The 72089-nt window shown below is 38.8% G+C and overlaps 3 protein-coding genes across 3 annotated transcripts; all 3 read right to left on the bottom strand.

Annotated features, from left to right (window-relative positions):
* Positions 1-12327: 12327 nt before the first annotated feature.
* LOC120770782 lies at positions 12328-14123 on the bottom strand. The gene is made up of 5 exons (XM_040098361.1): positions 13929-14123; positions 13797-13865; positions 13400-13735; positions 13210-13336; positions 12328-13051 (listed from the first exon to the last, which is right to left on the bottom strand). The coding sequence occupies exons 1-5, from the start codon at positions 14005-14007 to the stop codon at positions 12328-12330; spliced, it is 1335 nt and encodes a 444-aa protein (XP_039954295.1). The 5' UTR covers positions 14008-14123.
* A 3177-nt stretch (positions 14124-17300) lies between these two features.
* On the bottom strand, positions 17301-20462 carry LOC120772040. The gene is made up of 5 exons (XM_040100411.1): positions 20349-20462; positions 20104-20184; positions 19680-20042; positions 18321-18444; positions 17301-18265 (listed from the first exon to the last, which is right to left on the bottom strand). The coding sequence occupies exons 1-5, from the start codon at positions 20425-20427 to the stop codon at positions 17314-17316; spliced, it is 1599 nt and encodes a 532-aa protein (XP_039956345.1). The 5' UTR covers positions 20428-20462; the 3' UTR covers positions 17301-17313.
* A 12247-nt stretch (positions 20463-32709) lies between these two features.
* On the bottom strand, positions 32710-36008 carry LOC120771274 (catenin alpha). The gene has a single exon (XM_040099199.1). The coding sequence runs from the start codon at positions 35839-35841 to the stop codon at positions 33103-33105; it is 2739 nt and encodes a 912-aa protein (XP_039955133.1). The 5' UTR covers positions 35842-36008; the 3' UTR covers positions 32710-33102.
* Between the last annotated feature and the right edge of the window lie 36081 nt (positions 36009-72089).

The raw sequence follows: 72089 nt of genomic DNA on the forward strand, positions 1-72089 counted from the left end.
CAACATTTACACGAAAAGTGGATTGACTTGCCACACAGAGCGAAAAGAGAACCAGAAAACAGAAGCGCAAAACTGTTATACAATTCTTAGTAGAGTGGCGTTGTGTGATTCGCAATTTTTGCATAGAAAATTTCGCCATTTTGCATTCGGAATCTCAAATTTCATCTTTTGCAACTTGCATTTCGTGTGCGTCTGAGTGTAGCATATGGTGAATGGCAAATATTTTGCATATCAATAGAGAGTCGTAGATTGAGCGCAATATGCCCAGCGGGAGGAAGGAGTTCAGTTGTTTTTTCATACAAATTTTGGCCTCAAACTAGAATTTTTCGCACATACACACATATAAACAGAAGCATATTAACCTCTGCATGCATTCATATTGCCAAACGTTTCAATTTAAATGGACGACCCTTAAAATCGTAGTGATGCTGGCATAATGCATAAAAAATGCATAAAAAATGCATAAATGTTTGTCTCCAATCGAAAATATCGAGCTGGCTCCTCACCACTTTGCGACGTTGGTCTCGGCGGGTGCAATGTGAATGAGACCGTTATGCATGTAACTCTAACTATGACCATCTTTGTAGCTGCTTTTGTGAGCAAAGCAGCGCTGTAAATGCATAAAGACAGCGTTGGTATACCTCGTGTCTTACCAAGTCAGCCCAAACCCAATGTCGTCGTGCTGCCTTTAATAGTGTTCACTCGTAAAGGTTGTGCCATAAAGCAGCTGCAACAACGGTACTGCCCATCAATTTCGGTTTGGAGTTCATCAATAACGCATAATGCTGTTCGCTCGACAATCTCCGACAGTACTCATTCCTAAGCTGCATAGACTATACGAGTATGCCTCTAAAAACACACATACGCATTGAGAGAAATATGAGTCGATATTGTACGGAACTGAAAAAGAAATGCATGAAAAGTAGTATTTGTTGCATAAATGCACTTAAGTGTATGTCTAGATGCGTACATATGTATGTACAGGGCTGTAACAGTATGTATACGAACATTATATATATAGGTTAGGTTTGATAAGTTCCTGGCAGTTTGTGGACGCATTAATATGTAGAGTGCATTATTTTAGAATTAGTGTTACCGCTGATAGAATATTCTTCGAGATAAGAAAGTGAACTCGAGCTTTAGCTTTGAAATGTTGGTCTTTCCATCCAAAGCTAAGTAAAACTACAGGCTGGGGAGTTCTTTTTCTTTATTGGCATAGACCTCACTTACGTGTTTATAGCGGAGTTTACAACAGCGCTTCTTCCTTTTCACTATTTGACGCCAATGAGAAATTCCAAGTGTGGCCAGGTCCTTCTCCGCCTGGTCTTTTTAACGGAGAGGGATTCTTCCTCTTCCGCTGTTTCCTCCGGCGGGTACTGCGTCTCTCAGAGCTGGGGTGTTTTTATCCGTTCAGCCGGCATGACCTAGCCAGCGAAACCATTGTTTCTTTATTCGCTGAACTACGTCACTGTTGTCATATATCTCGTGCAGCTCATCGTTCTATCGACTGCGATATTCATCGTTTCCAATGAGCAAACTTAAAATCTTCCACAGAATCTTTGTTTCGAAAACTCGTAACGTCGACTTATCAGCTGTTGTCATCGTCCATGCCTCTGCACCATATAGCAGGACGGAAATAATGAGTGACTTATAAAGTTTGGTCTTTGTTCGCCGAGAGAGGACGTTACTTCCCAATTCCCTACTCAATCCGAAGTAGTACATGTTGGTAAGAGTTATTCTGCTTTGGATTTCGGTGCTGATATTATTGTTGGTGATGATGCTGGTTCGATGAAGATGAAATTGTCTACGACTTCGAAGTTATGACTGTCAACAGTGACGTGGGACGCGACGACTGTTTGTTTGATGACTGGAAATATTTTGTCTTGACCCCGTTCACTACCAGACCCATTTTCTTCGCTTCTTTGTCCAACCTGGAGAACAGAACTATGACCCTATGACCAATGATATCGATGTCATCGGCGTACGCCAGCTCTCTCTTATATATGATTGTACAGTCTTTATTCAGATCTGCAGCTCGAAATCTCGTTTGGTATCGAACGGCTCGATGAAGTCCTTCCCGATCTTGGCGGAGCTTTGGTTATCAACGTCAGTTTACACAGCTGTATTAGTTATGTAGTATTACCAAATTCAGACATCGCCGAATAAAGGCGGCTGTCGAAATCAGCTATGAAATCGACGAAGAGGTGCTGTGTGTCGATTCTCTTTTCACGGTTTTTTTTCAAGATTATACGCATGGTGAATATGTGGTTAGTTGTTGATTTTCCAGGCCTAAAGCCGCACTGATAAGGTCCCCACAGTTTGTTGACGGTAGGCTTTAATCTTTGATACAATACGCTCGATATAACCTTATATGCGATGTTGAGCAGGCTTATCCCACGGTAGTTGGCGCAGATTGTGCGGTCTACCTTTTTGTGGATGTACTAATTTACCAAGGCTGAGACATTTATGGTCGGTTGAAGAAGTACCACATTACTTATATGTACATTATCTATTAAAATAAATTAACCTTAGGATGAATATAGAAGAAACTCTGGCATCTTAATCTCAATTATTCTAAATATCCGAAAGAATATGGTTGTTATTTGAAAAAGTATCATATCATCCGATATATTCGCTCAGGAATACGCACTGAGTTTTAATATCCAGATTATTTCAGAAGAAAACAGACCAAGACATTCCTAAAGCTAAGACGGAAAAAAATTAAGAGATAGTAGAATTGGCTGAAATTAAATTGTTTGTTCCATAAAGCTGAAGGTTTTGACTTCAAACCTTTATTAGTCTTACGTATTACTCAATCCCTATCAATCACATTGTCGTAAAAGTTCTACCACGAAGTCGGGAATCGTTGTCTTAGCTTAGTTAGTGAGTAATGGCTTTGACGATTAAACAGAATGGACTATATAGCAAAATAAAGCCAAGAAGAATGAATGAGCGAACAAATCCCTAACTGTAGAAAATAGACGGAAAGCACCAATCCAAAGAGCCAGTATTGATAAAGGGGCTTCAAGCTGTTTACCAATAGACCAAACGATTAAATAAGAAGCGAACTTTCGAAATGATCTCGAACCATTTTACACGCACCAACTTGAACTCAAAAACATGCTAGTGTCAAACTCTCGAAAAAATTTGAAATAGATTTCATGGTTTATTCATTTACTCGAAGAAACCTTATTTATCTGTGATCGAAGAGACAGCACAAGTTTCTTTCTTTAAAGTTACTTTTTGCTGCGCCCTCGTAAGTTCCATTAATATAAATACATATATGTAGGTATGTATAGGGTTTTAAGTAGTTACAAATGAACTTTCCACAAAGTAAATATGCAAACCAATAGGCGTCTACTTAAAAAGTGACCTTTCAGTGGGCGCAGAAGGCAGTGTGTGCACTCACACACACAGGCGAATATTCAACTTCAGTGTGTATCCGATTTTGAGCAGTTATTAGCCGCACATAAAGCGCACTCGGCCCATAAGTGAGAATGTCAAGTGAACTTGTGTAATAATTTGCTTAAAAGTGATTTGCCAGCAATGGCGCTTTACGAACCAAAAATACAGTTATAAGTGCTGTTGAAAAGCTTTATTTAATTTTTGAAATGGAAAAATTTGATTTGCAGCAAACTATGTATAGCTATTGCGAATGTAACGCTGCCTGGGGGACTCGGAAGCCGGTAGAAGGTTGAGAAGAAAAATATAACGATGGTTGGAAGAAATCTGTGTCTATTGTGGGTTTCAAATATGAAAACTAAGTTCCGAATGTTTTGGAACTTGCTTGGCTAACAAATATTGAAAGCTGAAAGTCAAACGAACCAGTTGAATTCGGTTAAAGGAATAGGTTATGTGAAGTAAATAGATTGACTTCACGTGAGACCACGAAAAATCCCACTTGGAAAGCTAGAGATGCGTGTCCGTGCCTAGTATTCCAGCTCATCTCCTTTCCTTGCAACTTTGACAAGCTGCGTTCTCTCAGTTTTCTAGTCTCACCACGTGAGTGCCTATAGAATTGTGTCCTGTTAGGACACCTTTGATGGCGACGATGTGAGCATTACTACGAGCTAGCTATAATGGATATCTTTAGCGAACGAGTACTGGCCACTGACCAACGCCTGCTGAGTTCGCGGGAAGCCCATAGATCCAGATGGTGGAACCACTGCTCATTCCCAATCTGATAGAAAATGGGTTCTTTTTCTTTCAAACTCATCGGCTTTAGAACTTCCGACGATGACCTGGAATATGGAAAGAGCTTGATGCTACTGCTAGTGAGGTCATGCACTCCTTGACTAGCTTTGAACTCACAGTAAGCAAGTCATAATAGAGATAATGGAGAGATATTAAAGCGTCTTTGAACATCAATTTTTTTGTGCACGGCCTTTAAACACGTTCTCACAACCTCCCTTACGAAAAGTATAATGAAATGCAGTCGAAGACGCGCCACAGCGGAACCCCATTGCGAAAATGTAAATGCCGTCGCTGTCAGAAGGCATAAGCGAAGAGATAAAAGAAGATAAATAATACAACAACAACAAAAGGTAAAACAAATGCGAGCGCAACAAATCAAATGTGGACAAAAGGAGACCATCTACAAGAACACGAAAGAATACCACGTGGCGTTGACGCAGGCTTTAAAGGCAACGCAACGTAAGTGCATGTGAAGATTGCAACAATGCTGACGTTTCTGTTATTGTTGTATGCGCGACTTTAACACAAAAACAATTTGCTTGTAGTTTTATTGTGCCAGCGTCCCTCTGCGCGTGTGTAAGAATTGCGGCTGCGTCTTTAAGCGGAAGCCCAGGACGAACACCTTTGAGGCTAACTCTATGTCTTCCCTCCAAACTCTCATTCCACGACTGCTAGTTGGCCTTTTGTGCCATTTTCTAATGGCAACTGAAAGAAAGCTTGCTTTCTTTACGTTCCACAAAAGTTTAATAACATGCTGCAGCAGTTGTTGCATGCCACAAGCCTGAGCTGACTATTTACAAAAGTAACGTCGCGACGTGTGTCGTTTCGCGTGCATTGTGTTCTGCCACACGGTGCGGCGTTGCATTTCCGCTTCCTGTTGAGATTTAATTATGCGACCTTCGGGCGGGTGGGGGTAGGCTGGCGTGCGAGGTCACCTAAAGCCAGCGTTGGGGTACAGTAATAGTGCACCACCAACTGTGTGCGTTGACGGGTATTGTGTGTGCCGCTGTGTGACTGAGTATGCTCGGGTAGTTCATATTTGCTTTTGTTTATGTCGACAGACATATATTTAATCAGTAGCGAGCGCACGGCGAGCAGCAGCAAGCCAATGTCCTGGTTTCTATAACAAATTGACATGTTGTTGTTTCCTTTCGGCATTCTTTATTTCTTTAACACTATTGGAGTAAGTGTTGGCTAAGATTTCTTTGGTCTTTAGTGGATATATTGAATGGTCATTACGCTATGAAAACAGAAATCGTCTATAATATACATGGACAGTTCTGGAACGCACGGAGAGGATGCTGAAACTGAAGACATTCCATTTAAGTGGATAAAATACGGCTTACATACGTGAATAATTGGTCCTCGCGTCCTAAAAACCATTAACCTAAACCCAAAGGCAGCCGATTAGCTCAGCCTCACATTGATAGCTTACAAACGGCTTTGGTATAAAGCCAATTTTTCAAAAAAAAATATATTTCAAAATTACGAAATATTGGGATCAGTGAAATGAATAAACAGCTATAAAACTTAAATATAACGAAAAGTGTTCAGACTGAAACTAACCTCAAACGGAAGAAATATACGATCTTGTGGCCGGAAGTACTAGTATAGTCATATATTACTGCTATAAAGAATACTGGTTGATTCCCAAATCGGCATTGGAGTTAAGGTATTTTTCTTTCGGCAGTCGACATTGTCATATTTTCGAGTTCGAGATCTTGTCCGAAATTCATTACAATCTGAGAACTTGTGAGGATCCTATTCATGTTATGGTTTTATTTCGGCAGTCGGCATTGTAATATAATATTTTCGAGTCCGAAACTCAATCCTAGAGCTTATGAGAATACCATTCCTCTAGAGTAATAACAAGAAAGAAATCACAAAGAATCCCAGCCGAAAGCCTCCGATGCTAGCGCTGCGTTATCTTTAGTTTATATAATAATTTTATTGTTATGTAAACTTTTATAAAATAAAATAAAAAAAAAAAATCACAAAGAGAAGAAGGAGCCAGCTTGATTATCTAATAAATCTTTTTTTTTATTAACTCTACAACCGTGGGTCGGTCTGAGCCGAGAACATAAGGCTTGAAGGTTAAAAGGTTATGACAGAGAACATAAGGTGTCTTGCTGTGCAAGCCGTTGGATCTCTATAACTTTCAACATGTTTGATTGGGACAGTTAAGGAAGGTTAGAGAGAATCTTAGTGCATAGGTATTAGGTTGAAGTAGTAAGCATCTGCTGTCTAGAACACTTTTGTATTGCAAGAAACTTAAAAGCATGACGTCTCATGTGATTCCTTTCCAACCATCAAAAGTGACATTTAAATCGCCAATTGGCCATTGGCTTAAGTAACAAAGTATTAAAGTGCCGTCAGAAATGACAAAGTTGCAACACGACAAGTCAGCAAGCTGAGTGCGCCAGCATTTAATTGAAGTCATCTTCGTGCTTCTTCCGCCAAACAACTGTCAATATTTCCGCCATTTTGCCGCTGTTCTTGTATAAATTATCGCTTTGTTTTTGTCACAGTTGTTGTACTTGCAACATGCTGAAATGAGCATTACTTACAAGGCACGGAAAAATTATTTACACTGAAACACTGAAGAAAATGTTTTAATTTGACCCCGCTCCTCGCATAGTGCTCACTGCATGGCAAGCGCCACAAACTGCGTTGCTGCTTTAACCCATTTCGCAGCGAAAAACAACAGCAGGAAACTGAAAACACGACAACTACTCGGGAAAGTAAAACGCAGATGAAGATGCTGACAATGCAAGCGTCCGTCAACGCACTTCTACTGCCTCGACGTTCCTCCGTCCGCGCGCGGTGGCGTCCTCGTCCTCGTCCTCATCCTCGTCGTCGTCATCTCCGTCGCTGTGGCCGCTGCATATGGCGAAGATGAGCGACAACACTGTTGTATTGTAAGCAAACGGCAGCTAGCAATGAGGCCAACAATGACAACAGAATGAACAGCAACAAGCGTGCAACGGCGAATAGCGAACGGCGTATTTGCACAAATGAAGCGACAACGGAAAAATATGTGATTACAATTCGGATTTCTGTTTTGCTCACTTTTTTCTGCGCAGTCGAAAAGAAAGCGCTATAACTGCGGTACTAGTGGAACGCAGATCTCGAAGTTTGGGGAACCTGCTGTTTTATGCCGGAAGGGTCGGTTTCGGGGCGGAATATGAATGTCTATAAACAATGCGCCCAGCGGTTGGTGCAACATGAGGCACATATTAACTGCAGCTTACCGCATAGCAGCAGCAAAAAAAAAAAAGTAATAATAAAGTTCCGTTACGCAGCACAAAGGAGAGTTGTTAATGGTTTAACTGCAAAAAAGTATAAAGCATTTGGGTAGACACAGTCGGACTCAATGTGTGTCCAAATATCGCGACAGCTGGTGAAAGTCCACAAAACAGGTATTCAAAACTATAAAGTTTGGTTTTCTGAAGCTCCGAGCTCTGTCCGCACTAACATATAGCCTGAGTTCATTTCTTTACTTCCAGTTGAAGCTTAACAATATCTAACAACAGCGCCGTCAGCGCGGCCTGTTCCAGCTTAGCCCAGCAGCGGAAGCGGTTGATCGAGGCCAAGACAAAGTACCTAGAGGACACATACAAAGACTCTTCGCGTTTTATCGAAACTACTTCACTGTTAACAGCTATACATTTGAAAAAGGTAGGCACTTAGTCTAACTCGGAACCAGCATAAACTCCACCAATAATATACGAGCATTTCGACTGGTATCTGGCGGTTATTCGTTCGAATATGAACCAATAATGATTGCTGGATCTCTTGTTGGATGATGATGTCGACAAATTATAGACGAATTTTGCTGAATATCAATTAAAAAATATAGGAATATGTTTTAATTCATTTGTACGCACTTCATTTAATGAAGCCCGAAAGTTTTATGGGTACGAGGAACCGTTAGGTCGAGCACTTTATTTTCCGACTCAGATTCAATAGAAGAGGCATCATACAACTAATATAAAAAAACAGAATCTTCTGCCATCGTACACTATAATTAGTATTTTAACCTGTCTGATATTCTATATTCTGACATTTTTTAGTAAAGTCCGAAAGTTTTTTGGGTTCGAAGTGCCATTAGAGCGGTCACATTGTTCTCCGTTTCAGATTTGAGACTTGTAAAAATTGTAAAAAGCATAATCTTCTGTTTTCGTAGACTATGATTTGTTCTTTAATCTATTTAGTATTTTAAAATCTCAGAGGGATGTCAAGCTCATAGAAGGCCAAGCTCATAGCGGGTCATTATAGCAAAGACGACTCACTTCAAATGAAACACGAATATTTAAGCTTTATTCACTTTGGTATTTTCCAACGCTAAATGCTTTCTACCAACTACATGAATATTCCAGTTCTAATAATAGAATGTGCCAGCGTTAAGTACAGAAGAAATGAACGCTTAAAAACTCGCCGACATTTTTATTTAAATGTGTGCTTTTTACCAAAGTAGCACTCGGCATAAAATATTACAAAAAAAGGGGGGTTTAGTTTAAGCCACAAAACTAACTGTACTTTAAGGTTTACATGTAGTTATATGCACATATAAACACACATACAAATCACAAGTGCTAAGACAGTCGGCAAAAAGTGTCAGCACTTTAATGTTGCAGCAACAATTCCACTTTTGTTGCTGATATTTTACACAGCCTGGCAAAGCTGCCAAGTCACTTTTTATGTAAATACATACATTTATATAAATTCCTGTTTGCTGTTACATACCTTTCGCTGAAAAAACGTGGAAAATATTATGATAATTGCGAAAATATAAAAGGCACATCACGAATTCCGTTTCAGCTTTATTAAGAACGCACCAGCAGTAGCGTGTTGCTGGCGGCCCCACTGACGGTGGTTGTTGGTGTTCATGGCCTTTTTTGTGAAAATGAGTGTATATGTGAATATGTATGCGTGTGTATGTGAACATGTATGCGTGGCTGTGTGTATGAGTGCGTAGCAAAATGCTGCAGTGAGCGGAGATTATGCGAATTATGTAAACATTAACATTTTTTTCGACGAATTTGCCAGTAATGATGGTGGCGATGGGTGGCAGTAAATAAAGGGTGTTTTTTGGAGGATCTTTGACATGACATGACATTTATCTTAAAAATTCCGAAAAAGCATTAAGTGTGGTACACTAATCTGTTGGAACACGCTATATTATGATAGATTTTTTTATTAAAAGCATACATCTAGGCGCTTAACATGTGAAATAATATATTCCTGCAAGTACTGCACGAAAATTAACATATAAGCATCCCTATTAATATTATGATTCGGCTATTCAATATCGCTCCAATTGCGAAATGCCCAACATTTTTTTCGGCTACATAAAATATCTAGATGTGCGTTACAAAAAACATGCCCATCATGAAAACATCAAAGTTTCTTCAGATCTTTTCCAAGTAACTAAGCTGTTGCGCTCTCATTCGTACTACTCACTGAGTGGTTTACAAAGCCCAACAAAGCTTAGTGAAGGCTACTGTACGCTACTTACCTAGTGACTACCTACTAAATACCTATTGACTACCTACTGAATACCTACTAAATACCTATTACTTATTACTGAATACCTAATATCTACCTACTAGTTGCTGCTATTCTTGTTCTTCTTGGTCACTAAAAAATTTCCCAAAGTATTTCTAGATGTTAGCAAGGTGTTAGTTCTTCACTGGCTATAAATACGGCATTTGGGACCTCTCGTCGAGAGCAGGTCATCCATCTTTCGGTAGCAATGTCGAAGCTGCAATGGTCCCAAAGGGTTTTTTGATAAGGTTACTAAGGGGTTAGCTCTTCATTGGATACGAATCTGACATGTAGAATCTCATGTCGAGCGAAGATCATCTTTCAGTAGCATTATCGAAGCTCCGATGCTCTTACCATTAAGAAAAAGCCTCGCATATAAAATCATCAGCCATTTGGCGGCTCGTAGGATTCCAATTTTTTTCTCTCCCTTCAGCAGTAGGTTACGAACAAGACAGGCCAACTTTGCCAGCCGCCTTCATTGCTTGCTGTGTATACGAGTATTTTATGTGCACCTGCGGCATTTGTAGCGTCAGTTGGTGTGGCGCTCTGTGTGTCACACACGCTACCTCACTGTGTATTTTAAAAATTACTCCTTTCAAATGCGCTTATCTTCTGCACTTATTCAGTTTTTTTTGCCTTCCTTTCAGCGAAATGTTAATTTGCTTACATGCCACGCATGGCGTACGCGTTCTGCAGTCTGATTCTGGATACATATGAGTAATCTGTTGACATATATAAATATTTACATGGGCATAAAAAAGTGCACCCACTTATTAATATTTATATTACAACTGTATGTATGTAATACAGATACGAAATGCACGTATTAATTTATAAAATACTCCCGTTAAATTTTGAATTATGTTTAGTTGGAGGAATTTCGAGAGCTTTTGGAGTTAATTTCCATTTGTGATTATTTATTATATAAGTACTTGTAGACTAACTGGGTAGACGGTTTTTTAATCACTAAAAAGAGCTATTAGACTCAGAACTCAGAATATGATAATGAAAACATATAAGGAAGACCGAATAAGCCCTGTCGGCAGAAAACATATGAGAAGGACCGAATATGCTTCAGGTTTCCAAAGATAAGATTTAGCTAAAATAGTTCTAGTTACACTAAAAACACCCTGAACAATCGAAGTGGGGCAAGTTGTCGCGACTAAAGCATATGACGAGGATGGAATAGGCCCTGTTATCAAAAAACAAATGAGGGAACCAAACATGCTTGAGGTTTTCAGGAATAAGGCTAATCTAGAAAAGCTTTAGTTGCACTAATAACACACTGACAAATCGAAGCTAGACAGTAAACACATATGGCAAGATTGCAGAAACTGGATGAGTATACCAAGATCATAGCCTATATTTATCAAGTTTTTTAGACTGAAGATAGCTTTTTGTAGTCTAGCGATATCAAAATTTATATATTAGTGCATAAAGATCTGTTATAGGTAAGTAGGTAGGTAGAGTGGCTGTCTAATGACGCATTTAGGTCTTTAGGAGACTCATTGTGATGCCACTGGGACCAAGGCTCGTCTCTGAACCATAGAGTGCTTCTTCGGAAAGTTTTATTTTCCCAACTTCTAAACTGTTGTCAAGAACCTCTCGACCGATAGTTGGTATTATCTTCCTATATAGAGCCTTACAATCGCATAGAAGATGACGTTCGAAATCGAACTGACGTATGGAATGACTTGGCGCATTTTACGTCGAGATTTTAAATTGAATTGAAATTGAACAGCTTGTGCAAGAACTGAAGCCGCTCGACTAACACAAGCGACAAGGCTTTGCTTTGTGTTCTCTAGAAAAGTTCCAAGAAGATCCAGCGTTTTCGAGCCATACTTTGTTCAGCGAAGAGGCCCATTTTTGGCTCAATAGGTATGCAAAAATGCAAAATTGCCGCATTAAGGACGAGGAGAAGCTTGAAGAGATTCATGAGCTGCTACTTCATGCAGAAAAACAACGGTTTGATATAGTTTTTGGGCCGATTTCATCTGCCATATTTCTCTAAAGTGACGCCGGTGAGAACATAATCGTCAATGGGGATCTTTCTCGAACTAATGATAACCGACTATTTGACACCTAAAATTGAAGCTTGTGATCTCGACGACATTTGGTTTCAACAAGGCGGCGCCACTTCCCACATAGCGCATCAGTCATAGGAGCCATTGAGAACATATTTCGGTGAGTAGATAATTTCACGTTTAAGGCCGGTCAACTGGTCACCAAGATAGTGTGATGTCACACCGTTAGATTTTTTCCTGTGGGGATATGGAAGGTCTAAAGTCTATGCTATACCCTCTTTTTCCGGAGTCTAATTGTAAGGTGGTGCCTGTTTTGGCTAGTTCCCAGGGAAATCAGACTGCCCTGGAACCCATTGCAGATCTGAAGTAAGTGAATCGTATCTCAGATTTCTGGAAATCAGGTTAAGCAAAAGTAAAACTCTGAAGAAACCCCCTTTAATTTATATCTACTACGACTATGAGCAGGATTACTACTAGTTATCTTGAAATGTGATAATCTCTTAATAATTTCAGTTGCGCCTTACCTTTTCCTTTCACTTTCGAACACGAGTTTTGGGTTAGATTAACATTTAGTTTGAGTTTTATTTGCAGTTGACTTTTTCAGAAACTTATCGATATCAAGCTTTCTAAAATAAAAGCACGGCGTATCGCAAGAATATATATTTGCGAAGATCTCTGTCTTTGTAGCCAAGACTTTCGGCGAGGGAAGTGGCCGAAATTTGAAGTTACGCTTGTACTCCCTTTTAGCGACAAACTGTTTTTGCACAGCCGCTTCCTTGCGGCTTAACTGAAATTGTTTGCTGGCTGCAGATGCACGCGGAGCTGGTTGTTTAGAACTTCCAACATTGATTTTCATCCTCGGCTCCGCAATAATTGAGTTAAATCGAATATTTGCTACTTTCATCGGCATTACTTTTTGTGCATGTCTTGAGATCGATGCTCTTCTAAGCTGCGGCTCTTCCAGGTCATCAAGATCAAACAGTTTTGCTTGCGTGAGCGTTGCTGCATCCAGCATCCAGTGAAGAAGACGTCGTCGTACACTGCCAGTTACAATTTTTGGAATGCTTTGTGAATGGCTGAGTTTCTTTTTGATCGACGCGTAGGGAACGCGTTTGATAGCGGGTTGGATGACGGGTTGAATGGCGGCTTCCATTGCAATTTCGTAACGACCAACAGCAGGTTGAAAGCTTTGATGACGCGGTATATAGCTCATTCGTTTTTCTGGTACACAGGAATTTTGTAAAAATACATGTGGATTTGGTTTAGCTGCATTTGTTCGGAGATTGCTGATAGAGTAGGGGAAAGAAGTATAAGTAGGAGACCAATAATAGTTTGTTTGGGGGCTTAAAGATCAAAAAAGTGCAGTTCAGATAAAAAAGATCTAGTTAATCTCTCTAGCAGACCTCTCTCTGTCTCTATGATCTTAGTAGACAAGAATACGTACTAATGTTGAGATGTTAAATCCCAATTTAGATTAAGACGGTTTAGTTGGGAGTCCTTTGCCAGATCGCTTTGCTTTTCGGCGAGATCGCTCTGTGAATTCCATTTTGTGTCGCGACCTTTCGGTGTCACTAAAATTTTGCAAATATATATTTTATTTTGAAATACTATCGTATATTCTTTGTCACTCTCACTTGTCCGAAATTTGCCTTTGTAATGATTATGTCGATTCGTGAAGCGATCGCTATCACGCGGTATATTATAGAACTGCCAGTTTGTGACTTGTGCATTACCTGAGGACAACTTGTTCGTAGACGATCTATGCCAGTAAGCGCCGCCTAACCCGCGTCGTTTCTCAAATGGTATTTTGTCGGTTTCGTAGATATTCGGTGGTAAATGAAAATATTTGGTATCACTGTGGTCGCGCACCAGCTTGATGTGTCGCAAGTTTATGCAGGGTCTTGGGTTTTCTGCATATATTCCAATGCGTTTTTCATAAACGCTTCGCATTTTCGTATTCAGTCGCTTTTCTGGAAGTGAATTGATAAGAAAGTGGTTTGTGGTTATATGTATGTAAAGTGTCGTTCATACCTTCTTCACACATTTTCCGGATGATTTCCTCAGTTCTTATTCTGTATTCACTTTTCTTCGAGCTGACGCCTTTTGGCAATAAAATGGTTAATTTTGTATAAATTTGTAGGGTATAAGTTAGTGTTTACTTACGGGTGGCTAGGAACAGGGGTAGGGTCAGACGGTCCGTTAGAAAATTAATTTCATTACGCCTGCAGTATTGATGGTGCATTTTTCCAATGGTCTCGGAACGTCTATTGGTATATATGTATGTATATTATCTCGAAAAGTTGGTTTATATTCTATGAAAAGTAACTTGTGCCTCTGTCTCTCTATTTTATTTATATATCAAATATTATATTGCCTATTCCTATTCTATATAAATATTGTAACTCTTCGATTATAAAGCCTAGAAAAAAATATACATTTCTTTTATTGGTTATCTGTATAAAATTTATATTAAAACTAATTATTCAGTTAAAATGACGTTTTTAAGTGTATGCTACTTTCTTAACCAAATTTTAATACAAGGGAAGTAGTAGTGCCAGTCGTTTCTTCTCTTCGCTATTTGGCGCCAATGAAAGATACCAAGTGCAGTCGGGTCCTTTCCACCTGATCTCTCCAATGGAGTGGATGTCTTCCTCTTTCTCTGCTTCCATCGGCGTGTACTGATTCGATTACTTTCAAAGCTGGAGTGTTCACATTCTTCCAGACAACATGACCTAGCCAACGTAGCCCCTGTCTGTGTCAATTTCGCCGTATATCTCATCGTTTCAATCCGCAAAGAATCATAAATGCTCTGCAAAATTATTCTCTCAAACTCTCCTAAGGCCGCCTTTTCAGATATTGTCATTGTCCATGCCTCCGCAACATACAGCACTCCGGAAATGATAACGGACCTGTAATTTTGGTCTTTGTTCATCGAGAAAGAACTTTTCTTCTTAATTACCTACTCAGTCCGATGTAGCATCTGTTTGTAAGAGCGACTCTGCGTTGGATTTCAAGGCTGGCATTGTTGTTGGTGTTAATGCTGGTTCCAAGATAGACGAAATTATCTACGACTTCAAAGTTGTGACAGTCAACAGTGACGTGTGAGCCAAGCCGCGTATGTGATGACTGTTTTTTTCTTGTTGACAGGAGTTATTTCGACCTGTTATCATTCACAACCAGGTTCTCAAGTTTCGCTTGCTTATAGTGTCTGGAAAAAGCAGAACTAACGGCCCTGTTGTTGAGGCCAATGATACTGATGTCAGCGGCGTACGCCAGCAGTTGTAAACTCTTATAGAATATTCTACCTTCCGTATTTAGCACTGCAGCTCGTCTTATTTTTTTTCTCCACAATGGATTGAAGTAGTCATACTATAGACAGTCGCCTTACCTGAAAGCACATTTGGTATCGAGGTTCTTCCCGATCCGTCTTCGAGTAAATTATTGAACTATCCATTGACGTAAGCATTTTAATATTGGGAACCTCCTGAGCTCGTTCGAACTCTGGAACAGAGCATCATTGCCGATGTTTAATCACATGTTGGCAGTTTTTTCATTCAACGTGTCTTTTTATGACTTCGTTGAATATCCGAATCAAAGAATTTTTCTTGTTGAGACTTGGAAACGCACCTAGTAACAGTAATATCAAAATGAGGACTCGGTACACACCGCTATTTCACCAATCTTAGACTGACAAGCTCTTTTAAGCTTCAGAGTCGTCGTCTCTGAATACTTCCTATCCAGTCTGGAGTTTAACTCAATTTATAAATCGGAGCAGGAGCTCTTACCGAGTTAATGCCACTAGAAAATGTAAGGAAAAGCATCGGACATCCTTATTCATAGTTCATGACTACGTTTCATCGTCCATTACTAAGCTTGTTTTTGCCCAAGTGAAGAATATATGATCCCAGGCATTAGGATAATGGAAACGTAACTCAGACTTCTCTAGTTTTTCTAATGAAACTCTTGATAATATACAATTTTTGACCGTATTCTATGCCCTCAATCTACCTTTTTTAGACTTGAACTCTTTAATTCAGCAACAATAAATATTCGCCTATCCATAAAGCAGTTTACACTGTCTATAATTTTCGACTGTAAATACGCAAGCTCGCTGGCTCCATCCAAGAGAGCGCATCATGACTGCCTCGAAGCTTTTTTACTTTCCAACCAACCATAAGTTGGAGTTTCTCTGTATGAGTGTGCTTACAAATATTTATTTGCAGTTAATCGAAGATTTAGTGCAGGCAATGCAATTTTCAGTGGACGGGCGGCACGTTCAACATCTTCATCACGTTCATATGAGCTCGCTCGCATAGTCTTACTCTCTAATATAGTAAATTCTAAAAGTGGCTGAAATGTGCAAAATTGTTTCTTGCAGTTTATGGTTACGCTGGCTGGTTTATATATCATGGTTGGGTTAATAAATAAAATTACATATGTACATACAGAGTGGCGCACATAAAGTGTAATAATGGTGTATGAAATATGAACTCAGGCTGCTTTAGAAGACGTAACTGAGTGCAGGAATCATATTGGCAAATTTGTGTGTGTAATTGAATGAGATTATGTGTGGCTCAGCTTCATATAAGAGAGAAAGTTTTATGAGGTTTACATTTGGGATTTATGATAGCAACGGGGCAGCGAATAAAAGGTCTGACTGGGATCCAAATTATTTAGAGATTTGAAGAACTTTCCAGCAATGGCCGGTGTAGGCACCAAAGCCGGCAACTTCGAGACCTAAGTAATCATCTTCGTGAGTTAATTGTTCAATGGAAAGTGTATATCAATTTTTTTACCGATTCCATAAATGCCTCTGGAGTTTTGAGAACATTGAAGAATGTTTCAAACCAAAATCATTCAAGTATTTAGTAAACTTGGTATAATTCTTAAAATACCAGGAGCCTTTTCCAAAAGCTGTTGAACTCAATATCTTTCAACAACGTTTCTCGAAAACTCAGCAGGCCCTAGAAGAAGGTCTAACACTAGATCCAATTTAAGACGAAAAAGGCGTCAAGTGTGCCCAATTTCACAAGTTCAACGAAAATAATTTACGTTCTCAGTATCCAGAACTCGTTCCAGGTATTCATTGAGAAAGTGAGGACTGTGAAACTACCTCAACAAAGGCTCTAGAGGTTATTCTCGACATCCGACCAATACATATACAAATGAAGTATGAGGCAGTGCCCACGGCTAGCCGACTCATGATGAGAGGCTATTGGAACTAACATGGAAACATATTCGATCTTGTTAAATTGGGTTAAGCTGGCAACGCGACAGAGAAAAGGAGACCAAGGAGTAACTAAAAACATGATTTTCATTCCTCAGTAGAGGTGACTTGACCAAAGGTTTTGTTACGGCACAATTGGTTACCACGCGAGAGTATAGTGGGCTATATGTATGCGGCCGGCTGTAGACCAGCGCTTATTCGCCGCCCTTCTGAATCAACCAACCAACCAAGAGCGGACTATTTAAAGTTTTGACAAATATATTTATTTGCATTTTCACCAAAAATTTATTGACGCTACATAATATACACTTAAAAAGCCCTTCAGTTCTCATCTACCGTCTCTTGATCTGTGGTCGTCGCTGTTTTGAGAAATTCATGGATATCAATTGGTTTGTTATATAAAACCGGCGGCCTATATGCGACACCAGGCTTTAAGTCTGGTAGCAAATCCTTTTTCGTCACCAGCAATTTTGGCTCCGGTAGCGGTGGTAACTTGGCCGGTCCCTTACGTTCAAAAATCGGACGGATTTCTTCCTTTTGCTCTGTGTACCACTCTAAAAAGCGCGATTTAATCTCCGTCAAAGGTCTGCGTGTTATAGGATGATCTTGCAGCTGACGTTCCGCGGGTAAAGATTCTTTAATCTGACGTGCCTGTGCGGCCGTGAGTATTGATGAGTGATAATCGACGTATGAGAAACGTTTGGCCGTACCACCGAAACCCAGTTTTTTACCTTTACTCAAGGGTCGACGTATTATAGTCACCTTTACGATGCAATTGAAGCGTACCTTTTGCTCTTGATAGAGATTTATATATGGTGGGAAGTAGGATAAGCGTCTTCGGCGCGGGGCTAATATCATATTTATATATCTATAGTCGTGAAATTGTTGTGCAGCGCGTGGAGAAAACAAACGCTTTAACGACTTATCCAATTTCTTGGGCTGATGCAGTTTAGAACCCGGCAAGCGGAAGACATAAGTATGTCCGTGACCGATGACATGCGTGAAATCCGGTGCGCAGTACAAATGCGATTTGATCTTCTTGTATGGTATACGACGGAATTTCTTGCGTTTCTCGCGATCAATGATTAACGGCAGACCGGGTGTGAAGATTTTCTTTCCACAAGCGCAGTGTTTCGGGAAGCGCACCTCGTACCGTCCCACCGCCGGTTCGAAGCTCAAGTGTCGACGTATTATGCCCGGCAGTTTTTCGGGTATGCAGGAGTTGCGTAGAAACAAGTGTGGATTATGCTTTGGCGGATGTATGGGCTTAGACCTGCAGTTGGCGATACCACTATTAGTCAATACATTTGACAATAACGGTTACATACATGTTATGTTGAATCGTATGCCTTTCTACGTTATATTGCGCCGGTGAAGGTTCTGTGGGCAAGCGTTTCACCAATACTGGATCGGTCACCATGCAACGTGTGCTGGCGGGTCGCTGGCGAGGATCTGTGTGGGGAAGGTGAATATTATATAAGATACTGAGGCCTTTTATCAAACTTTTATCGAACTCAAACTTGGTAAATAGGTGTATTTCAATAATTGATTTATTTTCCGTTAAAATCGATCAGGTCGTACGACTAGAACGTATAGATGTCATATAAAAGTTAATTCGAAAACCAGCTTTTTTGTTATAACTCTTAAAATCATACAGATAATATCATGAAATTGCGTGTAATATATATCTGCCCTAAATAGAATATGTATGGAAAAAATCATGAAAATCAGAAGTCGCTAAGATATGGCTGCCATACAACAGACTTTTCAAAAACGCGATTTTAATCTTTTATAGCTACACTTGAACCCCTAGAAACATGAAATTTTGTGAAAACTTTATCCTTCATAAGTAAATATTGAACAATAAAAATCAACAAGACAGGGTGACTATAGCGTATATCTGCCATACAAGCGGTTGTTCAAAAACGCTATTATATGTGATATTTGCTAAATAGAGGTAGCTAATTATACGAAATTTTGTCCCATATTTGTTTATAATCATTAGAAACTAGGTCGTGAATATTATTAAGATTACTTGATTATAACTCATAGCTCTCATACAACCGATTTTTCGAAAACGAGTTTTTTTGTAATAACTCCTAAAAATAGGTGCCTAACAATACGAAATTTTGTAAAGTATTTAGTTATAACTACTAGAATTCGAGTAGCAAATTTTACTCAGATTAGATGATTATATATCATAGTGCCCATATAACCGATTTTTCGAAAACGAGATTTTCTAAAACAACTGCTTTGATTAAGTTAATACGAGTACACAATTTTGTGAAAAATTTACTCATTATAACTAGAAATAGTACAACGAAAATTGTTAAGATCGGCTGATTATAGCATATAGCTCTCATATGACCGATTGTTCAGTTATAAGCGTTTGGGTTGTATCTCTCCCAATTAAGCTGATAAGTACTCAGAATTTCGAGCAGTATCTATGTATCTTTAGGCTATAAGGGAAGAAGAGGTATCAAAAGGAATTAGATACAGAAAACAGTTATTTGGAGAATCATGGCTCTTGGTAACCTATAATAAAGTTACCAAAAAAGCTGATTAATCAGTTATGACTTTACAATAATAACCTAAATCTAATATGATTTCTGATCTAAATGTAATCTACTTAATCTATTAAGAATGTGTTCTTACTCTCCGTTATTTCCATTAAGCCTCACACTTACTGCTCAAAAAAACTCCTTTATGCCTGTTGTGTGGCAAGTTGAACCGATCCGTTAATTTCGTTACATTATACAATTTCCACTTGTCTCTGGTCTTCTTTGGCGGTGTGTATTTATTATACTCCTGCAAATCAATTTTAAACTCTTTCCTCAACTTTCGCCAATATGCGCCACCCAAACCACGACGACTTGCAAACGGTTCCTTGGAGATATCATAAATATTGGGTGGCAGATGAAAGGTTTTGAGATTGTATGCATCACGTACGTCATCAACCAAGCGTCGACTCGAGCATGGTCCAGTGTTTTCGGGATAATCACCTAAGAGATGACGCGCATGCTCCTTCGAACGCGTTTCGATGCCCTTCTCTGTAAAGGCAAAATTTCAAATGAAGATCTAACATTTTTAGAATTTAGTATTAAGACTTGCCTGCAATGCAGTCCATTGTATAGAATTTATGTTTGGTCTTAATGTATTTGGATATAATGCGTTCATTCTTAAAGCTGTTGCCTGCAAAGTTGATTAAGGTTCAGTTAGACTCGTGTAATTTAGGCATAGCACGCAGTGGAGTGAAGAGCAATGCCTCGGCTAGAACGGGTTTTGTTCTTTCATCGCAGCTTTGCACCTTTCTCCACTATGTGCTCAGCCTTATTTGTAGTTTCGCGTGCTCTCACGTGTGGCCAATAAAAGCGGTATGTTGAGGCGTTCCGAGAGAAAATTTATTTCACCACCTTCGCACTTTTTGACGGGCATTTTGCGGTTGCGAAATAAAAATTTTTGATTTTAAAGCAACCGAAGATATAAGTTTATTTTATATATTATCTGCTTGAAAATTGCTTTCAATAAAATTTTAAAGACATCAGTGAGAAATAGTTTGAATTTTTTTCTATATATATGTATGGCAGAAACTTCAATTTCTTAGAAAACTCAAATTGAAAGAAAAAACTGACAATTATATCCAGTCAGCGAAACGTTTTTTTTTGGGATTTTGAGTCGAAAAGCTAATACTTTATAAGTACATCATAGTTCAAAACTATGTTGAGATGTTGAGTTGTTGGGTTGCTACCGACGAAGATCAAAAAGTTTTTAAAATAATTTTAGATGACCGGAATGTGAAATTGTTCCAGATAACAGGCATTCTAAGGATATCAACTGAATGTGTTCTTCATACATATAATTCTGGAATATTTGGGTATGAGAAAGCTCGGCGTAATTTTTTTGGGATGCGCATGAAATAATTTTTATTGACTACCTTGAAAAAGGAAAGACCATCAAGAGCGACTATTACATAGCGTTCTTAAACCGTTTGAAGGAAAAAAGAAGTGCTGTTTCACCAAGATAATGCACCGTCCCACAAGAAAGTTTTAGACCTTCTGGCTGTTGCAGTGTCTTCCAGGGCGAGGTTGCAGCCATTAAGGTAGCAGTAGCATCCACTCAGATAGCAGAGCGGCTTTCAGGGCTGGTCAAAGAGTGCCTAACCTCGCTAGCAATAGCATCGAGTGTCTTTCTGATAAGACCGGTATGGGCGCCAGGCTACAGCGGAATCACAGGAAACTGTAAAGCTGATAAGCTAGCAAGAAAACGCACCTTAGCTATCGTTTAATCATCGCTATCGGTATAATGGGAGCGGTTCGGTGCTGCCGTATCCTCTTGTATTCTACTACTAGCTAGCTGGGCTCCGCGGAAGCTTGGCCAGCGCTGGGCCAGCGTCGGTACATGCGCTGTCGCATAAGCCTTTTGGCCCTAGATCGATGGCAAGATATCTAGTGATCTGTTGCCCTCAGTAAAGCTAGTCTCTCCCTAATTTGTATTGGCGTCCACGCAGTAAGGCTGGGAATTTAACCAGACGCCATCTATAGAAGCTGCTAAAACAACTCAACACTTTCTTCTTGACTATAGCACGTCTGAGAGGTCAAGACTTAAACACTTGGGAGCGCACAGCTTCAGACATTCCACCGAGCTGGCAGGAATGGAGCTTCGTAAAATGACCATTGACTTCTTTTCTTTTCGAAAGATTTCTTCAAATTAAGATACCCATTAAACGCCTCCTGCTTTGCCGTCATAAGTAATACTTTTGCTGATTTTATCAACACATTGAAACGTATGAATGATGATCACGAATCTCGCCAGACCGAATCAGCTCTCTGATACAACAAAAATGGCGTCAAACTTATTAGCAAAACACTGTTAAAAAATTCTCTCAAGCTTTCCAGCAGCACTTTCAAGCGTTCTTCTAATTTTTCTTACATATTCGTACTGCTTTAAAACCCCCTTTCTGATTTAAGGTTTGTCCGCTTTCTCTTTTGAAGCAGCGCGCTAAAGAATCCGGTATGATGTGCGCGCTTCCTGTTTGCTTTGGTAAGCATTTCATAACTTTTTATCTTCACACAATTAGTGTAATAAAAATTCACATATCATTTTATTCGTTGTAATTCTTTTTATGTGTCTAACACGGTTAATAAACATTTCGCGTTTTTATTGCCAAACTCACTACGCTCTTTATGCTTATCTTCCTTAAAGGATGTTAAGCACGGAAAGGATGTGCATTTGTGAGAGTATTTATGGATGTATGTTTGCGTAGGTGAATGCGAGAACGGCTGCGCATGAATGGGGATTAGGTTGCTGTAGATGTAGGTGAATATTTAAATTGGAAAATGGGTTTGTAGATGAAGATTGCTTAGCTCGACTTGCACTTGGTTATATCCTTTTTTCTGTGTATGTGTGTAGAATGGAATTTAGAGTCTTATTTGAAGACGTTTTTCTTAGATAGTGTTCATGAGGTTCTAACCCAACTAAGGGCCATTGTTAATATTTTGAATAGTTAGCCAAACCTAGAAGAGACGTAATCAGCTTTTTCACGAATGTGACGAAGCTTTGGTGGAAAGTTGTCTAACGTCCTGAGCTCTCAATCAAATCTTGATTCAGACTGCTTGTAGAAGTTCGTAGAAACAAAAGTGACAGCCAACGAAGTAGCAAAAGATGTACTTCTCGAAAGATCGGCTTCTTTTAAGAAAGTATATGGACATCCATTACGATAGCGGAACTACTATACATACCTTGAGCTCGCTGAGAGTGAGTCTATAGCTAGTCAAGTAGCGCATAACCTCACTAGCAGAAGCATCAAGCTACTTCTATATTAAACTTATCTTGGTGCCTGTCCACACCAGAATCGTTGTAAATTCTTAAGACGATGAGCTTGCAAGAAAAGGCACTCTTAATTCCATCAAGATAGGAACGAGCAGGGACTCCCCTGTCTTCGTGCATTCGAGCATTGAATATATGGCCGTGCGCTAGCTCGGCAAGCGTTGGTCAGGAGCCTTCTGGCCCAGAGTGGAACGTAAAAGGCCCTTGGAGTTACTAGCAACGTTCACAAGTCCGAAGTGGAGACTGTTCCATTGAAACTCAAGCGGTAAGGATAAATATTTTGGAGGACGCAGTCCACTGTCCAGCTTTGGACAGACTAAGGTAGCGTTCAGCGTTTCTATTGCCATACTTTCTACGAACCCGGTCAATTGGCAAAAATTTATATTAGCCGCCTAATAAATTTGTGGCCGATATGCGACGGTCTTTTTGATGCATATCTCCGAGTTCTGGGCATCACAACGGACAGTCGTCAATAGCTGTCCAATGATTATTCGTGATCTCACGATAAATAAGCATGTTTACAATAAAGACCAAAAGAGTGTAGACTCGAGCATGAACATGGCAAATAAAAGAGCAATAATTTTCTTCAAGTCAAATTAAAAATTTGCTTCTAATTAATTTTTCTTAAAAGGAATGCATTTTTGGTTTCTTTGTTGAGTATCGAGCTTGGAGAGCGAATTCTGAAACTATGGGGCCTTTCGTATTCTTTGGAGAGCCATCTGCATCCGAATACTATATCTTTTTGATAATATATTATGATACTGATACGCTATCTTATCGAGAATTGATAGAATCTGCCGGAACATGATTTTTCACATTGGCTAGAAGTATGAATACTGACTGCATCCGATGAGAAGGTCAGGCAATACCATTCTTCAGGAACACAAGCTTTCCTCTTCTTTGCGGGAAATATAAAAGGAATACTTCATCATATTGTAAATGCTCTTTGAAAAATGACTTACCTCCACTTGTTGTCTCTTTGTCTCCAGTTGCTCAGCAAGCATACATTTAGTATATAACTCTCGTGTAATTTCCGAGTAAATTACTACATTTTGTGCGAAATTAATTCGAGCGTTAAAGCAAATGACAAAATTATTGAATTTTAATGAAAGCAGATGTAAAAAAATCCAATAAAATGGAACAAACGTCCATAGGTACAGCGAAAATAGAAGAAAACTCAGCACATTTACTCACAAACATTTATTTGAAAATCTCAGCAGCGCCGCCAGTCAAAAGGGGTGGGAGGAACAATGACATCGAATGCATTGGTGCAGAATTGCAAAACTCAATTGGCTGGAAGTGGTGATGTGGTACAAAGCATTTTGTTTGACTCACACCTACGGGAAGCTCATAAATTACAGATTCGAAAACCATTCGTTACGGCGCTCTTCGATTTCTTGCTGCGGTCAGGGTTTTAATGTTTTTCAGTTTCTTTTTTCTGTTACTTTCTAATTTCTCATTTTAATCGTCCTTGCATTATTGATGAAGTTGTGATTTTTGAATTAAACATTTGGCATAACTTGTAGTACTATGATAACGTTGTCGCAATTCCATGCCCCAGGCGGAGATCTCATACACGTGCTGCTCAGCGGGTTGGAAAACGAGTAGGAAGGAGTATGTGTTATGATTTGCTGGGAAACTTTCACTGACCTTTCGGTGGAAACTTTTGTGTTAGACAAGTATTGAATTCACAAGTGTAAGGGAAAGACGGAAAGGACGGTACCAAACTACAACGCAGCCACTAAAGTGATGAAATGTGGGACAAACTAAAGGTAGACAATAAAAGTATATTTTCCATCAAGCAGTTTATATGACAAAGTTTAACCGGTCTTATTACACCACAGAGTGCAAAGTGCAGAGTACAGATTAAAACTACTTTAATATAATAATTTCAAAAATATAAAGAATATCCATCAGCCTGCCTATCTTTTTGTCAGTCACGAATGAAATTTTTGAAGGAACACAAAAGCAGCTGAAGACCTCTGAGACCCTAAATGTGTGGGGTAGCGTCAATACACAGATTCTTAAAAGTGGAGGTCAAAATTATTTCAAGAGGTCGATTTTATCCAGGATCTCACTTGAACAGTTTAGAGAGCCCATCTGTTGTAGTACCTAAAGCTTCTATAAAATAGATCATAAGAGGCCTACAAATCGACAAAGCGCGTTGGGCCTATCACGAATTTGCGACGGCTAATATCAGTTTCTACTATTGCAAATGTAGGAGAAAGTGTCGGGGTGGTTTCATCTCTGAGATCTTGTCACCTAAAAGAAATTTATTGCGCCCTACGATATAGCTCGAAGTACTCATTCCTGAAATTTTCTAAGTTCTTAGTTTTCTAAAAGATCTTTTTATTGCAGTGTCAAAAACTTTAAACTGTATTCAGCTCCTCATGAAGAATACCATATTCTAGCTGTTTCGCAGATTTCCTGAAGGTATTTTTTTAATGTGGTCACTTCCAGACCTCAGTTCGGCTATTATCATCGGATCGGATGGTAAAACTTTTCGATTTCTAAGATGGCATCTTAAATCGGTATTACACAGGTATACATATATAGAAAGCTATCATATTGGTCTATGGTGCAATTTTATTTTCGATCTTTTTAGCAGGCATCCTCGTTTTGTTCTACGATACTGAATTTTACAAAAACAAAAAAAAAACTGTCAAGATAATAATCCACTTCTATTTGACACTGCAGCTAAATTTCCCTTTCTTAAACACCACTACAATAGCCTAGAAAGAGATCGTCCTAGTTTGGAGTACCTCCACTAGGAGCTAGGTGCGTTCCGAGCTTCCGTCTAAAAAAGAAAGCAGTCTATATTAGCAGGTATTGACACTAGTCGGAGCATATGTTAAAGAAATGCAGAGGCCTAGCCGGTAGATCTTGTGGGTGCAAGCCAGGCATCATCAGGTGGCTGTATACCATGATCATAAGGTCTATTGTCACTTATGACATTTCCTTTCTAGGTGTTGTCGAGTGATCAAACAGGCAGCGAAGCATATCATGCTACTCATGGCAGAAGAGGGATATGGTAGAGGCAGGATAATTCCTTCCAGAAATGAAGACCTTAGGGGAATACTTGTATACACCACTGGCCCTTCTTACAAGAGACGGCGTTACGATGAGGTTAAACTTCACAAAGACATTTAAAGTTACTCTCGGCAGTAAGGCGGAGTGGAGTGATTCCACACTCGACCTACTACTGAGGGGTAGCACTATACAGTGATACACTGGCAACTCGAAAACATCGTAAGGCATTGGAGTAGGCATCGCTGGACCGCATGCCAAGCTATTCGTACTAATAGGATGTTTTCCGAGCATCTTCCAAGTCTTTGCGATAAGTTAGTGTGCAGGAATTAGTCTCAGTCGCAACTTTCGTCAAGCAGCACTAAACGCGATCTCAGCCTATGAGGTCAAATCGCTATCAGTGGAAGAGTGTATAAGAAGGCTGAAGCGCCTATCAGTTTGCAACCGTGTACATCTGATCTGAGTGCCAGGGCATAAAGAAATAGTCTTCAATGTGCTGGCCGACGAACTAGCCCGCTCTGGGATAGCTTCCAGGTTTATTAGCTAGAACTGTACATTGCGGATTGTCCCCCACCTCAAATGAGTTACTCCACTGGGAGGAGAGAGTTGGGAGAAAAAAGCACTGGCAGCAGAAAACAGGAATGCCCTGCGGCAAGCTATTGTAGGTTACAACCTAGCAAGGATAAGAGATATGATCAACCTCGTCTAAGACAAATTCCGTCTCCTTGTCGCGCTCTATACTGGGAAACAACTGCCGGTTTTGTGACATGGAACCGGAAATTACTAAGCAATTTTCGAAGCAGGTTGAAGACTCTTGGAGCCATCTACATGGATTACCACCATCGCTCCCAGCAAGCTCCTGGATATTGATATTTCTGCGCGCTGAGAAGTACTTTCTTCACAGTTTCAACTACTTTGTATGCTTAGAGAACTATCTTTGATCTCATACGTGATGCCTAGCTCGTAGTAATCTCGAGCTTCTATCAAAGTGATAAAGCCCTCTTGGAAAATATTGTCAGAGGTCAAGGTCAACTGCAATATTTAACACGTAGGAAGCATGAAAATGATTGTCTACTCCAATTTTTGCAAATTTAAGGGAGAAATGCTCGAATTTAGTCTCTCAGCTACACAACAAATGACTCAAAATGCTTGCATTTGTGTCGAAATGCAGCAAGATAACCTACACGTATGCAGTTTCAAAAGTGTGCCCTGCTCATTACTAAGCCAACTCGCTGCAGTGGCAAATTAATGGACCAAGGTTAAACCGAAACGAGGTAAATTTATTATCAAAACGAAACCGACTGCAGGGTAATTGCCACGTAACCGACTCCATTGAACCTTTCAGCCACAAAACAAATAGACAAAATTACAAAAACAAAAAAAAACAACATTTGTAAATAGATTCAGTTGGCTTTCGTAGTAGCAATGGCAGCTATGCGCTGGATATGTGTGTATATAGGTGCCTGCATTTGTCACTCATTTGCATCGAGCAATGTATTAGCGCCCACCATCCCCATGCGCCAATGCGAACGCGGTGTGAGCAAGCAAGGCTTCATTAAAGTAAATTGTAGCCTGATGTCGAATTCGTTAAGCTCGCGCTCGAGCGCAAACAACAGCTATAACTGCATGTGGGTGTATGTGTGTGAGTGTTGCATTTGCACTGTTCCACCTGGCACTTTGGCATTGCACGGCGCGACGCGGCGCGGCGTTAGTGCGCGTTGCACGTGGCATGTTGGCAGTCGCTGGCGACAAATTCGCCGACATTCCGAATTTAACAAACGAATGCATCGCTGGCAGCAGCACCGCTGTTGTTGCTGTAGTTGGTGTAGTTGGTGCAAAGCGCGCGCCCGCACCCGCGCATGTTCGTGCAACTCGCGGCGCATGCATTTGCAATTGCCACCAAAGTAGCGCAATTTGCGTGCGGGTATTTGCGATATTAGTGCGAACAAGTTGGTGCAAAAAACGCGCCCGCGCGCACACACAAACACACACAGGTGAACACGTGAACACACCGACGCGCAACACTACCACCGCAGTTGCTGCGTTGGCGCGGCGTACGTGTCGCCAGCAAAGGTCGCGTCGCCATCATTTTACCACACCGCCCGAGAGTCAGTGTGGTGTTTGCTTTTGTTGCAAATATTTGTTGTATTGTTCCGACTGTTGGTGACGCGCAAAGTCGTTGTTATTGCTGCCGGGGGGCAGCATTTAAATGCCGTTGTCGCTTTGTTGCAAGCGCTTGTCGCGGCTTAGCTCGCGTTTCGCCTTTCTGCACAACACTTCTGCCTTGTTGTTTTTGTCCTTCCGAACTTATTTGCCATTCTATTGTTTATTGCTTGCGAGTCTTTGAAATGACGCGGCGTGTGGTATTCGCACATTATTCTCTTGTTGCACGTTGCATGTTCGGTATTAGCGCGTGTTGCATATCAAATTGCGTGGGTTTTGAATATTGTATGCGAAATTTTCGCTTGCGCCTGCAATGCGTCGTTGCTGCTGTGGCACTCATTTTGAATATCAATTGTTCATTTTGGTCTTGGTTATGGAGCTGCGCGCTGGAAGTAATGCCGCTTTTTACTGCAGCATTCTTCTTCGTTGCGAAATATGACTTAATTCCGTAATGCAGCAGTGCGAGTGACCTTCAGCACTCGGCCGTAGTTCTTACTGTAGTTAGGACTCAGCCAACCGCCGCATCTACTCTTATTGATGACTGTGTGGCTCTGAGGAATGACTCTGTTAACTATTAGTTATTAAGCTATGGCTTTGAGTGGATCATCTTTTACCTCCATTCTCAAATTCAAAAATTTAGCCATCTTGTTGAATTTCTTATAGTAGGGGATGCATCGAAAGCCGGAATGTGGAACTTTAATCCGCTAAACCCAAACTACTCCCAACTCATGACTCACCCACGGAACCACCAGATAAGGTATTACTTCGTAGGAGTGACAAGACGTTTTACGTCTCCTCTATAGCACGGACGGACTGACGCCTATTCTGCTGTAACTGTCTTAATTTTGTCGTGATGGAAGTTGCCGCTTCGCGAACAGCTTTCCACTTCTCAGAGGACTGACACATAAGTGCAGTCAAATTTTCCACCGTTAAACTACCACCTAGTACTCTTAACTTATCTCTTACTTGGATGCTTAGAAACCGAGAAGAGTGGAAAAACCCGTGTTCAGATTCCTCTATTGACTCCATACACATCGAACAATACGGACTGACATCATTTTGAAATTTGTATAGATAGCCTCTGAACCCCTCATGCCCGCTTAATATTTGGGTCCGGTGGATATTCAGGTCTTCATGTTGTCTAGTTATCCACGTCTGGATGTCAGGTACCGTGCCACCGTCACAGGATGGGTCTAAAGACCTACATGAATTAGTGTTCTTTTTTTTTTACTCTGAAAAACCTAAGGTTATGTTAGCATAGCCATGACACTACCGAATGCAAGGCAGTATGAATGGATCTGCCTTTGCTGTAGAAATGTTGAGCACTTATTAGCCCGTTTTCTTGGAAATCGACACCTAATGTAAAGGTCCATGAGTCTCAATGACACTAGATTTCCGTTTCTTGGAATTCTACCCCTAATGTAGAGGTCCATAATTCTCAATAGCATTTTCAACGAAACGAGTAGAAACTGATAATCCTTTTAAGCCTTAGCGGTGACATGAGAGCTTTCACTAGCCTTCGGGACGTATACGACTCTAATCTGCCACTAAGCTGGAAGAAATGTAACTTGTAATGTAAAACTGACGAAGTTCGCTTAGAACTAAATGATACATTTGTTGCAAGCATAAGCTTTGCAGTTATAACACCGACGGATCCTGAAGGATTAAATGATTTAAGAAAATTTATGGCTCTGCTTGCAGCTCTCCAAAGAGTACTTCTTCAGTAGATCAGTTTAGCGGAAAGTGAGCGTCTGCGAATAGCCGTGGCGACTGCTTACTATTCCCAACCCAGTTACCAGAGTCATTAGCCTAATATAGAAGCTCAAACTGATGTATAAATCGGTCTACAAAGAGATTTAACAGCTTGCTAAAAATAGTGGAATAGACTCAGTCCATTTGGTTGATATATGTAGGTTCGGCCCAACCTAAAAGAAACGCGGAAAATTTTTTGGATTTATTTTTATTTACTATCTCTGGTAGGCTTTACGACGAAAACTTTTATACTGTGCAGTTTAGATTGCTCAATATATTTTCACTCCCAACAGGACACCAGGTTCGCATGCACCTGGAATTTCCGGTCCCTTGATTGGGAAGGTTCCGCTTGTAGTCTTCGTTAGAGTAAAGACTGACATCACCGCCATTCAAGAAATGCGATGGACGGGACTAGGACTGAGGCGGGTAGGTCCTTGTGGAATTTACTACGTGATAAGAGAGAGACTCCGTCGCCGAGTACTGACATTCACCCTAGCGTCTAGCCACAATTCGCATCAAGACAAAATTCATCAATAGGAAGAACAGAAGGACGATGTGACCAAAGATGTCATCTTAAATGATGAAGGTATCTTTAGTATAACGGTCGGTAAATTTAGCCTCCATTATGAAACATCCCCAAATGGCTTGAGGCTGATCGACTTTGCGGGACCCAAAATATACTTATCTGTAATACTAGATTCCAACATAAAAAATTCATCATGCTACCTGGCTGTCCCTTGATCGAAAAGCCAGCAACCAGAAGACACGTCTCCAGGGTTTTAGACGTGCGTACGTTCCAAGATCCTAACATTGAACTACGCAACCGCCACCGTGCAGCAAAATACATTAAAATTATTAATCGTTCTAAGCTCCCTATAAAGTTTTGTCCAGGTCTTCTTTAGTATTTCCGGTTCTAATTATATAAATAATGTAAAACTGTACTGTTGAGCTTCTCTCTCTCTCTTGTGTTTTTCTCCGTTTATTAACTATTTTATTAGCCTCATATAGAAATAAATTAAAATTTTATATAACCTAACTTTTTAGATAATTTCCAAAAAGAGTGTCAAAAGTGCATAACTAGTTAAAATATATATGAATATTGAAAAATAATACATGTGGCAGCACTCAAAACCAAATTTTCATTCATAGAACGCCTCTCTATTAATACGCTCTCTGCTCTCAGCATGCACAGCTGCAGCTGAAAAGAGCACGGCAAGCTATGGTACGATAGAACGATTTTATACATACATATATACGTATTCTATATATGTTTGTATGTATTATATTTACTTAATTAAACTGAGATATAAATGAGCTACATTTACATACAAATACTACTGATTAAATATTTCACTCATCAGATAAATTTCGACAACATAAATGAGTTGTTTTAATTACAAAAGTCAATAGTATAAAAGTAGATAGAGATTCCGTCCCCTTTATATACATATAGTATGTATGTATGTATGTATGTATGTATACTCAATTATCTATCTACGACCCTGCTATTTTCGTGCCATTGTAAGCCACCCTACAAAACCCTGCTGTCTGCTGTCAAATGATAGAACAATGAAACCAAGAAAGAGAGATACAGAGCGAGCCGTTGGTTTCATATTAAATGTCATAGTCAAAATGCCCTGTAGAAATTTTTAAATGTATTTCGTGTACGTTGAACAGTTTAGTAGTTAGAAATATGAGATAAATTTCTATACAGTGTGACACAAAAAACAAAAAGTACCCAGAAAATTGTAAATAAAACGCAAAATATTGAACTATTCATAAATATTTATTTTGTCGTCTTTAAAGTAAAACCCATCAGATGTAATACACTTATGCCAACGATTTCTCCAGTCCTCGAAACACTTTTCATAAGCACTTTTTGAGATAGACTTCAGCTTATTCAGCGAATTTTGTTTGTTTTATCTCTTCGATCGACTGAAAACGGGTAACCACGGAGCGGCATTTTAAGTTTGTGGAACAAGAAAGAATCACACTGAGCCAAATCTCGTGAACACGGTGATTGATCGATGTATTCATTGCGTTTTTGGCTTTAAATTTGGTCACAATCGCACTCTTCTTGAAAAAAATTCAGCTTTATCGGGATGAGTCGAGCACAAACGCGTTTCATGCTCAAAATATCCACCAACATTATACGAACGGATTCGCCAGGTATGTCGAGCTCTTATGCCATCTCTCTAACACTTGTCTGACGATTTTAAAGCAACATATCTTTCGCTTTTTTAATATTTTCATCAGTTGAAGAGTTCGAAAGTCGTTTAGAAATAGACATGTCTTCAACGATCTGTTGAACGTTTTTGAAGGCTTTGTACCGCTTGTAAGCTTGTGTTTTTGAATCATCGTAACCTTTCCAACATTCGCAACCATTCCGATTTCAAACAAACTGGGTAATAGAGGAGAAGTAACAAGATACAAGTTCCCACCTACCTTTCATAATATGTCATTGCGGAAGTATTGCAAAATTTTCAATTTTAAATTTACAAACTTTTGTTTTTGCCTACATTAAGCCTTAGCACGGATTAAAAAAACATTTTCTGTAAATATTGCTCAAATTCAGTGCATTTCGTTTCCTACAGGGTATGCATGAACTTGCCGAACAGCAGCAGACCTTTCTAGGTACTCGTATTAAGTACTTCACTGCGGCTTAAAATACATATTGCTGAGAAGATGTGACGGCATACCACGTAAAGAATGATGTGTGAAAGCGAAAACGAGGAAAAATATTACAAAAGAATTGACGTTTGCTCTGTGCAATGCCATGACAGAACCTTGTTTATGTTTTCTCTCTCGCCTAATTTTACACATTCACATTGGCGAAGAGATGGAAATATTTTCGCGAAAAATACACATACGTAAGTACATACGTACATACTCACATGCCTTTTACAACCATGATGATACATAAACAAAATTTTTTCGTAATATATTTTATAATTTTTAATTAACCCTTATATTTTGCAATGATAATTGTCATAAATTAAATATAGTAAAATAAAAGTTAAATAAATGAGCGTATGAATAACGGTGCATGCCAAAAGTAGAACTCAGCGAATAAGCCGCTTACTCCAAACAGCGCTTTTTACAAGCTTTCGCCAACTTTTAAGTGAAGTTTACGTGCTTCTTTGTAGTCTTCCAACTTGAATGCCATTTTCGGAGAATCAAAATATTATATTTTTTTGTCTTTATTCATACATATTTATTCAGTCGAACTTTGCAAGCGGACCTGAATTGCAATATACGCCTACTAATACCCAGGAATACATACATTTCTGTTTTGTATGAGAAATGTCAAGAATTTTCATATATATTGCTACTTTAACTACTTTAGACCGCGCCATCGGGGCTTTGGAATTCCGACAGTGCATGTATGGGATTCTGTACCTTCTTCTGCGAACCCTTACGCACTTTGGCGCGCACTTCCTCCGGCTTCTCGGGACGCACCAACGGTTTCTTCTCCGGTGCTTTCATCTTCCAAACAACAATGGGCGATGTAACGGTGCCTTGACGCGTGTACTTCGTGGAGGCGACGTACGAATACTTAACGGTGAGCACAACAGCATTCATCAGATTCTTGGCTGCCTGTATCAGTGATGTAGCGCTGTCTAAACCGGATACAATCAGTTCGCCACTGATATTCTGTACGTCGGCCTTAACCTTCGATGTGATTTGTATTTGATGACAGTAGAGCGCTATGCGTTGTAGATATGCGAGTAAATCTTTTTTGGTGCTACTCTCCGGGCACTGTTCGGCGATTTCGCGTGTTAGTTTGTCGAGCTTCGTGCCAGCTTCGGAGATTTTCTTGGCGGCGTTGATGACATCCATGGTGGTTTTCAAGGGACCACGACCGCGCGTGAAATCAGTCATTTCCATCATAATCATGCACATATGTTTGGCCAGGAAGATGATATCATTGCCAGCATCATCCCACTTGGCCACCTCGGAGTCGAAGGTGAGTTTCTCGCGTCGGAAAAGTTCTACTTGTTGGGCAATCTTTTGTTTATCTTCCTCCGTCATTTTGCGCATAGCTTCACGTGCTGTGCAAATACCGCTAATCTCGGGATACTCATCCACCGTTGGGCCACCATCTTGTGCGCTCGATTTGCTGCGCGTTTCGGACATTGTGTTCTCAGCCGGTTCGAATTCTGTGTCCGTATCCAGTTCATCCGAATTGCGATTCATCAGCACTGCGCGTCGTATCTCGCGCACGCCATCGTAAACCAGACGCGATGCGTCGATAAAATCATTCTCATCAACGTCGCGACTGCAATTGTTGATCAACGCATCGACAGCGGTATCAACGCGTTGCGCAAAATTGGCCATTACTTGCTCTTTGAGCACGCGCACAGCATCCATGACGCGTTTGGTGTAAACGCATGGCTCATAGTTGTCCATTTCCGCCTCGACCACATCACAAATACGCGCCGAGCGGCCCTGTATGGCGCCAGCTGTGGTGCGTAACTCTTGTGGCGCGCCCATTTGCAGCGACATGACGCACTTGTTGACGTCCTCCAGTATGTGATTTTCGGAGACCGCCAGAAAATCGTCGATTGTTGTGATATCATCCACCGCTTCGGTTAGTATGCGCACCTGCGCCTCCCATGCCTGTCGGTAGGCGGCCATATTCTCTTGTGCCACTTTCGAGTTTGGACGCACGCATAAAATCGATGCCGCGTTGATGACCTGTGGGCAGAGACTCTCGATTTGCGATGCTGCGAAGCGTACCATTTTTACGCCATCCTCATTATTCGACATGCTGCACACAAGATTAGCCACCTCCACCAATTTTTCGGCATGCCTGGTAAATATGTCCGCCTTCTCACGTAGTTTCACCTCATTGCCCGTCTTGGCGCACTCAATTAGATCGATGAGTGGCGTAGATGTCTCCAGAAATGAATCGGAAACATGATCAACAACCGCCTTGCGCAGCTGTCGTCGTAGATCGCGTGTTTTACGGCACATCTGATCGATGGCTCTATCCAGTCCGGGTGTATGATCCTTCTGTCCAATATTCGACATATACTCGGAGAGTAGATCTTGCAGCGCTTGTCGCACGGCATTACATTCGGCAACTATGCGCTCACGTCGCTCATCGCGTGTACAATCTGCGTCAGCCATCAAAGCTGCCGCGCTGATGATGCTTTCCAAACGCTCCTCCAGCAATTGACGCGAATGTTCTTCGCTATAGGTCAAAGTGTCCATGATGATGCCCTCATCAAAGTCGTCCAAGGCTGCTGCCAACTCACCAGCGCCACTATAAATCTCGGTTGGTTGCGAAGACTTGCCTTGCGCCACATCACTGATCGTATTCACTGCCGCACACACTTCTTTCAATATGAAATCACGATTTAACTTTGCCAAATCCAATTCCGGATGACGCACATACACTTTGGAAGCCGTGAACAGCATAGTTGAGTGCTTCTTCAGCATAGCGCGTGCCGCTGCTAAGTCGTCGCGCAATTGTGGATCTTTTAACTCCTGCTGGCGTTTAGCGGCCTGTTTAATCAACTCACCGGCATTCTCACCAAACTGTTCGATATTATTCAATAGCTCATCCTGACTGCAGGCATTCTTCAGCTTGTTCAGATCATCTTCGACGACGTGCAGAGACTTCAGCAACAAGTGCACATCGACCATATCCGCCAATATAAGCAAACGGGTGACGGCCGAAAGTAGATTACGTGCCGCCCTCACCATGTTGCCACGTTTTAGCGATGAACAGGGATCAGCCGCGAATTCCCGTGCCGCCATACTCATAGCATCACCGGTTTTACGCACCTCCTCCACGGCAGCCAACATCTCCTGTGTTATGTCTGGATTTTCATAAGCGATTTGTTCACCTTTGATGACGAAATTTTCGGTTGCCTTCTCAATGGATGCCACCAGTGCGCTGGCACGTTTCGATTTGCCTTTCTTCTTCTTACTCGGCTCTGTTGTATTCACCAAGGTGGTCACCTGCAGCACTAGCGGCTCCAATGTTTTCTCCACCGTCATAGTGCGTATTTCCAGATTCTTCAAATCCCATTTAGTAGCTATCTGCCCAAAGTCTGATACAACGCCCATCATGGTAATCGAAGGCGATAGAATGTGTAAAAGACACACACCAAAAAAGAAATATGTATAAACAAAATATCTAGGTTGGTTACACTTCCAAGCAAAAAAAATCTACGTGCACGTAAATATTTAGCGACTACACCGAAATCAATTCGCGTCCGTTGTTCGTTTATTACTCCCGGCCAGTTGTTGGGCGAACTCTCTCCATGCGTTCAAAGATTGTGTATCTGCACTTTGCTGCGGTTGGCGTTTGAGCGCTCGCTCAGTTGCTCTCTCAATACAATGTGCTGTCAATGTTGGGCTGTGGAGACACATTAGGGTGGTTAGGAGAGACGATAAAACTATGTTTATGAGAATTATGTGTAGATTTTGAAAGCTATCATATATATAAAGGACAAAAATGATTGGAATTATAGGAAAAATATTTATGAAGATTTGTATTAATTTTTTTTCTTCAAAAACCAAATATATCTTCTATATTTCAGAATATTTTCTACTACAAAATACTTGAAATAAATGTTTAGCTACCACAAAAAACTTCTTTAGCTCAAATTCCACAACAAATACCGGGTTTTACATGCTTTAAGCCGCCGAGAGAAGCTTAAAGAGATTCATTCAATATTGAAAAAAGCTAGAGTCACTCTAAACTTAAGCCGGTTGGTACATCAAACGGCTGTTACAAACCTAATAATCAAATATGAGGCTCAGTTTTAAACCTCATGTTCATAACAGACTTGAAGACCAAGTTTTGGTGAAAAATATTAGAGATCTACTGGCTTAAAATTCATTCTAAACACAAATTTACATTTTTGTTTGCTTCTCTCAAAGAAAGATCTGCTGAAATAAAATTTGATTTGAAATAAAATGCTACACACCCTAATGTTTATGTGTATTATGCACACGAAACATGCTACGACGGCATTTGGGCAACTCAGAATGCATTTAACGATTTTTCACGGACGTTCAGTGGGGAGAGAGTCCAATTTTAATTATACTAGTTCAGTCATTGAAACGACAAATTGAATGAATTATGCAGAATTGCTGATTGACTGTTCTGCAGATGGGTTTCCTGAAGAATTGTGTACATACATTTTTAAGCATACATAGATATACAAAAGTATATCTCTACATACAGACATATGTGTTTCTATGAAAAACATTGCCTTATCTGGCTCTGCCTGAGCAACCACGGCAGCAGGTAGCAAAGAGAGCGATCAATATTGTCTGCTAGTTTGGGCAAATGTGTGTTTGTGTGTAGGTAAGTGACTGAGTGAAGTGGAATGCATTTAAATATATACCCAACACGTATTTTAAAAAGTTAGTTAAGACTACTTTTTAGCAGAAAACACATGTTAGGGAACATTATTTGCTGTTATCATTGTTTCCTTAAGCCATTCTACTCTTTTTAAAATATTGACTTCTACGTAAAAATGTCACGAAGTATTTCCCACGAAACTCGCAGGTATCTCAAATGAGTTTTTCGTATACTTGGCACGGTTTTTGTTTTTTCTTTCGTAGAGAAGATACTGTTTCTCAGTTTGTTATGACTTCAATACCCACATTTTGAAACTTAACATACAATCTGTTTAGATAAACATGCAGATAAGATTCAAAATGTTAGTCTCAACAGTTGTGTAGGGTATTTCACACGATTTATTTCAACCGCACATGTTAAAGTGCTGAAGTAGCCTATGCTGAGCGCGCACTGCTTGCTTGAGTGAGTCAACGCTCTGCAACGGCAGTAGCTGTCACTGCAAACCTGTTTTCTCTCAAAGCGTTGCGCTCAGCAATGTCAACCCTCATTGTGTTGCATAGCTAGAAGGTATTCACGAAGCATTGTATACTGAAATTATAAAAATTGTATAATAAAAGGCAACAGAGTGTCTCATACAAATGGTAAGGCCAAGGCTCTGCGTGGTCAGAAATGATATATTTTATTATAATAAAAATTGTTTTGATATCTTGATACAACGGATACAAGGGTAGGAGCATTATGTTAAAATTAACAAGAAATATTTCTCATCATATAATTGAAAAATCTAATAACTACGCGCTCATAACTGAAGTTGTTGTATAGTTGCATGAATACCCTTTGTATCTACACCGTATTTGGAGCGCACGGAGTTTCATAAATGTAGATACAAATCGACAAGAGCGTTTTGGGCATGTCTTGATGTAGATATGTATGTATGTATGTTGACTTGTGTATACGAATACTCAAATACTACGAAATGTATATAACAGCAATAAAAAGTGGAGTTTCAGCTGTTTTGCAGCTATGACTCATGTTTCAACTGAAGACGGTGTTGCCACACTTATTCTTTTGTACAGTAAAATAATTATTTTTAGTTAATGATCGCTGGATATATAAAGATTTAGGCAAACGTTCATAGTGAAATAGTAAGAGTTGTACTTAAGCTCGGTGGAAATATGAAATTTCCGCCATAGAGAACAGCATTCATCTACATATATTTTTAAAATTACTAAATTTACTAATTTATTAATTTGTTAAATGAAAATAGAAAGTACGTTAAATAATTTGAGCTGAGTTTAAAAAACTGATCACAGTGGTAAAGCTTCAATGAGATCATCTTTCTTGGATTCCACTTATGATCATCTGGGATTCGATTTGTGACATCTTCAATATCTGAGGCCTACGATCCGCCAGACCTTGAGATCATCTTTCTTGGATTTTATTTTTGGACATCTTCAATATATGCAGGCCCACGATCCCCCAGACCTTGAGGTTATCTTTTTTGGATTCTATTTGTGACATCTTCAATACCTGAGGCCTACGATCCGTCACACCTTGAGATCGTCTTTCTTGCTTTCGATTTTTGGACCGCTTCAAAATCTGAGGCCTACGATCCGTCACAACTTTCTGTACATCCAAACATGTAGTTTCGATGGGGTTAAGGTCGTGTGATGGAGCAGCTCATGACATGAGCTGAACACTTTTAAAACGAAATCAATATTCCTCTGATTTATTGATAAGTTTCGGAATTTTCTCTTGTTGAAGTCACCTGCTTACAACCAGAACATTCAGAGATCTAATATATTCAACATATAAGTAAGTATAGAAACTAAAAGTATATGGAGTGTGCTTGAAAGAAGAGATAGGGCATCTCAGTTCGAGTACCACTTCCTTTCTTTTAAGACAAGCGGCATATATAGAGTTTTCATGTTTATTAAGCATATTCGCTTTTTCGTTCAGATAAACATAAATATATCTGAGGAGAAGAAATTCGACAATATTTTTATATTTCTACTATGTATTTTAACCATTTAACGAGGGTATAAAGAAGTTTTACGAGAAAGATTGTTCCAATCAAGTTTCAAAATCGTTGGTGGAAGGGAAAGGCGCATTAACTGGTGGCTTGTCATCAAAAGTGGAGTCAGAGCCAACTTTAGCCACGACCTTACATGCCAGTGAGACCTCATTTGGTTTGATACCCAAAGTTGAGCACGCATGGCGATGCTCCCACATCGAGTTATTGCTTTCTTTCCGATTTTTAATCTGTTTATAGTAAGCTGTCAGTGAGTCCCAAAAATTTAAAGCTGTATAGTTAATATTAAAGCTATGAAATCATTGTTCAATGGTAATTATTTTTGGTTTAGTATGGTATTGCCTGCAATGGATTAATCTATCAAACTATGAAGTATTTACTATAGAAGTCGTCAAGATCATAAATTAATTGATAATTTCAAGAACAACCACGGTCACTGAGTGCTGTGGTTTAGTATAACAGGTCAAATGAAATGTCTCCGGCTTAGGATAGTCCATAGTGGAACACAATTTTTTGGAAAAAATTCGTTTTTTATTCAACAGGGTTCCCACACACTCATTATATCCGACCATCCAACTTTTTAAAACCATTTTTGTGTACGATTAGTTCTTTGTTTCAAAATAGTCCTCAGTTTCGGCGATCACCTCTTCATTCGACGAACATTTCTTCCCAGTGAGCATTCTTTTGAGATCTGTGAACAGGAAATAGTCGCAGGGGACCTGATTTGAATTATACGGTGGATGTGAAAGCAATTGAACAGAAGATTCATGGATTTTTGCTAGCATTATCATTGACTTGTGGCACGGTGTATTGTTTTGGTGAAACAGCACTTTCTTTATCTTCAAATGCGGCCGTTTTTTGATCGTGTTCTTTCCTCAAACGGTGCAAGAACGCTATGTTATAGTCGCTATTGATGGTCCTTCTTTTTTCAAGGTAGTTATTAAAAATAATTCCATGCGCTTCCCAAGATACAGATGCCATAACTTTGCCAGCCGACTGTTGCATTTTTCCACGCCTTGGAGCGGGTTCATTGGTGCAATCCACTAGGATGACTGTCTATTAAACTTCGGAGTGAAATGATGTAGCCATGTTCCATATGTACATTGTCACATATAGACGAAAAAACTCGATTAGTACCTTTGAACATCTCCAAACACTACTCCGAATCATCAACTCGTCGTTGTTTTTGATCAAAAGTGAGTTCGCGTTGCACTTACTTTGCATAGAGTTTTCTCATGGCCAAATATTCGTGAATGATATGATGTCGGCTCGGCTCGGCTATAACCGTGTAAGCGTTGTCTACGCCATTAAAGTAGAAGTAGATATGATATAGACTTTCAGTTGATATCTTTAGTTTCAGTTGATGTCCTGCTATACGAGTATTGAACAATTTCACTTTACGTTCGTCCAAAATTATTTTGTGGACTTTTGTGATGTTTTCATCGGTAACAACCTCGTTTGGGTGTTCACCAATGCTCTCACCGTCTTCGCTGCTCATTTCACTACGTCTAAAATTAACATACCAATCCTTGATGGTTGATTTTCTTGGCGCACTGTCCGAAAACTCATCATCATGCCAGGTTTTCCTTTTACACTTTCCTTTCTTCACATCAAAAAGTAATATTTTATCAAGACGCGAGATCCTTTTTCTATCAATTTTTTTAAGGAAATAGAACCGGTTTTCCACAAACTGCCGCTCTCGTGGAAGTGTTAACAGCTCGACGATTATCTGCATGTGTTGGCCAGAGCTCAAAGACAAAGTACATCATGATTCCACAACGAATCGGATCGCTAAGTGTCTGCTACAGCTACATTAACTGATAAACGAATATCACGAAGATCTTCTCACAAAGTTCATAACAGCTTAGACCTCTGGATGCTGAAATGAGCAGTTCATTAGTATCGAGCTCAAAATTTCAACAAAATTCTTAACAGTTTAGACCTCCGAAGGTTGAATTGTTCAGTTCATTGCAGCGCTCGCTATTGTGATGTCAGCAAAACAGCTGATATTGTCAAATCAGCTAAGAAACGATCAGTATCGCGCTCGGCTTCTATTTTAGAATTCCGGCAACGTGTAATTATAATATTTTCAAGCTGAGTTTCTAAAAATTTATATAATTTTAATTGCAATCAAATGAAGGCATTGCTGATTTACATGCTACGCGTGACTTTCTTGCGCTCAAGGGGTTAATGTAGTGGAATAACCTCGACAACGAATGGCTTATCTTACACACGCCTAACTTGTTACAATAGATTAGAACTTTAATTTAGTTGAAAGGTCACCGGTGTGCACATGCATTTGCCACTTAATGTGGCGCATTTGTATGCAACATACAAGAGAAGACCACGCAGAGGCCTCTACGAAACGCTGAGTGCATCACCGGTGTCTGTGTGTGTGGAAATACACGCAAGGTGCTATGGAAATTTTTCCCAGAATACAAATAAATGCAGCGGGTGCTAGTTGCCGGTTGCTAGGGGTAAAGGTGAGATTTTCATAGGCTTCACTGGCTTGTTTGCTAGCTTTTTATATAAAAGCTTAGAGGGTGTCTACTTTTAAGTAGGGGGCTTTTAGGCGCTTTTGGCCACAAAAAGAGCTGCTTACCGTTGCTTGCGTGTGAGTGCATGAAAAATGTATGAAAAAAGTATGTTGAAAGCATAGCTAGCGTTATGGTTGCATACAGTTCATACAAAGCCACGAGAAAAAAGCTCTGGTGTGCTGTTACACCCCACAAATACAACAAATAGTTGAAAAATCCTGCATGAGGTAGCGGATAATTGTGGCAAGTGTCTAAATTTCTAATACACAAACAAACTGACAGCGCTGCATTATTGCAACGTCGTTGCAAGCAAGCTTTTAGGCGATGTTGCAAGTGTCAACTGTAAACCTAGCAAATATTTCTAAAAAAATAAGTACAATAACAACAAGAAATCCGCTAGGTATTATATTTTTGTGCTTTTAGCATTGTTGTTGTTTGTTTGTATGAGTATACTTTCTTCCACCATTCACCGTGTACTGCTTTGATGTTCTCAGCGTATAGCTTGCCACCTGCCGCATATTATCTATACGGTTAACCCAGTTAAGTGCCCAGAAGGCGGCGGCGCCACTTAGGAGCGCCACATACACATAAACACAAATAATACACACACATAAACACATACACATACGGCTTGCATGTGTATGTAAGTGCCATAAACTAGATTGAGTTTTTGAAGCACAAATCTGCACCTGTAGTTATTGCAACCGGCGACACTTTCAGCTATGTTGCAAGTTCTCAAGTGTTGTCTATGCAACTAGACTGCCACAAACATTGTCGTGACAACAGCGAACCGTTGAGTTTAGACTACTTCAGCCGCTACTTACCACTTATCTGTTTTCAGTTGCTGCAACATGCCGCTTACTTTTTTCTTGTTTTTTGTTTGCAAGCAATGTGCAACATTATACGTACTTATCAACACGTGCGACTGCAAGGTTTATAACTTCTTAGTTGCTGTTGTTGTTGTTGTGCACAGTTATCTTCCTCGTCTTTGGTGTGTTTATTTCACTTGGCTCTGCGTCCAATTGCTTTGTGCGCATCTGTGTGGCAAGCATGTACGTTGAAACATTAATTACCGTACAATAAGCAGCAGCAGCAGCAGCAGCACCAGCTAACTAACTAACTTGCAACATACTTGTTACTGCAACAACTCATATTTCATATTTATTAATTTCTTTTAGTTTAAGTTTAAGTTGTTACCTAACGAGTTCACTTGACTAACGGTACATGCTGTTTGGGGGTTTCACCAACTATGTACGTAACGGCAATAGAAAGTTTTCAGTTCCATATATTTCGCTAGAAAAAAAGTCTTCCAGTACCGAGATCTCCGCCTTTGAGAAAGGCAGGCACAAAATAAGGATCACGGACCCATCTAGAACGGACCGTGGAATCCTTTGGACGTTGCACATAACGGTCTCGTATGAGACGAAACTAGATGCGGATGTTTGCAATATGCCTCGCTCCATATTTTGCTAGAGTAAATATTAATTGAAGGAGTTATTTTACACATGGACGCGGCAGGCGGCCATAAGACGACAGACGGCCATGTTTCGCGTAAAAATTGGAGTGTGGTTATACTTGTAAACAAATCGTTTTTATTCCGAGTACTCCGAGTACTCGGAAGCATGTTGCTTAAAGATCAGGGTCAGGACGGGAAGTTAAAAGAGGAGCCTTTTGTAAAAAGCTCTCCTTTAAGCTTAGCTTCAGTACTCATTCGAGAATTCAAAAGCATTCCTGCTTAAAGAGAAGGATCAGGAGGCGAAACTGGAGGAGCAGTCTTCTGAAGAAGCTCATCTACTACGAAATTACTGTATTCTTCTTCAGGCTATTAGGGTACCACTAGATTTCCTGCCTCCTTACTTTTTTCATGAAAGTAAGCATTCACTCCGACAGCTGAGCGGCGATATTAGTATTGTGCCCGCAAACTTTGTGCTCAAAGTTAGGTAAGAAGTATCTCTCCCCACTAGAATAGCATCAAGTGAAACGGAAACTGAAACTGCAAAGTCAATGATCCCGCAAGAGAAAGCACCTCGTTTCTACATTGGATTGTGTACGGGTTAGTTTTCCGCTGACATTTTGCACTCTAACGCTGGAGCTCTGAATTTCGCATATCAACAGTTAGACTCTGCGTGACAGCGTGATTCCTTTGATCTAATGCGGAACGCAGGAGATCCACTGAACTACTCGCGTTCAGTAAGATTCATCTTTCCGCAATTGTAGGAAGACTGTAGACATTCATGCTGATGAATAGAAGAGGGAAAAAGAGAAGCACGAATGTCTAAAACTGAATACAAATCAATTTGAGTTCCTTAAGTTTCAGAATAAATAGGTTGTGTATATTTTATTCGACACCTTAGTTCTGGGAAACAAGTAACAGCTTAGGTTCGTTTAACTTGGCGTGGTCTCACGAATAGCTTCTTCCTTATTGATGGAGACACCGATCACGCATTCTTCCAGAGATTCCAAGTATACCAAGGTCCTTCTCCACATGGTCTTTCCAACGGTCCTCTACGGTCTTCCTCTTTCACGGCTTCCCCTGGCTGGTACTGCGTCAAATACTTTCAGAGCTAGACTGTTTTTATCCATTCGGACGACATGGCCTAGACAGTGTTGCCGTTGTGTCTTAATTTGCTGAACTATGTATATGTCGCCGAATATCACGTATGGCTCATCGTTCCATCGAATGCGATAATCGCCGTTGCCAATGCGCAAATGACCCTAAATCTTCCGCAGAAACTTTTCCTCAAAAACTCGTAACGGCGACTCTTCAGATGTTGTCATCGTCCACGCCTCTGCACCATATAGCAGGACGGGAATAATGAGTGACTTATAGAGTTTGGTTTTTGTTCCTCGAGAGAGGACTTTACTTCTCAATTGGCTATTCAGTCCGAAGTAGAACCTGTTGGCAAGAGTTATTCTGAGTCGGATTTCAAGGCTGAGGTTGTCGTTAGTGTTAATACTGGTTCCAAGATAGACGAAATTAACTACGACTTCGAAGTAGTGAATGTCAACAGTGACATGGGAGCCAAGTCACGAGTCCGACGACTGCTTGGTTGAAGACAGGAGATATTTCGTCTTGCCCTCGTTCACAACCAGATCCATTTGAAGATCCATTTGCAGATCTATTTGCTTTGCTTCCTTATCCAGTCTGGAGAAAACAGAACTAATGACGCACGAATGTCTACGTCAAAAAAATCTGATTGAGTTCTCTCGTTCTTTGAATGTTGTGTATGTTTTAGACTCCGCTTTAGTCTCCGGAAACAAGTATTCGTGTTTGGTTCAAAGGCAACATCGCGAGTTCGTATTTACGGTGATTCTAGCTGTTGCTTAAACTTTATTAGCTGCCCGACTGCTTATAACCTAAAGCTTTGGCTTGGATTGAGCATTTTTGTACACAATACTTTCCAGACGTCCAAGAGACCTTTAATATCGCAAGTTCGAACTTTTAGCAATACTTCATGATGTGTCTGCTTGTAAGCGAACCTTTAGGAACGTTCGCTATAATGGTTACTATTTTCGAGACGTCCACACAACCTCTATTCTTCTCAAATCCTTGTTATGCTTAAACAAATTTCCGCGATTTTCTCTGTAGTTCGACAGAAAAGCGTACCTTGTGGGCGTGTTCATCACAACCGCATATATTTTGACACATTTGCTTGCAGCACAGAAATGAAATCAATAACAAAATTACTACAATCGGCGCTGAGGTGGCGTAGAAAAATGAGATTTTCAGCAATGGAAACGTGCGGCTGTCAACGAAATATCCTTTCGCCCACATATTAATGAACTTAGCGCTGCGATGAGCAGCCAAGCGTGCATGCCGCACCTGAAAGGTGACGTGCTGGAGTGTGGAGACCGGCCCCGGGGTAATGGTGTAAAATTTCAATCCACTGCGCGCCCTCAACAACTTAGCTGTCATTTCCGTTATGTTAGTTTTGCTGTTGATTATTATAATTTTATATACATATACTATATATGTATTTATATATTATATATATGTATTTATATATTATATATATGTATATATATTATATATATTTATATGTATATATGTATGTGTTTGTGCGATATTTATTTGCTGGCTTGCCATAGCTCCGCACGTGTAAGTCAAACATTTTCGCTTTGTTTTTGCTTTGCCGTTTCACTTTTTGGATTTTTCGATTTATAGTTTCAGCGCGCTGATTGTTGTTTTCGTTATTGTTGCTGTTGCTGTTGCTGTAGTAAATTTGACAATCACTTTTTGACATTTATGCGTATTTATTGTTATTTTCACCCGCAAACCACGAACTTTACACACGCAGACCCACGAAAATCCGAAAATGAAAAGGACACGTAGATGTGTGCGTGTGTGTGTTTGTATGTATATGTGGGTAAGTGTGCGGATTTTGAAATGTATGTGTCCGTTAGGTATGCTGGCATGGCAAATTATCATTTGGCACAAAGTGTGAACACGTCCGCTGTTGTTGTTGTTGTAGCATTCGTAATGATTATGGCTGCTGCGCTGCCGCTCGTACGCTACTGCTTCAGCCTGTCATCGGCGCGCCTCGGCTGCCTTCGTTACTGTGACATTAATGCGGAGTAATTTATCGGTTTTGTGTGTTTGGATTATTACTAAATCGAGATTAGTATTTGGATGAGAGAATTTATTTATGCAGATAACCAATACACGCGCTCTCAATATACAAACATATATATAATATATATATGTATGTATAGAATATATATGCGCGTTCGCCGAAATGTGTTTTCGCGTGTCTATGGCAGCTCGTTGGCGCACGAAATGCTATTAAAAATTGACAAGCGTGAAATATTTTGTGGCAAGCTCATCGTCAACGCCTCGGTTTCGCGTGTGTGTCTTCATTTACATTTGTATTTCCACATATGTCTTAGTATGCATAACACATACACACACACACATGCTCGGAAATAAATATTTTTCCTTTGTAAATTGTCAAACCTCTCCACTCTACGTGCCCGAACAAACTTTTTATCTCATTATTTGCGCTTTCAACTACTTTTTGTCGTTATCACCAAATTATAACGGTACTTCTTTGCAAAAAAAAAAGTCTGTTTTCTAATTTAACTATTTTGACATTTGGGTAATCGAATTCGTGTGGAGTAAATCTCAGATTGCCGTAAATTATGGCACATATTAGAATGGCTGGTAAAATATGGAGAGAGAGAGGGCAAACTCCAGAGATTAGTCGAAGTTAGAATGTGCCTTTTATGAAAAAATACTATTTTTCAGCAGTACAGCATTCAGTTAGGTTTTACGTTAGCATAAAGTCCACAACTTTTGTAACAATATATTTTATACAGTGTGGTCCATTTCGAGGTTCCCTCCTCTTTTAACGAAAAAACACAGACTCTTCGAATTTAATGAGGAATTTTTACTATCTTTCGAAAGAACATTCTTTGGACATTATATTTTGAAGATTATCTCTTTCAAAGTTTGGCCATGGCTACGTCTCAGATGGTTCATCCGTTGAGTCCAATTTTCGATGACTCGTTCGAGCATTTCGACACATAACTGGCGCATGCCATGTGCGATGTTTTGCTCCAAGGCCTGAATCGAAGCGGGATTGTCCACATGGACTTTAGACTTTACATATCCCCACAGGAAAGGCTCTAACGGTGTGATATCACAAGATTTTGGTTTCCAATCGACAAGCCCAAAACGTGGAGTTATCGGCACACCGAAGTGTTCTCTCAATAAATCCATTGATTTATGTGATATGTGAGAAGTGGTGCCGTCTTGTTGAAACCAAATGTCGCTGAGATCACGAGCTTCTATTTCAGGCATCAAAGAATCGGTTATCAAAGCGTGATCACGGTCTTCATTGACGGTTACGTTTTCACCGTCATCATTTTGAAGGAATATGGACCGATGTTTGCACCGGCTCACAAGCCATACCAATCCGTTATTTTTTCTAGATCGAAATGGCAGTTCTAGAATCTTTTCAGGTTGCTTTTCGTCTCAAATGTTTCTTCACATACCCATTGAGCTAGAAATGGACCTTACTGCTGAACAAAATTTGGCTAGAAATCGTCGAATCTTCTTGGAACTTTTCAAGGACCCGTAAAGCGAAGCGATGTCGTTTGGGAAGATCGAGCGGCTTCAGTTCTTGCACAAGCTATTTTGTACGCGTCAAGTCGTTCCATAAGACAGTACGAGTTGCTACGAATGGCAACTAAATCGAATCTCCACGGTCTTTGTGTACACTCTAAGCTACGGCTGCTATATTTTCTTCACCTGTTTCTATTTTTAGCCGTGCGTCTCTGCTGATTTCATCCGTACCTACGAATTTGGAGCAATTAAGCTTCTAAAACTGGCTGAAGACCGGCTGAGTTCTACGTGAACATTACTGTTGGCAGAACCGAGAATTCTTTTGAGAAGAACTTAGAGATTAGCTGCCAGCTACCGTAAGATCGTCACTATTGTTCGCAAGATAGGTATGCATTCTCGGCCCCCGACATCGATGGAGGAAAAAGTGTCTAGGGTTGGACCAAGCCAAAGGTATAGATGCCGAAAATGACAAAGGCTAAGTGGTTATCTTGTTTAAAATGTGTGCAAATAGCCAGAAATCTTAGACCAGAGCTACTACTTTTTATATTCACACGATCTATAGATAATTGAGCTCAATATTATTAGACAAGAGCCCAGATATTATTATTCGTAGCTTGGCACTAAAGTGGGGATCCAACCAACGAATTTATCTTAAGCAATTCATGTTTTTTTATCTATATAGTGAAAAGCTCTGTTCTTAGTAGTTTGTTGAGAGTACTTGGCCGGATAAAGAACCTGTGTCCGTTCCGGTTATGTAGATCCAACTTTCGCAGGAACGGCTTTGGCCTTAGTAGTAATGTTGTGTTGTGAGAGCTACTTTTGAATAGTCATTTTGGGGGCTTTGGAATCAAGGGATTATACTTAATAGTAGAGTGCTAAGAATTTGATAAAAACAATTATTTTCATTAAATATGCTTTCGGATTCATGCTTTCCGAACCATCAAAATATGCCGACGTGTTCCATTTCTACGAATTTAGTTATATTTAGGTTAGTATAGGTCATAGTGTTGATCCAAAATCGATGAAAATCGCTTGAACATATATTCGTCCTTTGTCTTACTTATTAACTCCTAAAAGGTAGATTTATTAGCAAGAGACGTGTTTGAAAAGTATGTAATGGTTTAAGTGGTCTGGCCCATGATATCTAATACAGTAATAGCATTGACAGACGGCAGCGTTAAACCAGATTAATTGCATTTTTCGGGATTAATTCAGGAGTTACCACAGCTAACTCCGTTGCTGAATCCAAAAATAACTCTCAAAATTTTAGGGAGTTTGTGAGATTTTCGTTGGCAACATTGTTAAAAATGGCCGATTTTCATCTATTGTGAATGAAATACAAGCAACCCTAACAGCTGTTTATCAAATTCTCAATATAATATCAATAAAACTTCTATGTTATGATGTAGTTTTAAAAATAATGTGTTGATATGCTTTTGTAATAAAAATGGTTTGGTAAAAATTGGTCGGCTAACAACCGTAATGTTTATCTTCTATCAATTTTCATTGAAAATATTATAAAAAGGACAATGAGCTGTTTATGAGAGTTTCAAACTCGCATAGCTGCCGTCTGTCACCTACAAATTTGGATCTGATTAAGTGCTTAAGTGCGCAGTTAATCCCGATTAACACTGCCATCTGTCAAGGCTATAAGTCCCAATTCTTACCTACAGTTTCCAGCCTATAAATTAAACATTCGGATGAGTACAGATTCTCCAAATCTGAAGGAATCAATGTAGGATGCAATTGATAGTAAAAGAGAGAGAGAAGGAGAGGATTACTCTCTGGAAAGAACAAACGAAACGGAGTGCGAGCACCCTTTGGCAATGCAGAATTCTGTCCGACTGCGTGACGTAATAGTGAACATGTTTTTGTGTACTTCTCCAACAGCTATAAAGTCTCTTAAGGCGAAAATATTGTACTTTTGTGATAAGTCCTTCTTATTATATCTCCAAAAATTAAACAAAAATTTGAAAGTTCGTTTCTATCAGATATACTTACGTCCATTATCTCAAACCAATGCCATATGCCAACAGATGCATAAATAAATAAACTTATGTGCTAACATACGAGTACATATGTATATACAATCGTCATAAATTTCACTCAGTCTCCGTTCCATCTCCATACTCCCCCTCCACCACTAAAATAACTGTTTTCTTGGTTGCAAGACATGAGTCGCTTTTTAACCTAGCGAAGACATATTTCTTGTACTCAATATACAATAGAACATGACAGTAACAGGATTTCGGTATTTGCATTGACAGGCTAAGATTAGCTGCTGGCTGTTTTGCCATATACAAACACATAAACTCAAGTACAGTTATCTCTTACATCAATGTTGGCTGCGCTTCTAAATCCTTTGCTTCGCCATTGATGGGAGTGTGGGGTTGGCATTTAGCTTGAAAGGGTTGTAACAACTTTTAAGAAGTTTGAAAACTTTTCGACCGAAGTGGTGGGGGCGTTTATTCACACCCACGAGAGATACATTTAAGGCTACTATACTATTTAGAGTGGCGAAAGCAAGAAATGCTTTTAAATTTTGCAGGCAGCAAGTTTGCGCTGAAAATTTGGAAAAAATTAGGAGTAAGCGGGCAACAATAAATACAAGTATAATATATATTTATAATTATCAGTATATATTCCGATAAAATTGATCTCAGGTAGAACCTACAATTTCGCTAATCACTAAAACTTGCTTTAAGTTATGGATGCAGAGGAGAGCAGAATTACTCCTCGAAAGCTCGTACACAGACTCGAAATGGAGTTTTAGTGAAATCTAAAATAATAAAAAGAGACGTTTCTTCTACCGACGGTAGCTTTAGGTACACCTAGGTCGAACTTCCAAGCTGATTTATGGCAAGGAACCTTTTCTTTTAAAATAAATAGTTCTTTGGGTGAGAATTTCGAATGCCCAGCGGTGTCAATTTTGATCAGATCATCCGAGATCCTTCTGGTCTAAAGTAGTACGAAAGATTTCTACTGCATTACTTGCCTTGAGTAAAGTTCATCTTGGGGAAATAGTTCATCTGGACACTACCCAATAGGCATTTAATCTGTAAATTTTACAATTTTGAAGGACGCTAGTTGTCAAAGTTGTATACATAAAGGAAGCTAAGGTCGGAACTTCTAGGCACTTTTTCCTCTTTTGATTAGCCTTTGCAAGACTGAGACAGAAGCATGTCGGTGATCTTACCCTTGGTGAACTAGATGACATAGTTGCAACTGATATTGGCTATCTCAACAAATTTATGCTAAGCTCAAAGCGCTCAGTCGATCTGTAATGGTTTAGCTACCACAATAGACGACAATAAACAACAGACTGTCGTTCAAAACTGTACAAGTGATACCTTTCTTAGGATCGAACTCTTAACCTAACCTAACTTAGGTGTTCATTTACATATTTCCATTATTACTAGAACTGAATTTTTTCAGTTTCCCTTTAATGAGAGAAGCTTTAGACATTAGGAATTCATCTGTGGTCCGATGTGACTCTGTTTGCTTAACTTTTAAATATATTTTTTAAGGGTTGTTTAAAATTGTTCGATATAGAACGGTTTCAAGACAATTTTTATTACGAAATCGGAAAGGAACTGTATTTTATTCTACAGTATACTTTGCAATACCATCGTTTTGAATCTAAATCGAAATGATCTAAATTTAGTCGAAACCATAGAAACCAAAATTCGCGGAAGGTGCTGAAGGCCGTCCTATCCGATGTTTACAACAAATGTGTGGAAAATAGGATTGGGCAGATTTGAAATAAAATCTATGAACATGTAGTTTTGTTTGACCAGTTCGGCTCAATTGAACAGATCTTTTCTTTCTGTGTTTCTGTGAAAGTTTTTCTTCATGCAACGGTTTGACCAGAACTTGGTAACTTAGTGGTCAAAAATAAAGAAAGAAAAGGTATTTGCTAATATAGAGTGTAATTTGTCGATGAGGACTCAACAAGCAAAGGCCAATTGGAAGGACAAAGCAATTAACTCAACTTCTATGGGATTATGAATGTGTTTGGAATATGTAAGTATATATAATTTCTTAAGAAAAGCTTCTCCATTATGAACTATATGGAGTACTTTAAATCTCGCAGATTGTATGAAAAGCAAGTTTTTCTGAAATTGAGGTCGTGGTTTCCGTTCGCTAAGCGGCTGGTTTAACCAAAGTTCTAAGCATAGACTTGTTCACAAAAGGTGTGGAAATGGTTTGAAATATGTCTTATGATGCAAATTTTGAAAGTTCATAAAAGAATTAACTGTAAATTACCAAAGTAACTGATGCTACATCGATGAGTCGCCATAATTGCAGTCATAAATGGGGTCCAGCTACGCCAGACACTCCAAACCCACGAACCACTTCATTCGCGCAGTTCACAAGTTTAACTTTACAAAGCTATTTACGTTTCTACTTAAATGACAATGTAAACAAACCGTTAAGCCAACACATGCACACAAAAACAGTAAGCGCAAATGCGGGCGCTGCGCTTGATACCCGCCTCTATAAAAATATATGCGTGTTTAAAGCAATGCTGGGTGTTGGCTGGATACCTGGTCGCAGAGCAGACATGTGGGAAACGCATGTAAACAAACAAGTGATATGCAAACAACCGAAAATGTGAAATGCTGAGTGGCTCCAAAGTAAAAAGTCCCAAAAAAGCGAAAATAAAAGAAAAGAAAAAAAAAAGACTAGAAAAAAGTAAGCAGAGATCAGCAAAAGTCGCTTGAAAAACCAATGTCGAAGACAAGCGCCCTTCAAACTTGCGCCACAAACATAAATGCCACAGCTGCATAGTGTAGAGTTGCTAGCGACGATTGTGGTTCGTCGGTTGGTTGTTTGTTTGGCTGGTTAACGGTTGTTGGTGGCGCAATGTGTCAAAGGAAATCCGACCGCATTTCAGCTGCACTTTTCGGCACAACACACACATAACGGGCTTGAAAACAAAAAACCCCAAAGGTGCACAAATAAGTAATAAAAGAATTGAGGGAAAAACAACAACAGCAGCAACACCGCACGAATAAGTGAGACTTGCTGACTGCAGGTGATGGAATTAAATTTTTTTGATTTTTTTCTCTCGAGTCTGAGATTTACACAGGCGATTGGCGAGTGAATTGCGCGTGGTTATTTGGGGAAAAAACAGTTATACACATACAGACATATTTATATACAGACACCTTATTTGTAAACCTCAATAGCGGTAAACAGATTTGCAATCGAGATGCGCCGTTATTTATGGGTTGTTGGCCGCAAAAGGCCAACTCAAAAGTGCCAATCCGAATTGAAAAGCACATTTTAAATCTGTGAGCTTTCGTAAACGAAGGTAAGATATTGGATTTGGAAATCTGACAAGTGATAACAGCACAGCAGACAAGCCGTAATGAAGCAGCTATAAATATGTGTTGTGATAAAGCAAAATTGTCGAGGCTAAGAAGGGGCTTTCTGGCTGAAAGGGTTGGTTGGTTGACTGTAAAGTAGAGAAACACAAAATTCGAGTTGCGAATTTTAATAAAATTGCTCACGCGAGTTTGTTGCGTTAAATAGGGTGATTCTAAAACCTTGTGCTGAGGAATATGACAATTGAAAGAGGGTTTACGCACTGAAGTGACTACAAGATTGCATTTTTGCCATTTTCGCAGTACGATTTGTCCTTGGTATCCAAATAGGCCTCAGTTTCGGCGAACACAACTTTATTTGACGAAACATTTTTCCCATCGAGCCTTCTTTTGAGATCTGAGAACAGGTACTGGCCGTTGGAGGCCAGATCTGGATATTATAGTTGACGTGGACGCAATTCGAATTCCAATTCATGATTTTTTGCCATCGTTTTCATTGATTTGTGACAGGTGGAATGGTCTTGGTGAAACAACACTTACATTTTCTTCAAAATTTTATTTAATTTTTTGGCGATCAAATGGTCTAGTAATGCTGTGGTATAGTTGCTGTTGATGGCCCTTCCTTGCAAAGTAGTCAAATAAAACTATTCCATGCTCATCCAGAGATAGAGCCACCACAATTGTCAGCCGACTCTTGCACTTTTCGACCGGGTTCATCGTGTGTAGTCTACTCGGATGACTGTCGATTGGACTTCGGAGTGAAATGGTGGAGTCTTGTTTCATCTATTGGCACATATCGACGCAAAAACTCGGGTTTATTACACTTGAATGTATCCAAAGACTGGCCCAATTCATTAATTAGAGGTTCCAAATGTAGTTAGGTCCTTTTCCACCTGGTTCTCAACGGAGTGGAGGTCTGCCTGAGCTTCCCCTTGCTGTTACTGTCTAGATCTGAAGTAGTTTCATCCATTCGGACGACATGACCTAGCCAGCCTGGTCGCTGTCTCTTAGTTCCCTCAACTATGTCAATGACGTCATATATCTCATACAGCTCATGGTTCCATCGAATGCGATATTCGTCGTTGTCAAAATACAAAGGACCTTTCTCTCAAAAATTCTTAACGCCGACTCATCAGATGCTGTCATCGCCCATGATTCTGCACCATATTGCTGGACGAGGATGATGACTGATTCGCAGAATTTGGTGCTCATTCGTCGAGAGATGACTTTACTTCTCAATTGACTACTTAGTCCGGAGCTGTTGTTGGCAAGAGTTATTCTGAGTTGGATTTCGAGGCTGACGTAGTTAGTGTTAATGCAAAATACAAAATTTTTTACGATTTTGAAGTTATGACTGTCAACAGTGGCGTGGGAACCAAGACGCAAGTGTGACGATTCTTTGTTTGATGACAGGAGATGTTTCGTCTTGCCCTCGTTTACAACCAGACCCATTTGCTTCGTTTTTTTGTCCAGCTGGCTGAAAACGGAACTAACGGCGCGGTTGTTATGGCCAATGATGTCGATGGCATCGGCACCCCCAGTAGTTGTACGCTCTTGCAGAAGATTTTACCTTCTCTAGTTATTCAGCTTTGCTGCTGGAATTATTTTCTCCAGCAATGGATTAAAGAAGTCGCAAGGTAGGGAGCCGCCTTGTCTGAAACCCCGTTTGGTATGGAACGGCTCGGAGAGTTCCCTTTCGCAAGAGCCAACAGTCTGTAGTATTATAGTTAAGAATGTCATACCTTAGACAATATCGCTCTGTGATCTTACAATTCCAAGAGTTTGAACACCTGAACTTTCCGGAGATACTTTCGTTCTATTTACTTTTTCGCTGTTAGTTCAACTGGTAATACATAGGACCTTTCTAAGGTCTCTGTTTGGATCGACCTCATAATCTAACCTAACCTAGTCTAGTTCGTAACCTAGCCTAGTTGGGAACCCAGTAAAGAGCATTTAGAGTTATACCAATCAACGAACTTCATATTTACTTTTAGTTACAAATTAACTTGGATATAGCGATTTGAGAACCTGAAACTGAGAAGATGAAGATTATAATTTTGTTTCTTTATGAGAAACTTTGTTCCTTTCTGAATATTTCCTTTCCTTTGCTACTTAATGTCATGTAGCTTTTATCAATGCCTGAATACTACCAAATAAGGGGACAGGTCGAACCCACAAGATTTCCCGTCTTAACACTTTTTTGAAAGCAATCTTGCCAGCATATGCTATCTTAAACATTTAGCATTTAAAAAATATGGTTTCAACAAAAAATTCTATTGTTTGCTTTACTGCAGAGTTCAGCGACTGTCTTCGACTTTTTTTCGTACACTTGCAGCAATTCTTTCACTCACCATTTATTTTCGCTACACTTTGCGGCTTGGTCGCTGGCCAAAACAAATTATGACTCGGCGTCAAAGTGTTGTAATTGTGAAAATAAATTGAAATCACACTGCATTCAATGCACCCGACGTCCAGGCGTCAATGTGGCTCCAACAAACGCCAAGCAATTGTGGCTATTGCGTCTGTAGTTCTTCACAAAACCATTTTTTTAACACAAAGTATGCATAGCGCCCGATAACGTTTTGACAGCGAGAAATTTGCGATAAAATCTCCGAGTGTCTGGCAATGTGTTGCGAAATGGCTGCATATGCAAAATGTTGCAGCTAATTTTGTCTTGGCACTGTGAAAATTCGTATAATTTGAATATTTATTGAGATGCTGCTACTTAAACTGATTGCTTAGAAATTGAAAGAAAGGGGTTTTCATTTGTTTTTAATTTATCCCTACAATTTTCATAGAAGATGGAGAACGCGCTGACGACGAACCACGTCCAGGACGGCCATGAACATCAACTGATGATCAACACGTGAGTCAAGTAAAGAAATTGGTCCATGAGAATCGACGATTAACAGTCAGAAAACTTACGGGCATCGGTGGAATAACGGAAGGATCAGTGAAAACTATTTTTAAAGATCATTTGAGGATGAGAAAAGTGTAAGGATTATTGGTTCTAAGATCACTAAAGTCGTTCGAGAGACAGCCTCGAGTTAACGACTTTGAAACAATGCTTACCGACTACCATTTTTTCATGAAACGTATTATTGCTGGCGATGAGTCTTGTGCCTATACTTATGACCCAGAAACATACGATCAATCGACCGAATATTGTGGCAAAAGTGAGCGAAAGCCGAAAAAACCACGTCGAAGCAGGTCAAAAAGCAAGCTTATGTAGACAGTTTTCTTCGATTATCGAGGTGTGGTATACTCTGAATCCCTTCCGATCGGCCAAACTGTCAACAAGGAATATTATTTTAGTGTTATGCGTCATTTGTGCGAAGCTATTCGGAGGAGGCTGGTATTATGGGTCGATAACTCTTGGATTCTGCACTACGATAATACACCGACGCATACTGCATTGATTCTACGTGAGTATTTCATCAAATTTTCAACCAACATCGCTATGCAACTACCGTATACGCTTGATTTGGCTCCTTGTGACTTTTGGCTATTCAGTGAATTCAGTCGAACGCTCCGGGCAAACCGGTTTGAGTCAGTTGTTGACAGTAAACCTGAATCGCTACAAGCATTGAAGGCTTTTCCGGAGTCCCACAGTAGAATATAAAATAAATTCGCTTTTTCTGGGTAAAATGATGACAAAATAGCTTTCAATGGATTTAAATTTTTTACAAGCATGTATGAATATAATCTAGAATTTCTATTTAATACAACAACCTTTAGAGTGTTTGTCGGAATAACCCATAACCTTACATCAATCCACAAGTTGGTGGGTTATCGAACACTGACAGAGAATGCCTCTCCTATTAACATTTTAAATACAAAATATGTTCCTCTTTCCTCTTCTACTATCACTAATAGATTCCATAATGGTTCGATGTCGCTACAAAGCCTACACAGCTCAGCATTTCTTTGAGCACCTATTCTTGAAGCCTAACTTAATAATTAACAATAGAAAGAACTATTGCCTACATTTTGGCGCAAAGCGTTAATATAAGAGTCACTATAACGTGTGAATTTATGTAGGCGTTTGTGTTAAGAGCGCGGCTAAGGAAGACCGTTTTCGCTATAGTTGTGGTTAGCTAGGCGGGACGGACTTGTACTTTCATTTGGACAAGGACTGTTAATTCGGCAGCATACCTCCAAATTACTTCAGCGATGTTTATTGCCACTACAACAACAACAGAGTAAGAATAATTAAGAATTGAAGAACTGTTGATATTTTGAAGAAAAAGATATAAATATACAGTTATTGGGCCTCAATTTTTTGCAAGTCATGCCTTGCCGAGCTTATATATTGTTTCAGTGGAACTTTTTCAAAAGTATGTTGTGTATTTGATTGATTCTAAAGTATTTTTTGAGTATTTTGTTACTCCTCATTTTGCCTGCTTACCTACTTTTTTTGGGTTTGGAGTCTTCAAAGTAGGGTAAAGTATCGATTAAGTAACAGCTTCTAGTTGTTATGCTCTCTGCATTATTATGTATGCTGGTTCTCCTTAAAGTCGTCACCTCTCTGCTTATTCGCTGGCTGCAACTGCGCCTTTAACTATACTTCTATAATATATTTACTAAGCAAATAAAAATATCTTTCCTTCTAGCCCTACTTATTGCAAAATATGTAACTGTGTATTGTATATACACATATACCGTTAAACATTTCAAGCATATTTTGTATCAACATTCGCCTCTCCGTCAATATATTCCAATGCGTGCTGGGCAAAGGTAAACATGATTATTAATTCTATGAACGTAACGCAGTTTTTTTGTACTCCAGCTTGACGCTGTAACACAACATTAGTTGAAATATTTCGACAGCAACAACAACAACAACAACAAAAAAGAACCACATCAACGGCAAGTGACAGCAATCTTGACAGCACGATGAAATGTCCAAGTAGACATATTATTGCTGGGGCTACACATTTGTTGTTGCTGTTGCTGTTGTTATTGTTATTATTATTGTTGTGGCTGTTTGCCTTTGCCTTGGCGCTGGCAATTCAATTGCTCTTTCTATTATAGCTTGTTGCTGCTGGCTGCGTGCTGCCACACAGTCGATTGCAGATTGTGCGGCGTTGTCAATAAATGCGGCACAACAAAGCAACAACAAACGTAGGTACATGGTCAGCATGTAGCGGCGGCAATAAATAACTACAACAAAAAGCAATAAAAAGTTGCAGAATTTTGTACGAATTTTATATTTATTTATTTTTATTACATTGTTGTTGTTTTCTTTACTTTTGTTGTTATTATTTGTTGTGGCTTTTTCGCCGCTCTGCTTGCTTATTCGTATGAGAGTCAGCTTTTTTGTTTGCGCGCATTTTTTTTGCGCTTTAACAAGTCCCTAGAGGACTTGTCATATTATTGACATTTGCTGCTGTCCATGCAGGACGTGCTTCAACATTGACTGATGAAAAAATTGCACACTGAATATGACAGGGCACATGCTTGTGGGCAGTGGTGGGCCGTGGCAGCAGCGACCAGTACTTGATGCACGCGCAAATTCGTTTACGCGCATATTTCGCTTCATTTCGCGTTACTCATACGCACTGGCGCACTGTTTTGTTTACATCAAATGGCTGTTGTACATTTTGGGCAATATATTTTTTGGTTGTGAATTGTTTGAAATGGCCGATAATATCACTTGAAGGACTCTTTAGTGAAAGTACTTTATTGTATTTTCAAAAATGGTCGAGCTCTTCTGAAGCCACACCTTATTGAAATTGAATTTCATGAATTTATTGAAAATATCTCATCTTTTTCACCAACAGCCTGGAGTTTGCTACAATCTTTTAAGTTTCAAGCATCTAAATAGCTAGTTCCAAGCCTGTATGGCAAATATCTCTAATAATATTACCGCTACCACACCCCTTTTTTGATAGTAAATATAACTCTTTCGGGCTTTCGAGCCTAATTTTCTTCAGCGATAACTCATTTCTGGCTCAGTGGGTATGTAAACAAGCAGAATTGCCGTGCATGCAACAAAAGGCAACCTGAAGAGATTCAAGAGCTGCCATTTAATCCAGAAAAACAACATATTGGTTTGGTGTGGTTTGTTGGCCGGTGGAATCATGGGTCCATTTTTCTTCAAAAATGATGCCGTTCAGAAGTTAACCTTCAATGGCGAGCGTTATCGTGCCATGATAATCGACTATTTGAAGTCTGAAATTGAAATTCGTGATCTCGACGACATATGGTTTCAACAAGACGTCATCACTTTCCACCCATCGCATCAAGCAATGGACTTATTGAGAGAACACTACGGTGTGCAGTTAATTTCACATTTTGGGCCGGTCGATTGGTCAGGAAGATAATGTGATAACACACCGTTTGACTTTTTACTGTGGGGATATGTAAAGTCTGAAGTCTATGCGGACAATCCCACTTCGATTCGGGTCTTGGGGCAAAACTCGCCGGATACCATTCGAAATGCTGGAACGAGTCATCGAAAATTGGACTCAACGAATGAAACATCTGTGACGTAGCCGCAGCCAACATTTGAAAAAGATAACCTTCAAACATAAATGCCAAAAAATGTTCCTTCGAATGATAGTAAAAATTTCCCATTAAATATGAAGTTTCTGTGTTTTTTTTTCAAAGAAGAGAACCTCAAAATGGATCCCCCTTGGTAGAAAAATTTTGGCGTTCTTTCGTAAAAAAAAATATTATAAAAACTTCAATATAGTTTGTTCGTATTTATCAAAGTGCATGGCTACCATTAAGGTCTTATGAACTCTACTTCTGACTAAGTTTTAAATTGCTATTATTTATAGATTATATTTCGCATTCTTTAAGTACCCAAAAAAATGATTATATGTTCACAGAATGCATTGTTGGCCTCATGTTTTATTCATAAATCCCCTGGCGATCATCCATATTCTGAGTAAGCCTTTTACTCTTAAGCTTCTTCAGTTATAATAATTATTGTGTGATTATGTTGTGGTTACTTATAATAAAAATCAGTTGATGTTCATGACTTGAGTCTCATAATATTATCTAAAAAAAATCTTAATATCTGAATAATATAAAATTTAATGATAGACACTAAAAAATGTTTCGTTTGACGCAGGCTGCCCTAAATCTCCTGCTAAAACTGTATGACATTTGTTTAAGTCTATTGCGAAAGAGCTTATTGTCTTATAGTATTCATAGGTTCTTTTACTTTCTTCCATATATGTAGTTTCTTCAGTTACTAGTTCAGCTTAGGGGTAAAAGCCCGGTTTCGATATGTCTTCAAGTTGTTACTTTAACAGGGCTTAGCATGACTTTATACTCAGAATTATTTTTCTGAAATATTTATATCTAATTTTTACGCTGGTGTATAAAATGTTTACCAGTTTATACCAGTTTATACTAGTTTATGCCAGTTTATACCAGTTTATGCCACTTTATACCCGTTATTTGTTCGATTCGGCATACTCCAGGGTATGTTGAGTTTGAAATATTTACATTTTTTATGATAGTGTATAAAATGTGTACTAGTACATACTAGTTTATACCAGTTTATGCCAGTTTACACCAGTTATTTCTTCAATTTCGGCGCACTCCAGGTTCTGATAAATTTGAAATATTTAAAATTTTTATGCGGGTGTATAAAATTTGTACTACATAATACTAGTTTATACCAGTTTACGGCAGTTTATACTACTTATTTCTTCAATTTGGCATACTCCAACGTCTGCTGAATTTGAAATATTTATATTTTTTAATATTAGTGTATAAACATTATACTAGTTTATGCCAGTTTATACCAGTTTACGGCAGTTTATACATGTTATTTTTTCTATTTTGCCACACTCTATGGTCTGAGGATTTTGAAATATTTAAATTTTTGAAACGAGTTTGTACGATTTATACCAGTTTATACTAGTTTATGCCAGTTTATACCAGCTACTTGTTCGATTCGTCACAATCCAGTGTGTGAAGAATCAAAAAATATTGTTATTAACTAATCTCATATCAATAAAATTCTAGAATATACTTAGGTCCATCACCATATTTATGCTACTACATCTACATATTTTTAAGTAAGAACTAATATTAATAATAAGTAAAAAGCACTTAAAGAGTTGTTATCAACAAAAAGAATGCCAAGTTACCATTATATTTAACTAATTTTCTATCATGAGATTTTTCGCTGTCATGGAACTCAGATTAAAATATATAATCAACATACTCTCTTGTCTGTACACTCATATATAGTCTATACAAGTGTCTTTAGTTGAGAATTTGAAATCACATGTGTATATTAGATACACATACATGTCAGTATATATTTGCCAACATACTCATGCCTTCACTGACAATTTGAGACATATTTGACATATTTCTCCCATGCGATAGAATAATACATAAGTGGTTCAAATAAAGTTATCCATTCAAAAAAAAAAAAAAGAGAGAAATATGTTTCTGCTTAAGGGTTGCACTTAAATATATGCATGTATAAGATGTTTTTTTTTTATAGTAGGAGGAACCATCTCCATGTATTATATACGATATGCATGTATTTGTATGTATGTATTTAGGTTTATATGTTTGTATGTATACGTATATCCACCACAAAAACTGTGCAAAAGATGAAATATTAAATTTTCAATTTCAATTGATATGAATAATTCAGTTAGCCCGCTGGAAAACAAATGTGACATAAAGAAACCAAAGCGAGTAAAGCATAGTGCAAGAAAAAGTAAAAAACAAAAATATGATAAAAGATGAAGTGAAATGAAATAATTTATTGCATTTAGTTGAAGAACAAATATACTAGTTATCTATATTATATATAAATATATAGACATATGTATGTATATAATATACTATATATAGAAATATGTATAAATATAAAAGCATAGCTTTAACTTTAACGTTATTTTGACTGCTTGGCACTAGCTCAGCTTTTGATATACATATGGCTCTGAAATTTCGCTAACGACCTTTCCTCTTCAACACACTGCTTATTTGTCGAAATCACCGATATCGAATCACTTTAACATATAGCTGCCATACAAACTGACCGATCGAAATCAAGTCCTTGTATACAAAACTTGTTTAGATGACAAGATATCTTCACGAAATTTTGCACTTATTATTCTGAAAAGTAATTCTACAATCTCTGAATATATTATTCTGATCGGACCGCTATAACACATAGTTGCCATACAAACTGAACGATTTTAATTAAGTCCTTGTATGGAAAACTTGTTTAGATGACGAAATATCTTCACGAAATTTTGCACTTATTATTCTCAAAAGTAATTCTACAATCTCTGAATATATTATTCTGATCGGACCGCTATAACATATAGTTGCCATACAAACTGAACGATTTTAATTAAGTCCTTGTATGGAAAACTTATTTAGATGACAAGATATCTTCACGAAATTTTGCACTTATTATTCTCAAAAGTAATTCTACAATCTCTGAATATATTATTCTGATCGGACCGCTATAACATATAGCTGCCATACAAACTGACCGATCGAAATCAAGTCCTTATATACAAAACTTATTTAGATGACAAAATATCGTCATGAAATTTTGCATGTATTATTCTCGAAAGTAAGTCTACAATCTCTGGAAATATTGGTCTGATCGGACTACTATAACATATAGCTGCCGTAGAAGCTGAACGATTTTAAATAAGCTCTTGTATGGAAATTTGTTTAGATAACAAGATATCTTTACAAAATTTGGCATGTCTTATTTTTCACGGCAACTCTACAATCTCCGAATTTCTGGTTCTGATCGGACTACTATAACATATAGCTGTCATACAAACTGAACACTCAAAATTCTGATTATGACTTTCTTATACACTTTTATGCTATAAGAAGTACACATGTGAAGAGTATTATAGCAGCCGATGCTAAGGTTTTTTTCTTCTTTATAATTTATATTTTCTTCTTTATATAAAAATTAATTTCTACGTCTTTTGTTTTTAATATAAAATCGTTACATGAGCTTTGTAAAGTCCTTCTTAACAGAAAATTTAATATTTCAACTCAAAAAATTTTAGATTTTTTCTACAGAAGAGATTTTCTACAATAGAGCTCGCCATAAAAATTTGTTTCTAAACCAGTTTAAGCTAAGCGGGCTTTGTTTATCAACTTTCTTAGTCCATATTTTTAGTTGAGCTCTCGCGTAGTTGCATTGAAGTGGCTTCTCCTTACTAAATATAGATTTTTCACTTTCATTTTTAAAGCTGGCGCCTTAAGCAATACTGTGCACCCTTCTTTTTTTAGCACCCGCCCACATGCCATACAAGTGCCTGAGCGTCACGCTTGCCGCCTGCGCGTCAAAGGTCACAGCTGCCAGCGGCACTGCGGTAAGGCAGTAAATCACAAATGCCGTGAACGTTCTGCAATTGTGGCACAATAAATGCGTGAATATTTAATAATTGCAAGGATTTTCGTTTTCTTTTATGTCAGCGCTTTAAATATTCATCATACGCCACGGTGCGCCAAACGCATAAGCATAGATACTTTGAGATTACTTATGCGCTTTAAAGTGTGTTGTTTTTGTTTGGTATGTGTATGAGTGTTTGAGTGAGTTAGTCAGCGCTCAATAATTTATGCAGACAGCCGTGACGCACACACATACATAAATACACACTTACACACACATTTATTAATATACACTTTACACACGCTTCATGGCATCCTAACAAATTAACAGTGGAATTAAGCGGTCAGAGGTCAAAGTTTGATTTTAATCAAAGCTCCAGCTTACACAGCTCACACCGCGCAACTGTCGATTTGTGAGCTTCAACAGCTGGCGCTCCATATATTGCGAGGCTTGCATTCAGCCAGCGCGCTCATTGTGCTCGCTTTCATTTATTCACTGGCTCTTTGTTGTTGTTTGTGCTGCCAAGTTTTCGCATTCAGTAGTTTTGTAATCTTCGGCGAGTTTTCTTGCTGCCTTTTCTTTGGCGTTATAAAGCCATTTTGCTTCGCCGCTGTGCTTCAATGTTCAATGAACCGTTCGTTTCGCCAAAGTAAAAGTAGCAAAACAAGTACAAACAGTCACTTGACAATTAAATTTACGTGACCTGCATAAGTAATTAAGGATTTCCCCGAGCGCTATGAAACTTTGACTATGCCGTTGCCTTAGTATTTGCTAATGTTGTTGTTGCTGCTTTATTATGCCTATAAATATATATTTAAGGCTGTTTTTGTGGCCGTTTGTCGGGAGGTGAGTGTGTGTGCGAGTGTTTTTGCGCTTGTGTGTGTATACTGCGATGCTCCAGTTGGCCAGTTGTGCCTTCAGTTGCTTAGCAAAAGCCACTTTGTAGCACTTCGGCAGGATATTAGGATATTAACGAACTTTGCAATTTGTTCGCTTTTTTCTACAAATATTCTCGGTAAGTTATTTTTGTTCATTTTATGTAGAAAATTTTTGATTTTTTTGCTTTCAGAAAGCCTTCGACATAACTTGTTTAAATAGTGTAAATATTGTGGTTAGGTGCTTTAAAAGTTTTTGGGCGAAATTTGAGCAGAATAGTACTTCAAGGTCGCACTTTTGAGTAAAAAAATGAAAAAGTAACAATGATTAGATGAAAGCGGAGGTACAAGTAGGAGACATTCGAATATAAACCACCAGCTTTGAAAATTTATATTCGAATGTCTCCTACTTGTACCTCCGCTTTCCTAGACGTCGTCACTTGGAATGCCTTATAAAGCTCGTTACCGTTAAAGCTGATACCTTCTCTCTACTTCGTTCTCACTTAGAATACTTTGAAAAGCCGGTTATGCTTCAGAAATTTGTACTTTAACGAGGTCAGAAAACCAAATTCAATATAGTTGAGATTTCCGTGAAGAAATACTATCCTACCAATGACTTAAGTATACTCAATTGAATTTAAAAGGTCTTATCAACTGATGATTTCTGGTTTTTTGATCACACCATACTTTTACAACTTCTCAGTAAAATTATGACTAGCAAGACCCAGTTAAGGAGATCTATATCTATGAGCCTAGAGATTGTGATCAGTTTCTTAGCTTTACCATCTTATGTAAATATTTAGCGTGAGAAAGTAAGAGGGAGAGGCTTCTCTGCTAGCTTTATCATCTTATTTATATTTTTAGAGAGAGAGAAAGAGAGAAATATATAGAGAGAGAGCGTTTGGCACTCGATCTTAAGTTCCATGTTTTAAATTGACTCGCTAACTATGGTCTAAATATAGTTCCACTATGATAAGTGTATGGGTATTCAATTCAAAATTATTCAAAAAGTGGCATTACTGTGTCTTAAGTTTCAGAAAAGGATAAGACGGATAGGAATATGCCTAATACCGATTATTAAGAAACTTTCTTTAAACTGACCATCTTTGGCTTGCAACTTAATAAAGACAGAGAATTCTATATATATGTAGCATAGTAGCTGAGTTTCATACTTCTCTCTGCTCTTTGCAACGTTCATTTTAGTGCTCCCTCTCTCTCAGTTCGATGCAATATTGTGATAAGTTCAAGTTATTTTCTCTGTCTTTCTCTATTAGTGACTACCATGCTTTACCCAGTGCTTTTTTTTAAGATCTGAGTATATTTCAATGGGCCTTACCGCACAGGCAATTAATTCAGTATATTAAGATTATATTTGAGAAACAAGTTTTTGCCTTTAGCCCTGCCGGCTACTCGATGAACGATAATCTGGATTAACGATCAGCTGTTATACTTGCTTGTGCCCATAATTTTGTATTTTTTCGGATGACTAAAATTCATCAGCTGATTGCTCTTCATCAAAGCAAACAACCAAATTTACAGCCTGGACAACCACCGACAGAGTTAAACATAGTCAAATTTACAGTGTGGACTAGAACCAGCATTTCAGCTGAAACTCGATTTCGGTTTTATTTAGAATAAATGTTGTAAATTGATTTAAATTAGCGCTTTAATCGAGCTAATTCTGTTTAATTGACCAATTAACTCCTGTACGAAAAGACTATTAAAGTCATAGGTGCGATTTAGCGATATTTTCGGTTCTGAGAATACTCCAACGGTCTTAAGTCTAAAAATATGTAATGACGGATTTATGTTCACTAAGCGTTCGGTTATTGATGGATACTGCGAAAGCTTTTTGTTTGCGAACTAGCTCTGATCAGAAAAGCGAATAATCAGCGAAAGTTTTGCTACTACGTCGAAGCCAAAAAAGTGGGGTCAACTTTATGTGGAAATTGATGACTTGACTCGTTCAAAACTCAATTTAAACTAACGGTAAATTGTTGTACCTCAGAAGGCCGTTAGAAAACCTGAACTTCCTGAAACCAAAATTAATTGCCAGGCTATTGAGTTCACCTAATCTATGACTACTAAGCGAATAGAGACTCAGAAGGCCCATTATACTGTGTTCATGAAAAGCTACTTCGCTTGTCATCTTCAGTCAGTTAGCTCGAACATATGATAATAAAAAATAATCCAAATCATAAATTCACACTTATTGAACCACAGTGAGAATTTGCCAAAGTGAGATTACTACACCCTGTGACGCTCAACACTTAAAAACTTCAGTAAAATACCACAGATATGCCGCAATACTGGCACAAAAACTTAGTTTTAAAGCAAAAGTCAGTTTCACAAAGAAATTAAAAGCATGCAACACTGCTATGCGTATATAAATACCGTCATACATATAACATAATATATGTATATGTACCTACACTATGTAAGCTTAAAACTCACAACAATATTATTCTCTACATATTTCACTTTAAATCCTTTCATCAATTTTTAGTTATTCCAACACTTTCAGCCAATGCTGGCATTAACTTTGTTATTTTCTGGTACTTACAAGGCAACTCTTGGCAAAATGGTAAACAAAAAGTTTTTGAACGAAAGCTTCACCATTATGTTGTGTTAAAGTAAAAAGCAGGCTTAAGTGTGTGAAAAATGCAAAACATTTAGAATACTTACAGGGGATTAGAAAAGGCAAACAAAATAACAAAAAAAGGAAGAATAAAATTTCGGACATTAATGAAAATACACGAAAGCTCTGCAATAACAAAAACTTATACATGAAGCTTGCGTTATAAGTGAAAGCTATTATGTTTAAAAGTGAGCAAATAAAGAAGCTGACGCCAGAATGCTTTTGTTGTGAATAAGTACAAGTCTATATACAAATATGTATGGATGATACAAACATTTTTATTTTTTAATTGTGGTGGGGAAAGTGCATAATAAGTACAGAAGGTATAGATATTTCCACAAGGTCTTTTAGGTATTTTAAAAGCTGCCGTCACAATTACTTTTAGCAAACCAAATTTCTCTTAGAACCTCAAAATTTTCATAGCTGAATACCTAGTACACAATTGGTGAGTTGTGCATTCAAAATCAGAGCCTTAAAATTACTGAACCTTTTACTGAGCTTTCATCCATTTATTTGTAAAACTGAAAGGCTATACTAAAACCCATTAGACGTTTGTATTCGACGCAGTAAGTGACCCTGATTCAGTGAGTTATGAATTCAATAGAAAATCATAGAACTACCAAAGCTTTCGTTGAGCTTTCACAATTAAAAGCTATTTTAAAGTCCATTAGATATTTGTAGTAGGTTTAAAAGTAGTAGAATTGATGTCGCATGAAATATATACAAAAGAAAAATCATAGAACTACCAAAGCTATCGTTGAGCTTTCACATTTCAAAGCTATTTTAAAGTATATTAGACATTCGGAGTAGGTTTAAAAGTAGTAGAATTGATGTCGCATGAAATATATACAATAGAAAAATCTTGGAAATACGAAAACTTTCGTTGAGCTTTCGCAATTCAAAGCTAAAGTCCATTAGACATTTGCAGTAAGTTTAGAAGTAGTAGGATCGATGTCGTATGATATCTATACAATGACACACATATCAATTTGAACAGAAGGGACCTCATTTGCAGGCTTCCTCAAAAACTCAAAAGAGGAAGAAGAAAATCTCGAAAGGATGCATCAGATTATACAATAGAGTATATAAGAGAGTCATCAGGAGAACCAATGATGAGTAAAGGTTGAACTCAATCGGGTTTTCAAGAAGCAGTCTTTGAATATATTGTTTGCCGATTATTTTAGACAAAATTACCTAACTTGATTTTAACAAAATTTCAAAGCAATTTGTTTCGGCTCCTTATTATTCCGATTTGTTACAGTTTAAAGAATATTTGGTACAAAGAAACTGAAAGCTTTCGAAAAGCTTTTATGTAAAGCATTTCTAAATAATAAGCATTCTTAAATATTTTTGATACAAATAAAATGAAAGCTTTCGAAATTATTTTGGTATAATGCAATAAAAGCTTTTGAAAAGCTTTCATTTTAAGCTTCCGAAAAGCTTTCTTGTAAATCTTTTCAACTAAATGAGATAAGTAAATTATTTTGGAATAAGTGAAATGAAAGCTTTCGAAAAGTTTTCATATACAGCTTTTTTACTTAATAAGTTAACTTAAATTTTTTTTGATACAATTAAAATGCAATTTTTCGAAAGCTTTTATCTATGCTTTTCCGCTTAATCTGATTAGTAAATTTTCTTTGGTATAAGTAAAACGAAAGCTTCCGAAAAGCTTTCACATAAAGCTTTTCAACTCAATGAGAAAAGTAGTTATTTTGGTACAAATACAATTAAAGCTTTCGAAAAGCTTTCATCTAAAGTGTTTCCTCTCAATCTGATTAGATAATACTTTTGGTACAAGTAAAGTGAAATCTTTCGAAAAGTTATCATATGAAGCTTTCTTCTTAAACTTTTCTAATTGAAAATGTGTACCAAATTTGACGTCATCAATTTCTGTAAATACGTTTATCCATAACACAAATTAACCGGTTTATATTCAACTTGCAAACGAGATTTCCATAAATATTTTAGTCCCAGCAATTTAATAATAATTTTGGCCAAATTACTACCAATTCTCTATTAGTCATAAGTACATAAACTATTCGAGATAAACTGAATTAAATTGAATTGAGCACAATACACAAATTCATAACTTCAATTAATTCTGACTAAAATGATTGCACAATAGCTACTGCGCAGGCATGAAGGACAAATGAGTAGGGTAAATTGAAATCGAATTGAGAAAGTTAATTTCCACAATAAACAAATAAAGGCAAGTAAACCATACGTTGGAAGATAAGCTCGGAAATTTCAGATAAACTCAATTAAATGTAAGGGAAGCTTGCTAGAATCATGAGCAATATAAATGGATAAATTTGTCGTATTTTTAAAGGGTGTGTTTTAAACATGTCATTTTCAAGAAGAAATAAATATGCGTTTTTGTCATGAAAATCACATGATTAAACAGAAATACCCTCTACAAGTACAATAACTTATTGTTATGGTCAAGAATTCAGCTTAATTATAAAGACAAGGGTTGGTCAGCCGAGAGGCTAAACTTTCGACCAATTATTGCAGCAGTTGGAACCGTTTATCAGCAGTAATGGCGAATAAGCATTAATCATGCCTCTATAGCGGTTCCCATTAACAATAAGCATTAAGGACAATGAAATAGTGGACGAGATTGCCAAGAGTGCTGTATGGCTAACATCGGACAACGTGATCAACAATGGGAAACCCATGCACCCATGATCTCGACAGGGGCATTTATTTAATATAAAATCATAAACTGATAAGTCAAGACCCGATGAATCGAGCTACCTGGGTGCAAAACTGTAAAATTCATGTGCAAAACGGTAGATCGGAAGTACACAAAATTCCTATAGGCACTCGATAGAAGAGACTGTAGGAACATGATGGGAATACTAACTGGACACTGTCTGGTGGCGACACACGTCCACAGTATGGGGCTGACAGATCGAGAACACTGCAGGAAATGTCTAGAGCAAGACATCAGGGAAACAATGGAACATCTCTTGTACACTTGCCCCGCATTGGCAAGACTACTGTAAGCATCTGGGGTTGCCACGGTAAGATACACTGGTGGAGGTATCAATAGCGAGGCCGCAGAGTCTTTTAAAATTCGCGTCAAGCACAGGCATCCTAAAGAATGACTACTCCTCTTGGACTTAAAAACTGAACTCCATATGGTATCGCAAAGGACCAAAACTGGTTTGATTAACCTAACCTAATCCAACCTAGTATTTTAGCTCCTAACTTTACCCAATGATACAGATATTTCTATAAACAGTTTGAAAAATACTTTTTCTAGGGATCTGTTTCCATGGTCCGACTAAACTTTCTGACCGTCGAATGATTTTTACAAGATTGGAAATAAAAAAGGTTCAGGGGTTCAAATTTGCAGAATACAATGAATGAAACATCGGGGTGACGCGGGGGTTTGAGGCAGTTAATCGGTCCAAAAATTTGGCATTGTACAAACCTGTAGCCGTTTTGATCTTCTCCAGTAGTTGATCTAGATCCTCATCTTGTGAATCCCAGAGAACTGTAGCCATAACCTTTTCTATCGATAAGACAATATCTACCCTTTTCAGAGTAGGTTCCCCGAGTGATGTCCACTGTTACAACAATTCCTTGATCTCTGACGTGTAAAAGTGAAATTTCATCGACGGTACGGATTGAGTCCACAGTTATGATTATTCTTCGGACTCTAGTGAAAACCAGTGGATCCACATTTCATCTACGGTTTACAAACGATACCGAAACACCTTGGAATTAGGCTTAAAGAGCGTAAAGAACTGCAGTTCGGATTCAATGAACTCGAATTGAGTTTACAGTTACGAACATTCTTCGGCTTCTTTTATATATCTGTGTATTCAAATTTTATCAGTGGTCCGGAGTAAACGTTTTCGGGTCATCTTTCATCGACGCGGCTGATAAAACCGACGTGCGACCATGTTGAAGCTCGATACAAAAATTTTTACTACACTTGCGGAGCTTAGATCGGGATCAAGAAAGGTCGATCTAAGGTCACACGAGAATATATATGTATATAAAATAAATTTTCTTCCAAATCGTTTAAGAAGAAAAATATTTAAACAAAATTTCAAAGCTCGCTTGTTAGCAAACGCGGAAGCAAGGTGCACAAAAGAGCTCGGCTTAGCGCTGAATATGTGTAAATGCTGCACTTATGAGCGTCTAACAAGCGCTTAATAACAACAACAGCAGTAGTAGAGCTGAACAACAACAACAACAATATGAAGCATACACCTGACAAAGCGCATTTCAAATGTCACTTCTCACACAAAAGCACACACATGCTGCCACTTGCCACTTGCCACATGTTGCAGGGCATATGTGCATACATACATATGTACATTAGTGGAGTGCTTTATGCAGGAAGCATTGCAACGTTAGACATTTTTACACTTTATTGTTGTTGTTGCAGGGAGTTGCACACTTAAAAAGGCCGGAAGAAGTGCGCTGGGGTTTAAAAAAAAATCCAAAATACAAAAACAAAACACAATAAAAAGCACACTTTGCAACACTGTCACAGCTGCAAGTGGCAAGCGTTAATGCAAACGCTAACTGTTGTGTGGCGCGGCGGCTGCTAGCGACGCTCTGGGACAACAGCGCTTTGAGCGGTGGCTGGTAAAAGCGGTGCAATCAGCGCAACGGCGCCGCCAATTGCAGCAAACAAAGCGCCTCAGCGCGTTGCAAGCCTTTGGTAGGCCTTTTACAGGCGCTTTTTATTTTTACTATTTTCCGTCATTTTTTTACAAGCTGTTGTGTTGTTGCGCCTCAAGCGCACTTGACACATGGCAACCGGGTTGCACCTGTGCGGCGCGCACACACCAACAAACAGGCAGTCGGACAAAGGACGCATGCAGGGAGCGTCAATCAGGCTGTGCGCTGTAGTGCCCTGGAAAATGAGAGTTCAAAATACTTTAAATACAAACCTGAGTCGCTTGTTGCATGTTGCATGCTGTAGTCAGTTGATTGAGTTGCAAATATTGTGTGATTTTGTTGCTGGCGGCTTATTTGTATATAAAATCCGCAATACAAAAAGGCTCATAAAGTGGCGAGACGACATGAGGCGGGGTATATTTGGATATTTAGAACCTGTAGATACCGTTATATGTGAAACAGACCCTGGGAGACTGGATTATTATGGTTATAATATATTTCAATTCAAAAATTGTAAAGATTTCTGAAATA

This window comes from Bactrocera tryoni, chromosome 3, assembly GCF_016617805.1.
Source record: "Bactrocera tryoni isolate S06 chromosome 3, CSIRO_BtryS06_freeze2, whole genome shotgun sequence".
Lineage (NCBI taxonomy): Eukaryota > Metazoa > Arthropoda > Insecta > Diptera > Tephritidae > Bactrocera > Bactrocera tryoni.

Bases quoted from the DNA above. Each gene is read 5' to 3' on its own strand.
- LOC120770782 (XM_040098361.1), bottom strand. From the start codon at position 14,007: ATGCACCATCAATACTGCAGGCGTAATGAAATTAATTTTCTAACGGAC. The intron at 13,736-13,796 runs GTATGAACGACA...ATTCACTTCCAG, and splicing joins CCGGAAAATGTGTGAAGAAG to AAAAGCGACTGAATACGAAA. The intron at 13,052-13,209 runs GTACGTATTCTT...CTACTCTATCAG, and splicing joins GATTTAACATCTCAACATTA to CAATCTCCGAACAAATGCAG.
- LOC120772040 (XM_040100411.1), bottom strand. From the start codon at position 20,427: ATGCCCGTCAAAAAGTGCGAAGGTGGTGAAATAAATTTTCTCTCGGAA. The intron at 18,445-19,679 runs GTAAGTGTGAGG...TTCCCCACACAG, and splicing joins TAAAGGAGTTTTTTTGAGCA to ATCCTCGCCAGCGACCCGCC. The intron at 18,266-18,320 runs GTATGTAACCGT...CGCCAACTGCAG, and splicing joins CATACGATTCAACATAACAT to GTCTAAGCCCATACATCCGC.
- LOC120771274 (XM_040099199.1), bottom strand. From the start codon at position 35,841: ATGATGGGCGTTGTATCAGACTTTGGGCAGATAGCTACTAAATGGGAT.